This window comes from Dothidotthia symphoricarpi (assembly GCF_010015815.1).
Source record: "Dothidotthia symphoricarpi CBS 119687 unplaced genomic scaffold P153scaffold_16, whole genome shotgun sequence".
Classification (NCBI taxonomy): Eukaryota; Fungi; Ascomycota; class Dothideomycetes; order Pleosporales; family Dothidotthiaceae; genus Dothidotthia; species Dothidotthia symphoricarpi.
The window spans coordinates 2,281-68,338 of NW_022985023.1; the positions used below are offsets into that span (position 1 = coordinate 2,281).

At 42.9% G+C, this 66,058-nt stretch overlaps 18 protein-coding genes across 18 annotated transcripts; 10 read left to right on the forward strand and 8 right to left on the reverse strand.

Moving 5' to 3' along the window:
* Window positions 1-8,392: 8,392 nt before the first annotated feature.
* P153DRAFT_406907 (terpenoid synthase) lies at window positions 8,393-8,771 on the forward strand (the record flags this gene model as incomplete). The annotated part of the gene is made up of 1 exon (XM_033672034.1): window positions 8,393-8,771. The coding sequence occupies exon 1, from the start codon at window positions 8,421-8,423 to the stop codon at window positions 8,769-8,771; it is 351 nt and encodes a 116-aa protein (XP_033521077.1). The 5' UTR covers window positions 8,393-8,420.
* A 996-nt stretch (window positions 8,772-9,767) lies between these two features.
* P153DRAFT_321328 (NAD(P)-binding protein) lies at window positions 9,768-11,393 on the forward strand. Its single transcript, XM_033665139.1, has 2 exons — window positions 9,768-10,126; window positions 10,176-11,393. The coding sequence occupies exons 1-2, from the start codon at window positions 9,980-9,982 to the stop codon at window positions 11,049-11,051; spliced, it is 1,023 nt and encodes a 340-aa protein (XP_033521078.1). The 5' UTR covers window positions 9,768-9,979; the 3' UTR covers window positions 11,052-11,393.
* A 2,512-nt stretch (window positions 11,394-13,905) lies between these two features.
* Window positions 13,906-14,786, reverse strand: P153DRAFT_368756 (uncharacterized protein). Its single transcript, XM_033668600.1, has one exon. It carries the CDS (start codon window positions 14,636-14,638, stop codon window positions 14,201-14,203), a length of 438 nt encoding a protein of 145 aa, XP_033521079.1. The 5' UTR covers window positions 14,639-14,786; the 3' UTR covers window positions 13,906-14,200.
* Window positions 14,787-15,047: 261 nt separating this feature from the next.
* P153DRAFT_368758 (uncharacterized protein) lies at window positions 15,048-16,161 on the reverse strand (the record flags this gene model as incomplete). Its single annotated transcript, XM_033668601.1, has 2 exons — window positions 16,123-16,161; window positions 15,048-15,995 (listed from the first exon to the last, which is right to left on the reverse strand). Exon 2 carries the CDS (start codon window positions 15,993-15,995, stop codon window positions 15,048-15,050), a length of 948 nt encoding a protein of 315 aa, XP_033521080.1. The 5' UTR covers window positions 16,123-16,161.
* A 1,872-nt stretch (window positions 16,162-18,033) lies between these two features.
* Window positions 18,034-19,620, forward strand: P153DRAFT_345204 (3-carboxy-cis,cis-mucoante lactonizing enzyme). The gene is made up of 4 exons (XM_033666084.1): window positions 18,034-18,349; window positions 18,410-18,518; window positions 18,568-19,011; window positions 19,071-19,620. Exons 1-4 carry the CDS (start codon window positions 18,158-18,160, stop codon window positions 19,451-19,453), a joined length of 1,128 nt encoding a protein of 375 aa, XP_033521081.1. The 5' UTR covers window positions 18,034-18,157; the 3' UTR covers window positions 19,454-19,620.
* Window positions 19,621-21,757: 2,137 nt separating this feature from the next.
* P153DRAFT_321336 (uncharacterized protein) lies at window positions 21,758-23,041 on the forward strand. Its single transcript, XM_033665140.1, has one exon. It carries the CDS (start codon window positions 21,905-21,907, stop codon window positions 22,925-22,927), a length of 1,023 nt encoding a protein of 340 aa, XP_033521082.1. The 5' UTR covers window positions 21,758-21,904; the 3' UTR covers window positions 22,928-23,041.
* A 211-nt stretch (window positions 23,042-23,252) lies between these two features.
* On the reverse strand, window positions 23,253-23,902 carry P153DRAFT_368761 (uncharacterized protein). Its single transcript, XM_033668602.1, has 3 exons — window positions 23,802-23,902; window positions 23,636-23,725; window positions 23,253-23,569 (listed from the first exon to the last, which is right to left on the reverse strand). The coding sequence occupies exons 1-3, from the start codon at window positions 23,877-23,879 to the stop codon at window positions 23,498-23,500; spliced, it is 240 nt and encodes a 79-aa protein (XP_033521083.1). The 5' UTR covers window positions 23,880-23,902; the 3' UTR covers window positions 23,253-23,497.
* Window positions 23,903-27,288: 3,386 nt separating this feature from the next.
* P153DRAFT_398807 (uncharacterized protein) lies at window positions 27,289-30,511 on the reverse strand. The gene is made up of 2 exons (XM_033671679.1): window positions 29,846-30,511; window positions 27,289-29,790 (listed from the first exon to the last, which is right to left on the reverse strand). The coding sequence occupies exons 1-2, from the start codon at window positions 30,454-30,456 to the stop codon at window positions 27,765-27,767; spliced, it is 2,637 nt and encodes an 878-aa protein (XP_033521084.1). The 5' UTR covers window positions 30,457-30,511; the 3' UTR covers window positions 27,289-27,764.
* A 621-nt stretch (window positions 30,512-31,132) lies between these two features.
* On the forward strand, window positions 31,133-32,925 carry P153DRAFT_368762 (FAD/NAD(P)-binding domain-containing protein). The gene is made up of 2 exons (XM_033668603.1): window positions 31,133-31,645; window positions 31,719-32,925. The coding sequence occupies exons 1-2, from the start codon at window positions 31,408-31,410 to the stop codon at window positions 32,714-32,716; spliced, it is 1,236 nt and encodes a 411-aa protein (XP_033521085.1). The 5' UTR covers window positions 31,133-31,407; the 3' UTR covers window positions 32,717-32,925.
* Window positions 32,801-35,099, reverse strand: P153DRAFT_68206 (polysaccharide lyase family 4 protein). Its single transcript, XM_033673338.1, has 4 exons — window positions 34,536-35,099; window positions 34,028-34,476; window positions 33,843-33,971; window positions 32,801-33,793 (listed from the first exon to the last, which is right to left on the reverse strand). The coding sequence occupies exons 1-4, from the start codon at window positions 34,741-34,743 to the stop codon at window positions 32,885-32,887; spliced, it is 1,695 nt and encodes a 564-aa protein (XP_033521086.1). The 5' UTR covers window positions 34,744-35,099; the 3' UTR covers window positions 32,801-32,884.
* Window positions 35,100-36,262: 1,163 nt separating this feature from the next.
* On the forward strand, window positions 36,263-37,379 carry P153DRAFT_368764 (uncharacterized protein). The gene is made up of 2 exons (XM_033668604.1): window positions 36,263-36,844; window positions 36,902-37,379. The coding sequence occupies exons 1-2, from the start codon at window positions 36,724-36,726 to the stop codon at window positions 37,021-37,023; spliced, it is 243 nt and encodes an 80-aa protein (XP_033521087.1). The 5' UTR covers window positions 36,263-36,723; the 3' UTR covers window positions 37,024-37,379.
* A 188-nt stretch (window positions 37,380-37,567) lies between these two features.
* P153DRAFT_368765 (uncharacterized protein) lies at window positions 37,568-40,147 on the reverse strand. The gene is made up of 4 exons (XM_033668605.1): window positions 39,557-40,147; window positions 38,861-39,504; window positions 38,221-38,802; window positions 37,568-38,165 (listed from the first exon to the last, which is right to left on the reverse strand). The coding sequence occupies exons 1-4, from the start codon at window positions 40,025-40,027 to the stop codon at window positions 37,712-37,714; spliced, it is 2,151 nt and encodes a 716-aa protein (XP_033521088.1). The 5' UTR covers window positions 40,028-40,147; the 3' UTR covers window positions 37,568-37,711.
* An 89-nt stretch (window positions 40,148-40,236) lies between these two features.
* P153DRAFT_424705 (uncharacterized protein) lies at window positions 40,237-41,692 on the forward strand (the record flags this gene model as incomplete). Its single annotated transcript, XM_033672500.1, has 2 exons — window positions 40,237-41,226; window positions 41,681-41,692. The coding sequence occupies exons 1-2, from the start codon at window positions 40,438-40,440 to the stop codon at window positions 41,690-41,692; spliced, it is 801 nt and encodes a 266-aa protein (XP_033521089.1). The 5' UTR covers window positions 40,237-40,437.
* An 840-nt stretch (window positions 41,693-42,532) lies between these two features.
* On the reverse strand, window positions 42,533-44,166 carry P153DRAFT_368767 (uncharacterized protein). The gene is made up of 2 exons (XM_033668606.1): window positions 43,789-44,166; window positions 42,533-43,740 (listed from the first exon to the last, which is right to left on the reverse strand). Exons 1-2 carry the CDS (start codon window positions 44,128-44,130, stop codon window positions 42,538-42,540), a joined length of 1,545 nt encoding a protein of 514 aa, XP_033521090.1. The 5' UTR covers window positions 44,131-44,166; the 3' UTR covers window positions 42,533-42,537.
* Window positions 44,167-44,272: 106 nt separating this feature from the next.
* Window positions 44,273-46,465, forward strand: P153DRAFT_321353 (uncharacterized protein). Its single transcript, XM_033665141.1, has 2 exons — window positions 44,273-44,493; window positions 44,542-46,465. The coding sequence occupies exons 1-2, from the start codon at window positions 44,419-44,421 to the stop codon at window positions 46,384-46,386; spliced, it is 1,920 nt and encodes a 639-aa protein (XP_033521091.1). The 5' UTR covers window positions 44,273-44,418; the 3' UTR covers window positions 46,387-46,465.
* A 410-nt stretch (window positions 46,466-46,875) lies between these two features.
* P153DRAFT_321357 (LAG1-domain-containing protein) lies at window positions 46,876-48,638 on the forward strand. The gene is made up of 3 exons (XM_033665142.1): window positions 46,876-47,214; window positions 47,268-48,014; window positions 48,070-48,638. Exons 1-3 carry the CDS (start codon window positions 47,035-47,037, stop codon window positions 48,553-48,555), a joined length of 1,413 nt encoding a protein of 470 aa, XP_033521092.1. The 5' UTR covers window positions 46,876-47,034; the 3' UTR covers window positions 48,556-48,638.
* A 1,819-nt stretch (window positions 48,639-50,457) lies between these two features.
* On the forward strand, window positions 50,458-52,759 carry P153DRAFT_68283 (uncharacterized protein). The gene is made up of 3 exons (XM_033673339.1): window positions 50,458-50,543; window positions 50,719-50,901; window positions 50,954-52,759. The coding sequence occupies exons 2-3, from the start codon at window positions 50,845-50,847 to the stop codon at window positions 52,604-52,606; spliced, it is 1,710 nt and encodes a 569-aa protein (XP_033521093.1). The 5' UTR covers window positions 50,458-50,543; window positions 50,719-50,844; the 3' UTR covers window positions 52,607-52,759.
* A 982-nt stretch (window positions 52,760-53,741) lies between these two features.
* P153DRAFT_433243 (HET-domain-containing protein) lies at window positions 53,742-56,416 on the reverse strand. The gene is made up of 2 exons (XM_033673012.1): window positions 55,596-56,416; window positions 53,742-55,539 (listed from the first exon to the last, which is right to left on the reverse strand). The coding sequence occupies exons 1-2, from the start codon at window positions 56,194-56,196 to the stop codon at window positions 53,786-53,788; spliced, it is 2,355 nt and encodes a 784-aa protein (XP_033521094.1). The 5' UTR covers window positions 56,197-56,416; the 3' UTR covers window positions 53,742-53,785.
* Between the last annotated feature and the right edge of the window lie 9,642 nt (window positions 56,417-66,058).

Here is a 66,058-nt window from a genome sequence, read left to right on the forward strand (position 1 = left end):
ATACCTATTTATCCTATATCTTAATTACCTGTTTATAGTACCCTTACATATTAATATACTTTATCTTCTACCTAGCAGATATATTAACACTAAAAGACTTAATATATCTTATAGTAGTTAGGATATATTACTATAAATAAATCCCTACTTTCTTTCTAAATATAAGATATAGTAGTAAGGTAAAAGTTATATTATTTCTATAAGTAAAACGTAGTTTTACCTCTATATATATTTTATTATTTTTTTGCAAGTCTAGGTAGGTTAGCTAAGGCTATTAATATATCTTTAATAATATTATTATCTAGAAATTATTTAGCCTAGTCCTGCTATACTTATTTATAGGTAAAGAACTTAGAAGATTTTATAGTATTAAGATAATAGTTAACTAGTTTAGTAAGAGTACTATATTAAAATATATAGAAGTAGAAAATAGTTCCTAGTAATAACTAAGCGTTAGTTAAAAATATTATCCTATACTATATCTTAGTCTAAACCTATATTAAGATAGATAAGGTATTAAATAATATAGTTATCTTACTAAAAGTTAGGTAAGTAATTTATAATCTATCTTAAGTAAGTATATATTACTAATAATAATTATCTAAGGTATTTAGTTTATAATATCTTTAGGAAGAGTTTACAGTATACTAGTATCTCTAGAGATTACTATTTCTTTACTACTATTTACTAGATATATAAGTTAGCTAAGTATTTATAAGCCTAGAAAGCTATATTAAATAAAGTTTAGATTAGCTTTAGGTATAAACTATAGGTAGGTTAAGAAAATCCTTTAGCTAATAAGTAATAATAAATATATAACTAAGGCAGTTTTTAAGAGAGTCTAGGTAACTATAGTTTATATAAATAAGCTAGTATATAAAGATCCTTTATTATAAGTCTTAGTATATATATATAGCTTAAGGCTTCTAGCTAGCTCTTTTGCCTACACTTTATACTAATATATACTATAATATAGTATATTAGTATCTACTTATTATATATCTATAGTATTATAGTCCTATAAGCCTTCTAGTTCTATTATATAGTATAGGCTCCTAGCCCTAAAAGCCTTATAGTTCTATTATATAGTGTAGACTCTTAGCTCTATAAGCCTTCTGCCTACTAGTAGAAGGTAAGTTAGAACTAATCTTCTACGCTAGTAAGCCTATTAATACTACTAGAAGTACTATTTACCTAGCTAAATATACCTTATAACGCTAAGGATAAGTATACACTCCTAGAGATTAATAGTACTAGCCTACCTAGCGTAATAAGATAGATCTAGTTATATTATTTATACTATAGGTATAAGGCTAAATACTTCTACCTTATCCTTTTAGTTATCTTAGATCTTATCTTTACATATCTAAGATCTTAGGCTAAGGTTATATAGCTCTTATTAATACCTATCTGTCTAAAGGCTATATAGAGTATAAGAAATAACTATAGTAGCGCTAGCAACAGCTAGAACTATAGTAATATAACTATAGATAATATATAGTAGTAAGTCTTATAAAGAATAGAGTATTTTATAAAAAAGAACTTATATTACTAGAGGTTATAAATAATATAAACACGCTTTATTAGAATTAGTAATTCCTTTATAATAAGAAAAATAGGCTAAGATAAGTAAAATTATATAAGTATACTTAATATATATATTAAAAACAGTGCTAATAGAAAGCTATAGAATAAATCTATTAGGAAAGCTGTAGACCTATAAATATTTCTACTCTTAAGGCAGGAGCAAAGATAGGCTAAGATAGATAAGGTATATATATCTTTCTACTCTTAAGGCAAGAGTAAAGATAGGCTAAGATAGGTAAGGACTATAAATCTTTCTACTCTTAAGGCAAGAGTAAAGATAGGCTAAGATAGGTAAGAACTATAAATCTTTCTACTCTTAAGGCAAGAGTAAAGATAGACTAAGATAGGTAAGAACTATAAATCTTTCTACTCTTAAGGTAAGAGCAAAGATAGGCTAGAATAATTAAGGTATTAATATCTTTATATTCTTAGAGTAAGAGCAGAGCTAGGCTAGGTTAAGTAGGATTAGAAGTTAATATAATAGTAATATAAAAAAAACAGAAGTAATAGAAGAAAAAGATAAATAAGTTCTTATAGGTATTATAATATTTAATATATAAACTATTATATCTTATATAGTAGTAAAACTAGTAGTCTTAATTTACTACTTTTTTTAAATAATTATTAAACATAGTGTAATAGTATACTAAAATAAGTAAAAAATAACTTAAATATATATAAAACTAAGTAAATAAAGTTTATAGGTAGTTTTATAGAAATATTAAGTATAATTAAATAGTAAGTCTACTAAAGTAAGTAATTAGAGTAATAGATAGCTATAGAAGATTATAGAAACAAATTAAAAATTAACTAAGTAAGATTTATTAAATAAATAAAGCTATTATATTAAAAAACTATTTAGAAATATTCTAATTTATTATTATATTATAAAGAATCTAATTATAAAAGAGTAGTATTATTTCTAAGCTATAGACTTTAAAGTTATTAAATTTAAAGAAATAATAGATATAAAACTTATTTTATAATTCTAATTAAATAAGTAAATTATATATTAATCTTTTAATATAATCTCTATTATAACTATAGGTAGCTTTAAAATACTTAAATATTTCTTAATTAAAGGTTAAAAAAGATAGAATCTTATTATTACCTTTTTTAAAGAAAGTTAATTCTTTAAGTAATTTAATTTATAGATAAGTAACTAGAAAATATAAAAATAAAAATTACTTTAAGATTTTTCTTTAATATAGATTAGGATAATAAAGCTTTTTTATAACTTTAATATTTAGAAACTATTCTAAGAATCTAGTAATCTTAGAAAAACTTAAATATATTTAAGATACTAATTATTCTAATTTTAATTAACTAATACTATATAAATATATTAGATTAGAATTAGCTTTTATATTACTTACTTTACTCTATACTTTATTTTTATAAAGTATTCTAGATATTTATAACTTTATATATCTATTTAAGTAGTATTAAATATTATATATCTTAAGACGTACTTATTCTAAAATCTATTATCTTACTTTTTAAAAGAATATATAATAACCCTTAACTACTATAACACTAATAGTATTTAAATTTTTATTATTTATAATTACTTTTATAAAAAATATTATTTAAAAACCTAATAGTATGTATTCTTAAACTAATATACTAAGAATTTCTTTTCTTTTTAAAGTTAAAAAGTATCCTTACTATTTTATAACACTTTTTATCTTTAAAAGATAGGAATTACTAAGTTTTAAGAAAGATAGAAAGCCTATAGATCTATTTTAAAGAGCTAAAACTAGTACTTAGTTAGATATAATTAAAATAAGTATTAAGATAATTATTAAAGTTATTAAATCTTAAAAAGTATAATTTAGTAATTAATAAAAGAAGATAGGTAAAGATAAGTAATAATAGGTTAAGATAGGTAGAAATAGGCAAAGATAAGTAAAGATAGGCTAGAATAGGTAAAGATAGGCTAAGATAGGTAAAGATAGGCTAAGATAGGTAAAGATAGCTAAAGAATAAGTATAGTTATAAGTAGATCTTACTGTTTAGATTTTACTATATACGCTAAGTGTTAGCGCGTGTGTATAGACTATAATAGTAGAGATTTAACAGTAAAATTAGTATATCTAGTTATATTAGAGAAGATAGAGTAATAAAAGTACTATATTTTATAATATAAAACTATTCTAGTTCTTAAATTTATAAAATTTAATAATTTAGCTAAGTTATAGTATACCTAGGTTTCTTAGTATTTAAAAGCTAAGAGAGGTAGAAAAAACCTTAAATAGGCTTAGTATAGGTTCTTAGCTCTACTAAACCTAATACTAAAGTACACTAGTATAAGAACTAGAAAGAGAGAAAATAAAGTAATAGAAGTACTATATTTTATAATATAAAACTATTCTAGCTCTTAGATTTATAAAATTTAATAGTTTAGCTAAGTTATAGTATACCTAGGTTTCTTAGTGTTTAAACAGAAATAGGGTCTAGCTCTAACCCTTAGTACCTAATACTAAATCTTACTAGGTTAGAAGTAGACTTTTATATCTTAACTTCTACCTTTTAACTTATATATTTTACTAGGTTAAGAAGAGACTTCTATATCTTACCTTTTAAATTTTACCTAGTTAAAAGTAGACTTTTATATCTTACCTTTTAAATTTTACTAGGTTAGAAGTAGACTTTTATATCTTAACTTTTAAATTTTACCTAGTTAAAAGTAGACTTTTATATCTTAACTTTTAAATTTTATACTAGTAATATATATTATATATATACCTATTCTATAAGGATTTTAAACTAAAATCTCTAATCCTAATATATATAGGTAATAGTAAGAAGCCTATACTTAGTACTAGTTTTAGAAAGTACTTTACCTACTTCTTCTACTATAGAAATACTAGTATACCTACTATATATTAGAATAAAATCTAGTAGCCTTTCTTAAAGTTTCTAATTAGTATTAATATAGTACTCTTTAATAGCTAGGAAACTAAGGTAATTACTTATAGACTAACTATCTAATATAATTAAGATTTTAGTTATTATACTAAGATTATAGAGAATAAATTTCCTTACTTTATAGTATTTATTATAAAAGTTATACTAGAATTTATAATAGCTAATTATTATAGACTCTAGTTATAGGAATTAAATAAAGTAATTAAATAATAGCTATTTAATTATTTAGAAGAATAAATTACTATTAATAACTAGCTATATAAGCTCTTTTTTAAAGTCTAAAGTAGAATATAAAAGAAAAGAATTATAAGTTCTTTTTTTACTAAGTAGAGTAAACTAATTAAGAAGCGTTAATAGGTATAAGTATATAGAAATAATAGTAAACTTATAGCTCCTTAAGTTTAGATAATTAAGTAAGTATTTTATTCTAATAGTCTTTTTAGCTAATAGGTATTAAAGTATAAGGTTGTTATTAAGGTAGTATATATATAAATAACAATTTATAGAGTCTATAGCCTTACTAAAATATAGCTATACTTTACTATAGTATATAGCAGAGTTCTAATATAGATAACTAGTTATAAAGTTAATAGCCTATTTAGTCCTACTCTACTACTTATTCTAGGTTAAAAGTATATTTTTATTATTATTATTCTGCTCTATTACTATAGGTAGGTATTTAATAAGTTTTAGGTTTAATTTTTCTCTACCTTTAATAATCTAGAAAGCAGTTAACCTTAATACATAAAGGCTAGGTAGTAGCTTATAGAATTATTAGACTTCTTAAATAGGCTTAGGTAATAGGTTAATTATATATCTAGTAGTATTAATTAATATAGTAAGAGAGAACTATAATAAAAAGCTATAATAAAAACTAGAATAAACTTATAGTAATCTTATTATTATATATAATTCTTACTTTAACTATAAAACTTTAAGTCTTTACTCTAATAATAACGTAAACTAAGAAGATTAAACTAATTATTAGAGGTTAGTAAAATACTAAGTTAAATACCTTATAGCTAGTACTTTATATCTACTTTACTATTAGGTTATTTTATCTAAGTTACTATTTAAAGAATATTATAAGTTTTAAGTTATATTATTATATATAACAATTAGCTAATATTACTGCTATCTAACCTAAGCTTTTAACTTTAGTATTATTATTTAAAAAGCCTTTAAAGTCTGTAAAGCCTTTAAAATTAGTTTTATTATTATACTTATTAATACCCTTATACTTATTTTTACTCTAGTTATAGTATTTATTAATTTCTAAATTAATATTAACCTTTTCTTTATACTTATTACTATTATTTTATTAAATATATAGGAAATTACTACGTAAAGCAGAGATATTTACGCCTAGGAGTTTATAAATAGGTATAGGTTTAAGTTACTTATTACTATTAGTATATAAATATAATAAAGGTATATATTAAACTTATAACTAATTTTTACTAGTTACTATTACTAATTCTTCTACTATAAGCCTAGTAATAAAGGCTTACTACTTTTCTTTTATACCCTTACTCTTAAAAGATTAGCTATTTAACTTTACTAATTCTTTTTTATAGGTATTATATAAAATCTATTTAAAGGTACTACTAGTACTAAATAGGTATAGTTAGGTATAAGATTAAGGTTTAGTACTTATACTACTCTAGCCTACTTAAGTAACCTTTTACAGAACTTATTAATATTAGTATATATTAACTTTCTAGTATAAATCTTTCTATTTTTTATAAACTTTATTAAGCTTAGTCTCTAACTAATTAGCTAAAGTTTATTAGTAAGATTATATAATAAATAACTATATTAACTTACTACTCTTTTAATTATTAAAGTAATCTTATACTAGCTCTTTAAGTTTTTTCTTAAAATACTTTACCTACTTATTTTTACTTATAGCTATATATTAATTTATCTTTTTAAGTTACTAGTTAAGCTAATACTTTATAGTATAATCTATAGCTTTAGTAGTAAAAAGCACTTTTTCTTCTTTACTAAGTAGAGTAGTTTAGTTTCTTTAGGTAATAGTATAATTACTATTACTAAGATTACCTATAAATAGTTTTCTAAAATTTATTAAGTAACCTTTTTAAGTACTAGCTTAACTATATTATATAAGAATATTTTAGACTTTATACTTCTTATAATTAAACTTCTATATAAGTAAGTATTTACTATAATAAATAAATATATTTAATACCTTAGTTAAATTAAACTACTTCTAATACTTAAAACCTATTAGAGAGTTATTTTCTAGAGCTAGTAGTAGGCTTTTTAGAATATTATTAGGCTCTTTCTTAATAGTATCTATTACGTATTATATAATTAATATCTATAATAATATAGTATAGGTATAGTTATTAAGTTAGAGTAGGTAGTAGGTTTTAAATAGAAAACTTAAGGTAAGAAAGTATAGGTAGCCTATATATATATATTACCTACTTAGCGTAAATAGTAAATTTTTACTTACTTTTACTACTTATTATTTTTAAAACTTTAATAAGCTTATTCTACTATTATTATACTTTTAATAATACTTAATTATTATATACTTTAATTATATTATCTAAAGTTTACTTTTCTATAATAGCTAGAATAAGAAAACCTAAGCTAAATACTACTACTACTAAGTAACTAAAGAAAGATTTAGCTACTAAAGCTATATAAAAGACTACTATAAGAAAAATAACTAGTAAAAAGTAAATACTAGTAAAGAAGAAACACTAATTTAAGTAAGGTAGTATATTATTATATTCTTTAATTATAAATAGATACTAATATTACTTAGCTATAGCTCTAAGAGATATTAAGAAGTATTAAAAGTCTACTAAGCTTTTTATTTATAAGTTACTATTTTCTTACCTTATTTATAAGATTACTAAAGCCTTACTAAGAAGTATAAGTATATACTATTAGGAAACTATACTTAAAGCCCTCTAAAAAGTAACTAAGTTATTTCTTATTAGTTATTTTAAAGGTATAGTTAATTTTTTTTACTACTACTAGTACTATACTTACTATAAAAGACTAAAATATTAATACTATTTATACTAAATAGATTACTATTTAGTAAAAGAACTTAGTACTAGTAAAACGTTACTATAGTAAGTTTAGTATAATAGAATTCTAAGTAAATAAATAGGTTAATATAATTAGCTTTCTTTATATAAGAATACTTAGATTTATAGTTTAAATAAAACTTTTTATAAGCTATAATAAATAACTATAATAACTACTATCTCTAATCTAATACTTACTAAAATACTTACCTATATAATATAAAATTCTAATTACTAGAAATATTTTAGAGTAGATATAATAAAACTTAACTTCTACCTAGAGTCTATATAACTCTAACCTAACCTTAACCTAATACTAGCGTTAAAATATTAGGTTAGAGTTAGGTTAGAATAGACTATATATTAGGTTAGAGTTAGGTAGAAGTTAGGTTATACTTATATAAGACCTAACCTCTACTTAACTCTAACCTATTTACTAGCGTATATAATAGTAGTAAAAGTAAGTTAGTAAACTTTACCTTATTAATATAATAATTCTAGTAAACTTTAGTTAAGCTATATAATAGTAGTAAGGTAATTTAGTAGATTTTAGTTAAACTTTATAATATAAAACTAGTATAGTATAGGCTATAGTTACTAGATATTAACCTAATATCTACTAACTTAATTTATACAGCTAATAAAGTTCTTAAGCTAACCTTTGTGTTTATATACGCCTAGACAGATTAAGCGCGTTTAACTATTTAAGAATTAGGACATTATCTTAAGTACCGTAAGAAGGACGTAGGCAAGGCGTAAGTTCTTGCTCTGGATTTAACCCAGTAATGCTAACGTTAGGCTAGATTGCTTTCAGCTCTAATAAGATTCTCGATGGGACTAAGACTTAGTACAGAAGAGCTCGAGGGTATAAAAGCTCTTGAAGCTAACTGCGCAAAGCAGCTTTCTGTAGTTAACGACATATGCAGTTACAACAAGGAGGAGGAGGCGGCTCGGACCGGACACAAGGAGGGAGCTTTCCTTTGTTTAGCTGTAAAGGTTTTGGCAGAGGAGACGAAGCTTGGTATACCTGCAACGAAGCGCGTGCTTTGGTATATAACTCAGGAGTGGGAGAATGTGCATGACGAAATCGTGTCAGAGAAAATCGCATCTCCAGATGGCTGCTCTGAAGCTGCTAAGGCATACATGAAGGGCCTGGAGTACCAGATAAGCGGCAATGAGTAATGGAGTAAGACCACGCGTCGGTACAACTGGATGTTTCGACTCTCAGCAAGTATAGATAGATGAATAACGAGCATTCCAGAGACTGAGGTCGGGCAAGATGCTCACAAGAACATGTGAGCGATGTACTAAACATGCTCGTCACAGCATTTTAAGTAACACCTCAACTCGCGCAGAGAATCATGTAAATATCTGCGCTTTTTGCGCGGAGGTACTTCTCAGGGAGAATTGGTAACTATTCAGACATGTACTTTTGTTCGCCCTGAGCAATAATTTCTAAACTTGATACAGGTGCGTCTAATGAAAGTGGATAGTTCGGCGGCTATAGGTCTTGATAATCCGCCACTCTGAAGCGGCACACGATCAGTGCGCAGGAACGCCCGCAGCTCTGCCTACGCAAGATATAGGCTCGATAATCATGCGCTACAACCAGCTTTGTGCGACCCCACCAGCTGATTTCAAACTCAATCGACAACCAGGGCTTTGTGCTTGTCTCCCCGTTTGCCCGATTCTGGCTAATCCCGAATATTGGTTGTTTCGGCTACCCTGTTCCGGAAAACGCCTGAACTACCTTTCAGCTCCCTTCTTTCGGCATATTGTCCGGGTGGGAATTGTTAGGTTTCGCCTTTTGTAAGGCGCTGTTCGATGCATCTTGGGATGCTTTTGCAGCAGCTAGGGTCGGAAAACTTGGATTAGATGATACCCATAAATGTCCAGTCAGGTAGGAGTGATTTCCAATCAAGTTCATTCAAAATAAAGTGTTGAACGATAATAATCACGCATTGAGTATCCCTTGGTGAAGAGAGATAAATCCGCGGATATTCAGGCCAATTAAAGAGAGTCTTGGCGTAGGCTTGTCAGCTTTCGTTGCAGGGTTTTGATTCTTAGCATCTTATGTACCGCGAGTTTATTGGCCCAGATCCGCGGGTTTATCTCACCACACCACTAGGGGATAAGCACAATGTATCAGTCGCTTGATGGCGGTAAGCTTAAGTAGGCAGTAGCTAGGGATCCTGTGGATGTGATATGAATCCGTACATTTAGCCTGCGGCGCGTGGAGTGGGGCCGGTACCTGATTGGATTGATTCCAGGCCCTTATCCAAACCGACTTCCCCATCGCCTATTTGAAGCACCGCAAAGCTTGCGCTTTATCTTTAGCACCCACTTTCAACGATATTATAGCTTCTACCCACGTCATCACAAGCATCATAATGGCCAATCCACTTATTAGTAACCACCATGGCAAGAACGGCAAGTACACTCAGGCCTTCTTGGAGCAGAATGGACCCGGAGATGCTCGACCTACAGCTCTCGACATTCTCAAGGACAACGACCGGATCGGTACCATGGAAGACAAGGTGAGCATTTCTGCTACTGGAATCCAGAACTGGTATTGATCAATCACAGGTCTTTCTTCTCACCGGGTCCTCTGGAGGAATCGGCATCGAAACAGGTCGAGCACTCGCCGCGACTGGAGGGAAGGTGTATATGGGCGTTCGCGACTTGGAAAAGGGAAAGCAAGCTTTGCAAGAGATCCTCGAACCCGGCCGCGTGGAGCTGCTTGAACTGGACATTGGTTCGATGGACAGCGTCCGTACTGCGGCCAAAACGTTTTTGTCCAGGTCGACCCAGCTGAATGTCTTGATCAACAATGCGGGGATCATGGCATGCCCAGAGGCAAAGACAGTAGATGGCTTTGAGTCGCAGCTTGCAATCAACTATCTCGGCCATTTCCTTCTCTACAAGCTACTCGAGCAGACGCTCTTGAACAGTTCCACGCACGAGTTCCAATCCCGCGTCGTCAACGTCTCTTCCGCTGGCCATCACATGAGCTCCGTTGTTCTCAACAACATCAACCTCGATGGTGAGTACGAGGCGTGGAAGGCATACGGCAATGCCAAGACAGCTTGCATTTGGATGACGAACGAGATCGAGCGCCGATACGGTTCCAGGGGCCTCCATGGCCTTTCGTTGATGCCTGGCGGTATTGCCACGGGCCTACAACGTCACGTCGACCCAGAGACATTGAAGCAGTGGGGTTCGAGTGAGCCTGCTCAAAAGTATGGCAAGAGCCCGGCCCAGGGCGCTGCCACGACCATGACGGCTGCACTCGGTAACGAATGGGAAGGCAAGGGTGGTGTCTATCTGGAGGACTGCCAGGAAGCTGGCCCTATCCCTGAGGGCGGTACACTGGCGGTCGGTGTTGCACCACACGCCTTCGATCCAGAGGGCGAGAAGAAGTTGTGGGCTTTGTCTCTCAAGACGTTGAACATTTCAGAGTAGTGCGCAAGAGGGACATCTACCGAGGAGGCTTTGAGATCGATGGAAGTGAGAGAAGATCCATGAATGTGTCGTCGCATTGGATAAAGGGCAGGGATAGGAAGAAGCGGTGTTTCCGTGGTATAATGTCGATGCACGCAAACAACTAAAAATGAGGTCAATAATGAGTAAGGCTTAGGCTGTGGCACATATCGAGCTAGCCTCTGGATTGCACCGCATTTCTGAGTCACCTAACTTTCAAAATAACACGTTTTTCTGTTGTAACTACGTTTCGACATAACACAATAAACAGCAAGAGATTAGTTGGTAACAGACTTTTCAGCCTTCAAGATAAAGGACCTATGGAGATAAACATTACGACGTACTACGCTTATTGAAGGGCCACTTCCGGGTTGAGACAGGCTTGTTCATTATAATGTTGAGTCCAACCTCCAGCGCCCGCATTTCATAGGCACGGCGAGCCAACGGCTCAGTGTTTATAATGACGCACGATATGCGCAGTCGATGAATTAGATCCCTCAATTTCAAGGCCACTGACTCTGGCATCTCCGTCGTGAACAGTAGAACGTAGGAGAATTCAGTTTCAGGCCAAACTGTCTGCCTTAAGTGCTCAAGACCTCGTCGGTTTTCTTCCCGATCAATAGCAGTCACAGGCACGGCTCGTCCAGAGACCTCGAGAGTCTTCAATTGGGGCAAGTAAACTCTTATTGCAAAGGGCCCTACTCCTATAAGTAAGAATCTTGGTTTGAATTTCTCTCCAGGGTATGAAAATTCATTGTATGATGTTGAAACGAGGTTGGTGTTCTTGCATTGGTCTTGTTCGACAGCGGTGCTAGTTTGCTCGTTCCATGATCAATTATCTGACCCAGGAGTGATATCAGGATATAGTATCTGGACCATCGTCATGTGTTTGATTGTGAATTCCAGTGTTACTACATTAACACTTGATGGTGTCAAGCCAGCTGACGTTGCAGCTGCAGCAGAAATCGGTTCGAAAGAGACGGGCAGAACACTCAACTATCTGGTTAACAATGCAGCGCGGACGCATGTCATGCCAATCCTCGACGAGATTATCGAAAACGCCAGGGGGATCTTCGATACCAATTAATGGGGAACTATTGATGTGACGTAAGCGTTGGCGCTGTTTGTTATCAAGGGGCAGCATCGCGTTCATAGCTTCGATAGAAGGCTACATGAATGCGTCTTTCAAAGGTTTGTTCCGATTCCAGAAAGTAAACCCTTACCTGAATACTTATCTCAAGATCAGCAACCTATGCCGCGTCGAAGAAGGCTACCAAGATATTCGCGGACACTCTACGACTTGAGATCAAGCCGTTCGACATCAACGTCATGTATGTTGTCACAGGGATAATTCTGTCAGATTGTTACTTGTACTTCAACGATCTTGTGCTCCCAGATACGTCTTTACACAAGCAAATCGAGTTTGACATCCAGGACCTTGCCCGTAGAAGAGATGGTATGCCGACACTAAAATGTGCCTCATACGTAATAGAGCAGATCACAAATCAAACAACCTAAAAGTACGGGTATAGTCCGCGGGCACATCTTATCAAGGTGACCATGGCGCCTCCTATGTCTCATGAAAGAACCGTGAGTTCAAGGAATTATAGACCCCACAGTATGATTACGATAGTAACAAGAACAGGATGTTGAATTGATGAAGGGCACTGACATAGATATGTGGGGACAGTGAGATTGAAAGAAATATGGGACATACATACCTATAGGGTTTTGCGAAAGTGCGGCTTGTATATTAGACAAGACAAGTCAATAACACGATTAGGTGGGGTAAGATCTAGAGGCGAGTAAATTATGAGCAACATGTTATGGACAAATGCCTTATGTACTATTGTTAACACCCAGTCAAGTTTAGAATCATGCTCAACGCATGATATTGGAGCGGACCTCAGATCGGATCGCTTGCCGTCTTTGGACTAGCGGGAGACTATCAGGCCCGCAAGCCTGCGGTATCAGCGCTTATAAAATGGTTAACCGCGTCTCGCAAACGCTAAAACAACCTCTTAATGTTAGTAGTAGCTACTTTTTGTTCTTTTTAACCATTCTAAGCGCTATTGCGCGTTTGAAGGTTCACCGGTTCGAGATAGTCTGTCTTAGATTCCAGTACCTCGCCGCGAAGCAAATCTCGATTGTTACGCAAGAATCGTATGTGAGGCAAAGAACATCAACTTGCACGATGCTCACCGGTTCCAACCACATCGTGTCGTACGGAGTCATCAGGCCCGTGCACGATCGAGTTTAAGTTGTCTCAAGTCAGTTTGGGCGTCCTGATCCGTGTACTCGACGCCTTTGTGGGTTGTGCTTGAGTCCAGTCAGTACCGACCTGTTCTGATTGGAGCGGCAAGTGACGCGTGCGTACAAGAGGTACTAGGAACTGAGACTGCCCGAAGATATTTGAATGCATTTCAAGCCGCCTGAGAACGCAATATCAGAAGTCATGATTGCAGGTAAACCGCTTGCGTGTACATGTCACACCCCACATCTCACACTGTTGCCTAGAACGTTTGTAATTCCTGACCGTGTTGGAGCAGAGTCTTCGGCGCAGTCATCGCGATACGCCAGTAGGGCTTATACCATCGTCCGGCTCAAAGTCCATCACATAATACAAGAATAGTCAATTACCCAGTGGTTGGTAATGAAGTATCTGAGGAACATGACGTCGATTATCACTAGTCAAAAGTCGTGAAGCTCTCAGCTGTATCGATAACTCGCCCATGGAGAACATCACCAGCATCACATGCTCGAAACGATTCACGTAAGAGACAAACACGAGGGAGGCGTTGTCTCCCCAACAGTGCAGCTTGTGTCTGATCTCATAGCCGAACTCAGCATGAAAAGGGATTATATAAGTCCGTAATGCCGTGTGCAGGCGATGGCGACAAGCCCATTGAGTGTCTCAAAAAGCCTGTGATCAGTGCCGTATGAAGGGGTTACCAGATCAGACTAAGGAACTGAGAAAGTTCGGTTGACATTTTCAAGTCCTTTCAAACGTTCCGCGTACTTGGTCTACTCCCAACCTTTTCAACAGCTCTAAAATTACCCAGACATGGTGCTGGATCGAACAGGAACTTCGCATGTAATATGAGTGTGTCTGATGACAAAATACTAGATACCTATGCGCCCTGTGGTTGCCATCCCGGCTCCTTCATTTCGAATTTCTCAAAGTTGAAAGCCGGTGCGACGGTGCAACCCACGAGCGTCCAATCTCCCAGACTCTCTGCACTTTGCCATTCGCTTTGCTGCAAGATGACCTGTGGCTCCTGTCCATTCAAAACGTCGGCGCCGAGGATTTTGTGGCGTACGGGCGTGCCATCGTTCCACGAGAGTGAGAGGCGGATGGGTGCGCCGGCGTAGTAATGCCAAATTTCGGCTGCATTGAGAACACGATGCCAATTCGATTGACCGTTGCCTTTTTCGAGGAGATAATAGATAGCTGAACTGTGCTGTTCGTGATTCGACTTAGCCGGATCGACAAACGTTTGGATGTAGAAACCTTTCTCAGGATGGGGCGTCATGTTAAGCTTTTCGATGATCTCCTGGGCGGTAGGCATATTGTGAAGTTTGCCAACGTCAGGTCAAATTTGATTATATGGTATGTCTGTTGTTGCTAGGCACTTTCCAGTTAGAAGAGAATTTGGTTTAGAAAAGTTTAGAGTATGGTAGATGAAGCAGCAGTCGCGGAAGAATAGCAATAAGCGATGATGGTGCGTAGTCAGCAATGAATCCACCAGACGGGGCCTCCATGTGGGGTAAGGGCCAATTCGCGCGTCTGTCTTGGCGGCCTAATCGATATGGGAGATTTGGAATCAATTTACGTCATCGCTCTGCCAGCAGTTAAAGATGTATTAATGTCTGCGGTACCAAAGCAAATCGAAACTGCTATCAACAATTCGCTGTAATCCACTGGTTGAGACAGTGCAACTACTGTCAAGATGTTATCACGAGAAGGAGTTTATTGGCTCAAGTCAAGCTAAGACCTAGGAGTTCCGCGATCACTTCAGCAGCCTGTCCGGCCACCGCCCTCGTTTCTTCATCCAGGTCAGCGTCTGTACTCAGAGCCCGCAGCCTCTCCTCCCATAATTGCCATCGCTCTCGCGTTAGCCCGTCTTCTTTGGGCCACAATTCTGTTTTGTACTCCAACGCCGCCGAATTGTTCCGCCACAGCTCATCTTGGTCCATCGCCCACAATATCCGGCTACCATTCCTGACCCAAGTCGCTGCAACCCGAACATCCAACGCCCAAACCTGCTCCGGTGACATTCTATGCGCCCTTGGCCCATCGGACAGGGGACCCTTACGCTCCAGCACATTGTGGCACGCATAGAATACCCACACAGGGCGCACAGCGCCTTTTCCATTAGTCGCATTCAGCAAGGCGATCGAGAAGTCGCAGATACGGAGATAGTATTTGGCGGGGTTGCAGATTGGTGAGCTTGAGGTCGAGTTGTTCCCTTCACCCGCAGTACGCACACCGTCCCAGTCGCGCCAGGCCTCCAGGATGCCATGCACGTCACACCACTGCGCACGGAAGCGCGGCAACATTGGCCAGTGAAGCTTTCCGTCGGCCTGAATATAGCTATGAAGATAACCCTCTGCTTCAGAACCCGGAGCTACATTGTTGGGCTGGGTGGGCGATTGCGCGCGCATGGCATCGAGGAAGGCGAGGTGAGGGACGTGTGAAGCCGAGGAAGTGACGACAGCTGTAAAAAAGGCATCCCAGAGTTCCCAGAGAGCCGTGGCAGGATCGGGGGAGGTAGTGACGATGTTAATCAGGTGTTCAATTGTCTCGTCTGGCGCTGGCGCAGGCGCGGAAGCCGAAGAGAGACTGAAAGAGGTGAGGATAGCTTGGATCGGCGTGGAGAAGGGATTTGGGGGATTACTGCCCGGGACATCGAGCAAGGTCGTCATTCTATAGAGTGTGAGTTGAGGGTAAATAGCGTGCTGCATACTGTTAGTAGAAAATTCTCGGCCCTGGGCCTCTTGTGTAAATGTCTTGACTGACATGAGTCTCAGACACTCTGCAAGTCAAACTCACCTGCAATTCGAGAGGTTGACACAATCCATACATTGTTACTGACAACTCCTACCTCCGTGATATGCACAAGACGTTGACCTGACATCAGATGTCGCAAAGGTCTGTGCTGCTGTGACATTCTGCTCCACTGCGGGTCCGAAAACCTTTTTCAGCATGCACATCATTAGTCTTTGACATGCCTACCTTTCTTAGAATAGTGCTCGATGTGATTTCAAGACTACGTCTGCTATTTAACAACTTCCTGTGGTTTTATCACACACAACGCGAGTCTTGGTTGTACAATTGTCACAAGGTTCGTCAAGTAGGTGCGCAATGAACCCTGCTTTGAAGGAATAATTTGGTAAAATGCGGGACGCATATGTTTGCTGCGTTATACATCTGGTGGAGGCGAGAGGATTCTTTACGATACTTAGAAACCTTTATGTGGCGTTACCCAGGTGCCCGCTATTATATCTTTGTCCCAACAAAGCATTGAAAGGCGCCCGAGTAATATCCTGCCAGTTTATTCAAAGCGACGCGGATTGTGAACACATTCTTGAGTTAGGAGATCGAGAATTGGAAAGATCGGATTCGTACCTATGGTTGGTTGGAGTGGTGTAAGTTCTATGATCTTTGTACCTAGCAAGATGCAAGTGCTGCATCGTATGACTCGAGATGTCCACGCCAATTTATGTCAAGTAAATAACACTACAAAACTCGCCATCGGTGACCATGAAGATGGAAACCAAATTCTCTATCGAATTTCTTATGAGACCAGAGATCAGCGATAGCATGCATCGTCAAATTTTGTATGTATAATCGATCATCCACCAGCGACTCTGTCAAAAAGATATCAGTCAACCTCTTCTAATCGTCCGTTTTCTGCACCTTCACCTTACATCTTAGTCCTTCTCGAATAACGCTTGCCTTGAAGCTTTGTCCAATAAATATTCATTGCATTATGCCCCTTAGGCCTTAGTTCTGACCTTTGCGCGAATGTCCTCGGCTGCTCCTATACCTGGTCATGTTCTGAACCAACAATCCGCTATCATTTACCCATCGACGAATTTTTGAAGTGGCCGAACTACTGCTACAACCCCGCCCAAGGTGGGAAGGCTCTCCGGTGAGGTATCAATAACATGCTAAGTACTGCGGCCTAACCATGTGAGTCTAACTCGTCTCTTTACGTGATCTACTCACATTGGCCTCCTAAAGGGTTTTGAGGAGAACTGGAGCTCTCTATACTTGTTCTCCTACATTGACATGGCGAAGATTGTATGAGTTCTCTCCCTTATACGCGGAGAGAATTTACGGTGGTAGTGCGCCTAACGTTGACGAGATCGTGTCATATACCTAAGTAGCTATATCGGATACTTGATGCAGCGTATCGCTCACTTGCGTATGATGATTTGGGATAGTGTAAGGAGCAACTAGGTACCAAGATACCCTTGAAAGGTTCAACAAAAGCGAAGCGTTAGGACGATCGTTGAGTTACGTAGTTGTGTTAATTCGTTTTGTTAACCCTGCTCAAACTCCTGTGCTGATCGCTTTGACATTACAACCAGTACTGCGTAGATCAAACATGTACGTATAACACAAACGTGTCGTCAGCTCTAGAGCGTTGTGATTATCGGCGCTAGCCCATTAACGTTGGTCCGATCTCTCAAACAGCTCAAAACAGGGAAACGCTTGAGTAACAATGGAGAGAGTATAACGCATATAGTGTGTAGTAAATATCAACTAGGGCTGTGTTGCGCTGCTGGGTAACGTGTGCTCAGGTGTACGAAGGTGTACGTATAGCACTGACGTGTTCATGATTTTGGAACAGCGCTAGCCGAACGCAAACCAACTGCCGCTGGTCCGTACTCTTTCGAGTTTGAAACAAATAAAGAGATTAGTAGTAATAAGACGTATTAGACGCGTGTATATTGTAGTAAATCCAAAACAAGCCGAGATCGCGCTCTTGATACAAAAAGGACGCTCAGGAACATCACAACATGTTTTGTCTTCTCGAAATATCTTTGTCCAATATTCATCCTTGACGCCTGATTCCAGCATGTGGTTTTACAGAATCTCCCCATTGGCATTTGCCACACTTGCCTTTGGTGAATCGCATTACTTTTTCTCCGGTTTTTTCGCGGGTTCGACGATCGTAGGAGTGACGTTTGACGACGCAACCTCCACTCTAAGTCTAGTGAACAACATCACTACTCAAGCCACTTCGGGGTCAAAGTGGATTGCCATTGATGTCAGTTCTTACATCCGTTTATATCGAAGGACAGGACAAGTGTTGATTATCCGAGTCTAGGCACGCAAACAAAACATCTATGTCGCAACTACTGGCGCTTTCCAAAGCTATGCCATTACAGCGAACAAGAGTCTGGAGTTCTCAACAGAGATCGCCCTCTCGTCTGATTGTCAGTGACGCTCCTAAAGTTTGTGAATCCAGCCTCTTACACTTTGCAGGTCAGAACGCCAACTACCTTACCGCTGCATCTGCCTCAAATTACACGGTTTTCGGTACTCCGTATAGCACTGGTTGCTCCACACAGGCCGTTTCAGTGGATGATTCGGGAGCATTGAAGATGGTAACAGCGAATCTGACTTACAACAGCAAGGCTGGCGTGCATGGCATCGACCTGAGCCCTGATAATGCCTTCGTGTATTCCGGAGATGACATGGGCAACGCTGTATGGGTTCACTCGTACGACCAGGAAACACAGACTGCAACAGAGATTCAGTACCTTGCTGCTCCTTCCGGGGCAAACCCGCGTCATCTTGCGGTGCATCCAAATGGGGAATGGGTCTACGTCATCTATGAAGAGGCAAACTCGCTCGCTATATATAAGAGAGATAACTTCACTGGTCTCTTGACGGACACAAACACGACATACTCTCTCCTTCCATCAAGTGAGAATCTCCAACAACTATCTGTACTGTATATTCAAGGCTAATATGTTCTTTCTTAGACATCACAGATCTATCCTCCTACTGGTCTGACGAAGCGAAGTTCTCCATCCCGTCTACCAACAGCAGTACTACATCGCCAAAATATTTGATCACTGGTACACGGTCTCATTCGACATCCATACTTGGTTATACCTCAGCTTTCGCACTTGACCCCATTACTGGTGCAATCACAGAGCAGCTGTTCATTACACCCACCACTGGTAGCGGCGGATCAGCAAACGCTGTTTCGCCCGCGCCATTCAGTGAGGAGTACTACGCAATCACTGATAGCGGCTCCAATTTCCTAGAGATGTGGAAGATTGGCGATGACGGCAAAAGTGCTGCAGCAGTTGCTCATTTGGGACTCAATGGTGCGCCTGCAAATGTGGTTTGGACGAACTAAAACAGTACGAGAAGTGAAGGACTCCGTGAAGTCAGATCACTAGTGTACAACATTGTCAACTTCCTCGAGTTCTTTTCCGGCAATTAGATTAGACAGGGGCTAGCTCAAGACCTCAAGGCATCTACGTATCTGCATTGCAATTTACCAAATCAACACACTCATTTATGATACTGTTTTCGCACTTCTTCACTCAATTCTTCGATTTGTCTGCTGGAATATACGTTTCTTGTGTTCAACCACCATTGAAACGCAACCTGTGACTCAAGATCAAAGCAAACACACAAGCTGAGACGGCAGGGAAGAGGCTGTCTGAAGCCAACCTCTTCGACAAAGGGGATCGGTGGTTTGATTTCATAGAGGCTCTAACAAAGGATTCCAGTTTAGGACCATTTCTTCAATTTGGAGACGTGCGCGAGCTATATTCTCGCCTGCTTAGAACACAAACATCGACTCGAAATTTGAGCCAGAGCCTACGTGAGCTTACTTCTTCAACATGGTGCCATTCAAGAAGAAATCTTATGGGTTTAGTCCATGCGCTTCGAGCACCGCATCATACACTGAGCGTTTTATTCACGCCGCCAACTACACTCTCACGTCGAACTCAGGGTCCTTGTTGCATTTTGCAACACCCGCCACGTGCACCTTATGAACAACGAGATTTACGGCTTGTCGATCTTCGGACCGCCGTCCTTGTCAATGACACAGAGCCGCATATATACATATATACCCCGCCCGCTACCGCCTCCACTACTCCTACGAGTCAGACCCTGCACGCGCTCACACTCAACACGGCATTGGTGAGGACTTTGGTGGCAGTGGCTTGCGCCTTGTAAGTCCCAATCGGATGCCCACTAGCAAAAACATGCGACTACCAACACAGGTGTGGGTCTCATGATGGTCAAAGTGAACTCTATGCGACACCATTTTGACCGTCGTGCTAAAGCTTGACCGCGAGCACGTTGATTGCCACAGGTCTACCTATTGATCGTAACCGCCTCGCCGAACTTGTCGGTATGGATAGCGCAGCTTTGCGCGACGCTGCTAACGTTGTGTTCAGCCTCCTGATCGCTCGTGGTGTACCGTTCCTTCAGCCCGTTGTCGGTGTTCTGTTCTGAGTATGGTTGGGATGCGGCAGTATGCGTACTTGGAAAGAAGAGATGAGATCATCTCGAATTTTCAGAGCAGCTGGGATTCAGCCAGAGGCCGAAATAAGGAGCAGGGAGCCATGGCTAGACTGTTTTTGGGTCACCTGCGCAGTTTCGCGTGTGGACTCGCTCGTACGCGTTGACCGAATGGCATATATTTGGGGTATATTCGATGGCAACAGCCGTTTCAGTAAGGCCAAGGGATAAATGTGCGATTGAGGATTTGCTGGAAACACATCTGGAATATCTTTTAAGGAACTTTTTCCACAATTTGGTTTTGCTCACTCATCCGTGATATGTCACGGCAGACTCGTCTCTGCGCACTGTTGCTACATATTGACGCTGCGGAATGTCGGCTCGGGCGCGGGTTGTGGCAGTTGCCGTAACATCTGCCTAACGGGGGTCTCCAACGGTATATTCTACTAGAACAAAAGGGGTGCCAGAACTTAAGTTGCTCGTTTTACCCAACTCGCTTTGGTCTCCGCAACTCACGTCTCCACCCCGCCACCGATGATGCTAGTTCATGGCCAGAGGATGGATAGCGGCGGCTAGCTGGGAGGTAGAAGGTGGCCTTGCCGATGTAACTTAATTTCGTGACAGCTAAGCCAGCCTGCGGGGCAGCAATGTCGAGAAATGATCTGGGGCCAGCTGCACGCTCGCTGTCACGAGTCTTAGCATGTATATATGACATGAGCCACCTAGCTAGCTCTCTCACCTACAGATCATACTACATGTACTTTCTATGATTTGTTACACTCGCTGTCATCTTCTCCAGCGGCTATTCGGTAACTGGCGAAGTATTGGGTTAGCGTTAGCTATAAGCGCCATCAGGTCAGAACCCTTAGTGATCTAGTGGTTAGATCTGCACGTCAAGGTTGACTTCGACTTCGATGGGTGGAATGTCGGTGAAGCGGGCGAGCATGTCCACGACTAGGGGGCTAGAGGAGTAAGGTCAGATGATATCAGTCAAAATGGAGTCACATCCGATACAAATAAAGTTATGGTGGGGCGAATGCACGCAGATGTAAGTAAGCGGCATGGAGGCAATACGGGCAAGGTTTGGCGATCGGTGTTATGACGTCAGCGTCAAACGACAGAGTAAGATTGGACAACTGTAATTGATCACTACAACCTGCTTATAGACGAAACTCGCTCGCCGGGCTGAATAAGGGCTAACCTGATGAGGAGGGCTAGTAGCTGTCTCGCAGTTTAAAAGCATGTTGCAAAATATCCCATTAGCCTTCTCATTCTTATCACTCCACCCAATTGTTTCAATTCAATCTACTATAATCATTGTCATCACAAGATGAATCATCCCTTACTCAGCACCTCGCCGAAAGGCCTTACTGAGCTCCCCAGCTCAGAGAGCGCTACTATCGATGCGCAGGATGTGCGTGAGTGCGCCGCTCGAGGTGAATTTGAGGAGATGCGAGGAGCAGCTTTCTATAATCGTACCTGGATTGTCACCGAACGATATAGTATTGTTGGGGATGGAGTAGACTCTCTTGAAAAACACCTCCACTCCCTGTGGCACATGTACTACCAGCTCGGTCTACATACGTCACATGAATCGTCTGCCCAAGATAGCCTGGTTCTCGATATCCTCCGCATTCAGGGAAAGGGACCCTTGACTAGAACTGTACGTGGGTCCTACGGAATCGATATCGCTCGTACAGCCGACGGCACGCTGTGGAATGATTTGCCTTTCTTGGTCACGGACATGACTACCTTCTGGATCAACAGTTGCGCGTCCATGTCGGGTGTTCAACGCCTCAACTTTTCTACCTTCCTAGCAAAGCTGGCGTCCACCCGTGTTAGCAAGGATAGAATGTGCCGTATCGCTCTCATTCTATTTCGTTCTACTTTTGAGGAACCACGACCTGTTAGCACTACAGACATGGATGATACAAACACACATCGGACCACCAGGGGGCTTGACATGATACACTTGCTGCCAGCTGCATGTGCGTGGATCAAAGTGGCCGGTCACAATATCATTCAACTTTCAGACGTCTCATGGAATGATTTCCCAAGCGCAATTGGTCAGGGTGGCGAGTTTTTCGTCGAATCAGAGCTTGGGAAGCGATCATCAGCTGGATTTACGCCCTGGAGATGGATGTATTGGCTCAAACGTCTGCATGAGATCCGGGAAGAAGCAAAAGAAGCTAACGAGAAACGCGTAGAGGAGCATGCCAGCGAAGCTATTGATCTTATGGTTCAAGGAGTAAGGGGACATAATTCTGGAATTTTGAGGGCGTACCAGAACGGCGGAAACGTCGTACAGGAAGACAAACATTTGGTATGTCTGAGAGGGGAAGACTCGATATAACATAGTGATTATAGTTCATCATATCTCTCTCTTACCCTTCTGTTGTCTCTGGCTCCCTGGACTCAAGTGATTATCCCCAGGAAACCATGATCACGTCTGAGGAATGAATCTGCGATGTGTGTAGAAAATAGCAAGATGCCATTGCAATTCAAAAATTTCACGTTGCAGTATTGCAAGTATCAAAGAGGTCAAGATATTACTCAAGGGAATGAAAATACCATAGGAAATTGTAGTAGATGCACTAATCGAAACTATAGCAGGTCCAGGACGTCACAGCCATAGGGATCACATAAAGACCACATAGTGGGTAGGTAAAGGCCGTTGTTTATAGTATCAAGATCAAGCTTACTACATAAGGAGTGTGTTTCCAACGATAAAGAAATCTCTCAACAGATCAACCTAGCTGATATCATGTGTAGATGTGATACCTCGACTATCAATAAAGCATCTTTCGTTTCGCGTCCTTCTGAAGGTAACGTGGTAGATCTTGAGAGTTGCACAGTACTTCGCTAAATACCAGCACAGTGAAGACCAGGTTTTGCCCGATGCCCTGGATAGGTGGAAATCCACTTAATGGCACGTGAGTACTTTGCTAGCACTGTCGTATTCGCAAGTGCCACCCGTAGTGGGGAGAGTAGTGCACTATGAACGAGTAAGGCTAGGACGGTCGCAGCTTGAATAGCTACTTGAGAATCAATCAAAACATACCTTTTTGTTGGCGGCAATACCGCACTTGGCAATAGTGACCACACCGTTTTGGCCATTGTACCTGCACTGTTGCGTTGAAGCATCACATTTCTGAATATAGATACAAGTACTTAGTGACGATTTCTGGTTTGGATCTTGAAGATTTGGGATAGGGATATTTGCGTACTCCAGTGTATGTGATGAAAACGCCTCTGGTATCGATGTCGTTGAGCTTAGAGTCGATAGGGGTGGCTACCGCGCTCATTACCGTGACGAGGAAAATCGCAGCTGAAGTAATGTGCATGATGATTGGCTTGTTGTAATAGTCGTTGTAAGGGAGGACAAAGATGGTAAAATAGATAGATCAAGTTGTCTGACAAGAAAGGCTTGCTACTGAGATGAATGAGACATTGGAATGTCCTGGAGCCTCCTTATATAGAAATCATCGCATGGGAAATGGTCATACCCAAAGACAACACATTGTCACCAAGACTTACAGACGGTCGATAAGATGATGTGAAGTGGCTCCACCTCAGTGTCCAAAAAAGCACTCTCGCACGACCTATCGTCATCGGGCGTAGGCACTGTGCAGATAGTTTCTACATATGAGGAGTAAATCTGATGGAACCTTCCTGATTTGGTTCCTATGGATGTTCTAGCCCCCTACCAACAAGGATTAATCGTCAATTGCGAGTTTGCATTCAATGACAAACACGAATAGCGTGGAGCAAGAGGACTTCAATGAGGGGATTAAGCTTTGTGTAGTGCTTAGTATATACAACCCTATCCGGATTTGGCACGGTAACAGTGGACATATGTTAACCTTCTATTGCGCCGAGTAATCGCATGGTCTCCCTGGATGAGTTTATGAGCGCTTTTCGAAAGACCTTTGTATAACGTAACTTGGGACAGATAGTAAACCAATCAATAGTTAGTAAGATTTTAGTGCTGACGTTGTAGCAAAAGTTTAATTTTCTAATGCTAATATACGCTAATCCCTTTTAGCTAATATATCTCTTCAAACATAAAAGTAAAACAAAGATACCTTTTTTACAATTGAAGCTATAAAGTCACATGAATGCCCTAAGTCACTTTATACACATGTATTTCAAAAAGCACTATATTTGATTGGTTAGTAAGATCAAGCGTGTAGCGGCAATTTCTGAACATCAAAAAGCGAAGATCTCCACTAAAGTTGAATGCAGAGCCGCGACACAGCTTCACGACAGATCAAAGGTTCTCATGCAGCGCAGTGTTGGCAGCAACTGCAGTGGGCGTCACTAGCTACAAGACTCTACCGGAAAATCGATGAATTGACGTATCTTTGCAGGTACCAATTATGCAGACACGATTATCACTGCCATCGGACCAGAAGTAGAAAATGGCGTATTGGAATACCCTGAAGTCGGTAATGAGACTTCTCTACCCCAAATCCCAAACCAAAAAGCCCTCCCTGTCTGAAACTGCGGTGCTGATCCGGTATTCAATCTAGCTCTTCGCATAGCTGCAACATAATGGGTTCTTTTCCTTGTTCATCGTACTCCAAAGATTTGTTCCAAATGAAAGGCAAGTCCCTCTTTATAAGCGACTTAGCTCCTTTTCTTGTAAACGCTGCAAGTGGCACACGGTTTTCTCAATCGTGGATCGACAGATTGAAGTCTCTCAAGTCTGCTACGTGGCATGAAGGTAGTATCCTCAATCCGTTGAAACTATCCATATGCTTGATTCTCTCGCCCTGAATAGACACTCTTCCATTTGGATGATGCGCAGCGTTTCTGGGGCGTCTCCATCACTCTGGCTAGGCTGTATATTCACCACGAACTCGAGTAGCTGCACCCTTGATGATGTTCATGATCGTTCTCTGATTTGGCAACGCTGAGCATGTGGCGAGCTAGCGCTGCTCTCTTGTGCGCGACATGACGTGAAAGTCGCGTGAGTGTGAGCGTGTAGGGCCTCTCCGAACACGCTGCCAGTATCCACTCGGCAGACTATCTCTCGTTGAAAGCTACGCAGCCTGTTTAGGAAGGTAAAGCTTGAATGAGCGCGAGCCTCCGAGGAAACAGAGTTCAAAGCCCGATTGGTCGTATGCTAGCAGGGCGAAGATTTGAGTGCTGTGGAGATTAAGGCTGGAACTGACTTGAATGTGACGCGCTCTGATGCCACGAGTCACGAGCATCAATTTATAATAGGGTAGTATCAATCACACGAGAGAGTTGGGGCGAGGTGAGCGAGCGCCTGCAATCAGATGCGTGATCGAGTTGCGGGTTAATGGCCATAGCACATGACACAAGGGGCCCTAGCCTGATCCCTGTTGCTCTTTTTGTTGCCCTCCCACCCTGACCTCACTGCCACACCTCTTCGGCATCCCCACTCACCACATGTGTCCAGCCCATTATAGCTTTTAGGTTGACCCGAACCGGATCTCATAGCGGGAGAAACCCGTCTAATAGAGGTGCAAATACATAGAGAAACTACGCGAAAAGTTATTGAAGACGGAGAAGGACTCGGGCAAGAGAGTAAACGCTTTTTTTGCTCGAATCAGAAGCAAGTTGTTTGTGCCTGCCAAAATCCTCATGTATATCGGAGTTGCCATCGCCGTCGCCTTTGTTAGATTCCTGATCTGGGATGTGGTGGCTCACGGTACTACGATATCAGTAGGGCAATTCTCACATGGCATGATCAACATCATAATGGAAACGGCTATAGTCAAAGGCGATGTCTTAGCCACAACCCTTCCTGCTGTTTCGATTATATGAGTAATCAAATAAGTACCCGCCATTGTTGTGCCTTTTATTGGGATCCTGATCGTAATATGTGGGAGCACAGAATATCAAAAGACTCGAGGAGAGAAGTTTGTCGAGCGGACGCAAACATGCTGGCTCGCGAGGATAGATGCTCCACTGAACACTCTGCTGGAGCTCTCTATATTCTCAACATCGGGCAAGAAGAGCTCCACTTGGCCGCTCACACTTATCACATTGCAAAGTATAGAGATCGTCGAAGCTGCCAGTACCTCACCTGGAGTGTCGGCGTCAACAGACACCATCAACTCTACGTCCTCGATCTTCTTTGCTGGGACTGACGATACGGCCATATTTTTCAATAGAGGCTTCGCCGGCCCGGGAGTGACCGTAGAGTTCGGACCTGGATCATGGTCGGTTAGTATGACTGGTGACAAGGAGTGGAGATCATGGAATGTTGCTTTTCTCAAGCGAAATGGAACCAATCTCAAATCAATAAATTACGAACTTCGTACAAGGCAGCAGCAGGAGAGTTGCCTTCGATTACGTCTGGAGGAAAGATCACTCTTGTTGTGACCGAGACGTTTGGCGGTACCGTCGGAACTGCATTACTGAAGGCCATCGAGCGATGCCCTGGTGCTCCCTTCTGCCTTTCCACCTTCACCATCACCAAAACCTCAAGTACTGGAGAAAGGTTGACGCTTTTTTGATTGCTGATCAGTCGACGAATTAAGACACGCTTGGGCTGGAGTAAGCATTTGACGTCGGATGGTACGCACCTGACTCTTGGGGTTCCTTTCGATATCTAGCTCGCGCTCCTCGTATGAACATCATAGAACGCATTCCTTCGACCTCTTAGTCTATGATGCCATGTATGTATGGCTTCACCAAGAGTTTATAGCCAGAGTGCATCTCACTATTGAAATGCACCAACCTGATCATGAACAGCATGCAGGTTTTGTAGTGACCATCATATAGCCCGCCTTTCACGCGCCACAACGAACCAATACAAAACAGCCTTTGCTTAGAGCGGCAAATTTCTGTGTATATAGAGCTGTTTTTTGTAGTGGGTCTAGCGATACGGAACTCTTGAAAGTAAACAAAACTTCTTCGATCAGGGTACCTACAGCTCAAGTACAGTCAAGGATGATACTCGACCTGTGGTCTCACTTGGGATCAAGCCGAACCCCCCTCCATGTAGCAAAGTTGGCAATACTACACCAGAATCAACACGCCGAGTTGCGAATATGTGCGAGAAAGCTGCAAAGACTGATGTTTTGGAGCTCACACATACTCGCTCCAGACCATAGCTTTTGTCAAACTCAATTTAAAAGGCCTGTTTTTTATGCTATAAACAAAATCGGTGGCTCCTGTTCTGGTCCAATCGTTGCGAAGACAGGCCAGAGATTTCAATCCGTAACAACCTCTGCTCCATCTCCTTTGTGCACAACTCTTACTCTCACACGGTCTTTTCCCTTAGCCCTCATAGCTTTCAAAATCTCACCATCGTTCTTCAGCGTAGCATTAGTCATGTGTTCCTTGAGCTGAGGTGATTCAGCTAACTGCGCAAACGCCGGCCACGCGTTCCCGAGAAGCGTCAAGTGTGTCCTTGTAACAAACAGTACTAGGAGTATCGCCATGAGGAGGAAATGTGCGACCAATGCCCACGTAAGTAGCATGAAGCCAACATAATCTCGCGGATACGGTACGTCGCTGAAGAAAGATACTTTGGCGGTGTCTAGGCGGTCAAATGCCGGCTGCTGGCTGTAGTAGTTCGTCATGGAGAGGATAGTGATGACTGAGGACAGTGCCCAGGCGACGGAATGGTTCGCGGCAAGGGTGTCGGTGAAGATGGCCCCCAACGCGGGATCTGCGGCGATGGCCTGCGATGGGCGCTTCGAGAAATTGTTGATGACAGCGGGAAGCGGCTTTTGGGTCATGAAAATGCTCCAGTCCTGTGGCAGAGGCGTGTTCGATCCGTCTTGGGTTGCTGAGCTACCTGAAGCGTCGCTTTGGATAAACGGACGCTCCTTCGGAGGAGGGAGGTCACCCGATAGACTCTGTGGCGGGGACATCTGTAGTACTCTACGTAGATGCTTGCTCTGCGTAGATTGGGGGAGAAGGTAGTTAAGAATGTCAGAAGTGATGAATGAGCCCCACCAAGCAAGTTGAGGTTCGGTTCGGTTCGCCGTGCTGGAGAGTGTGATGTTCAATACCGCTGCGTCCCATGGCGCGAAACAGAGAGACATAGAAGCACCCACGCCGGTAGCGTTTGCAAATACCAGGTCTATCCATTCGCTATTTGTTGCGGTGTTGTTGATATCGTTTGACTTTATTGTAGTGGGGTTTGATCCTTTGATGACTAGAAAGGCGGTGCCATAGCTAGTTGACCTCATGAAATGGCTGTTTAAGGAGCCTATAAAGCCAGGATATGGTTGTCCGACCTGACAGATCGAATAGTCATTCAATCCGGCAACCGCGCAATCAAAGCTTGTCGGATAAATCGTCTGCAACATTGTAGAATTCTTTGTAGTCTCCACAGTACCTTGGAGTTGAGAATAGTGTTCAGTACCATTGAATTGGGTGATCAAGGGCGCTTGGCAAGAAACACGTGCATCCAAGACGAGGCCATTTCCGGTGTAGCTATGTAGGGTCTGACGGGAATTGGCAGTGGCATAGGGCAAAAATGTACGCAACAAAACGCCGGTGTCCGTAATACCATTCTCGATATCCTTGACCGGACTTGAGTGCTCCCCGAAAGTTGGGTAAAACGGGGGGTTCGTTGTCCATGCCGCATCGCGTGGTATTCTTTCGCTGATGTTCATGTAGGATAGACTGGGCCGTACTTCAGTCTCGACGGCGTTACCACTGAGGGATCCAGGCTTCAAATCTGATAGTAGAAGTGTCGACGAAAACTGGAGGGTACTCGTTGTGGCAAGGAGAAGAAGGGCAATGATGTAGCATAGGTGATTTTTCCGCTGCTTAGCCGTAGTGAGCCACATCTCCTCCACCATCAGTTGACCGAGACTCCATGGGTTGGAAGTGCCAGCTCGCATAGGTGACAGGCTCGCGAGGTGGAACAAATGAGTGCCGGTGTTGGACTCGAGGAGTAATGATGCTATTATAGCCGACCCTATCGCGGCTTGAAAATCTATTGCCGTCCTCAAAAACAATGCCGTAATCGATACGGATCTGGTGGCCCAATTGGTAATCATGATCTTTTTCCATGTCTTATTACTTGCGTTACCAAACCACAAGCAGGCCAAGAATCCCAAAAGAATCAAAATGATAATCGATGTGCTGAGAAGGACATACAGCGTTTTCGTGCCGAGTCGGGATAATTCATGAAGCCTGGGAGGGGTGCGCGACTGATCAGTAGTCAAAAGCGCATCACTTATGCCCGAACTTGTCTCAGCTTTTGGATGGAATGCAATACTGCGTATGTTATTCAAATGAGTCTCGATAGATCAGTCGATATGTGGGCGCATACCTCTCTGCGCTCGGCCGCGAATCCTTGGATACTTTCTTCGGGCGCCGAAGGCATACCCACAATCCCAGAAGGGCACAGAGACCGATTATGAGAGCGCCAGACACTCCGATCGAAATCGTTGCATTCGGCCGATTGATCTTTTTCGTGTTGAAGAGTTGTTCATCCCACGAATATGTGACCGGTGGGCTTTGCGCTTTCCTTATCGACGATGTTACCGAAGGTGGGTCAACTGCAGGTACTCTGCTGATGTTGGTGCTCGTGTAAATTGAATCCAAATCTTCTTTTCGTAAGTGAGCGGGTCTAAGATCACCCTGCGGGCAATAGCCATTATATGCTGGGTTCGAGGCGCAGCAACCCCAGAAAGTGGCACGCTGGTTGATCGTAGCAAATGTCGAGACGGACCAAAAGTTGACATTATGGTCATAACAAGAGCCGTCAGGAAAGGTGCCCATAGTCTCCGGTTTGAAGGATACTGCGGCTAGGTCTTCTCCGGAGCAGCCATACTCGCAGGGAGATATTTTACAGCAGCCAACAAACAAAGTGCCTGTCGTACAGGCATACCATTGAGCGCCATTGCGAGGGCAGAAAAAGTCTTCCGATGAGGTCGTCATGATTTCTGATAAACTTCACCAGAGAGTTGGATGAAGGAATGCAGGACAATGTTGGCCAGGCGTAGAACGTGTGGGCCTTGACACGGGCGTGAGATTCTTTATCTATCATCCACGACCAGTGCAGTCCAGGGCGTAAAGCTAAAAATAGAAATGTGTGAACCTCAATCACTTTGTGCAGCCAATAGAAGTGTTTTGCAAAATACCATGGTATAACGTGGCCTGGGTAACAGTCGTGGATGGCTTGTTCTAGCCGGAATACGATATTCGTCTCCGATTGAAGGTAACGGAATGACCGTTAGACCAGGACTCTTGAACAACGACGACCTACCTTTTCCTTCGTATCAAAATTTCTCCATGTCTATCTTTTCCCCATGACGACCCTGAATTGATTTCAAGTCTCAACAGGATGTCAGCGCTAAAACCTACCGTGTGTTGGTTGGCCAAATATCGGCGCCTAGCCCGTTGAATCATGGTATTTCGCAATGCACCCATTCTGCTGGATTACGCCCTTGAGATATAGCGAATAGGAACATAGTTGGCCCGAGTGCCTGAGATTGTAATCCATGGCTAGGTTTGATTGAGCTCTTGGCGTGAGGGTAGCGTTTTGGAGGCTTCACTCAGATTTCACCATCACGGCAACACCTTTTCTTTATCAGCTAACAAAATTCCCCGGTATCTGAATATCGTTCTATTGCTAAGCAGCTGCGTGATGTGCTTACAAACGCCCACGAATCAAAACGTCATCCCAGCTGCCTAACCCCACTTCGGCGCAGCTGACTATGGACAACACCAAGTAGACAACACCAACGCGCTTGAACATAAAGTTAACATGGCCTCCTGTGCAATTTCACGTCTATCTTTATGTACTTATTCGCAAATCTACGCTCCCCCTTTCGAGTCCAACATTTGACGCGTATCACCTCGACACGAAACTTCGCAACAGAAACTACCATGACTTCACAATCACAGAAGCCGGTCCTCATCTCTGGCGGGGGCATTGCCTCGCTACTTCTCGCGCGCTCGCTCAACAGATCCAAGATCCCTTTTGTCGTCTACGAACGTGACGCGAGCATCGTGTTCCGCGCGCAGGGTTACCGACTTAGGCTGAGCGCAGTCGGCTTGGACGCGATTGAGAATGTATTAGGGCCTGAAGGGTTCCAGAAGTTCTACGATGCGTGCGGCAAGACAGGTGCGTGTCTCGATGATGCAGGCTAGAATCATCTCCAGGACACGTGACTGGACAAGGCTAATGGCTCGTTCAGGCGGCGCGGGCTTTGCTGCCATTGACCCCTTGACAGGCGAGACGCTCGGAGCAGAAAACCAGACGGTGAGCAAAGAGCCGCTTTCAAGTAGAGGCGCCAAGGTCATTGGCATATCACGAGGCGACATGCGGGAGCTGTTCATGGACGGCTTGGAAGACAACGTCCGTTGGTCACACCACGTTAAAGGCTACGAAACGACACCCACCGGCGTGCGCCTGATTTTTGCCGACGGATCAAAGTCGGAAGAGGGCTCTCTTCTAATCGGTGGTGAGGGTGTCAAGTCAGCTGTCGCCTCGCAACTCTCGAACGGGGCAATCAAAGTGTACGACCTTGGTGCGCGTGGGATTCATGGACAGGCGCCAACGACTGCCTTCCTAGGCCTTGGAGAGGGTGTGTTCCGCATGGTGGACGACAAGACGCAGGCCAACGGCGGCAAGGTATTCATCATCACAAACGTACGCGCAGACGACATGCACAACCCAGACATTAACTTTGGCTGGACCTTAGGCGGGTCGCCGGGCGTGATCAAGGCGCCGAATGACAACTACACCATCGTCGGCAAGGAAGCTGCTGATATTGCGAAATCTCTCACCTCACACTGGCACGAGCGTGTTAAACCGCTCTTCGACAACATGATCGAGACTGACGCCGCCTTTTGGAAAATCACATGCTCTAGTCCAGAGGGTGTGCCTGAGTGGCGCAACGAGCCGCGGGTGACGGTGATTGGGGACGCGGTGCACGCAATGACACCTGCGGGCGGGAATGGCGCGAACACAGCGGTACGCGACAGCGACCTTTTGGGTAGGCTGTTGAGGGAGGCGTGGGAGAAGGGCAACGGCCTTGACTGGGAAGGTGTAACCGCAGCGTATGAGAAGGAGATGCGCGTTTACGGCAGCGCCGCCGTGAAGGAGAGCTATGAGCACGCAACCGGGCAGTTTGGGATCAAGCTTGATCTTGCCACAACGCCCACTATCACCGACTACGTTGCGCCAAATTGATTGATGTCAAACACGCTTTATATATTGGATTGAGGACGTTTTCATCTTACGAGATCATGCTGCCACGACTCCTCGTGATCTTTCTGTTTCTGATATCAGATACGCGTTTTGAGTGAGCGAGCGAGTTTGAACAAACCACCTATGGTGTTACTGATTGAGCTTTCCTACCTACAAAACCCATTCCAAGATAATGCTATCCCACAAGATACCACGCCACTGCGTATACCGATCGACTGTGAAACTTAACGTGTTCTTCCCCTCTTTCAACCCACCAGCCGGAATCTCAAACTGCAAGAACCGCCACTCACCACTCGTAGTACCCGAGCGGTACAGCGCAGGATCATTCGTCAAAATATCCTTGCTCAGAACGCCGACTGTCGTATTGCCATTGAGATAGATAGTCAGCGCGGTGCTCTGTGAGTAACCCGCAAGCGAAACGGAGAGCAAAGCCGAGGCGTTGGTGTTGGCAGCAGGACATGTTGCATTGAAGACGACGTCCCACGATCCCAGCTTCGACGACGCGTAGTACCAGTCTGAGACGCGAGATGAACCGACGGTGTAGGTCAGATTTGTTGGGCCTTTCTCGGTCAGACCGTGCGTACGGGGAGCACCGCCGTTGGTGAAGCCGAGTGCTTTTTTGTCAAAGTCTCCGATTCGGAAGATGGGTTTGCGGTTTTGAGGGACGGTCCAGGTCAGGGTTTTCAGGTCATTGATTGTGCCGTTGGTGATGCTGATGCCGCTTGAGGTGTAGTTGGTGTATACGTCTGCGAGAGCTCCGCCGTTTGACGACGCAAACAGTCCATAGTTTCCGCTGCGTACGTTGGTAATGGAAAACGCGCCCGACGCATCTGCATAGGTGGTGTAGTAATAGTTCGAGCCTTGGACGAGTGGACGGATCGAAGTGTCCGCGTCGCCCAAAAACACGGCAGAACCCGACGCTGGGCGACCATCAGAGAGAACTAACTTGCCCTGCACGGCTCCGCGGGAATGATAGGCAGTGTCGTTGAGGAACGAGTATGGCCAGCTCTTGCGCTCCACAGCAGCACGGGCGCGCGCATCGTCAAGAGAACCGTCGTTCTGCATTGCAAATCAGACACATTCGGAGAACTGAAGCTGAGGGACTTACAAGATACCACAGCCATGGCCCCCAGATTTTGCCGCCAGGTTGAGCCGTCTTGACGCCAACTCGGAAGTGGGACGTGTCTTGTACTACATTCAGTTGAGTCGCGTCTCCGGTAGACGACTCGCGGTGGACCTTCACATCCGTCAGTGTGTATTTTCATTGCAAAGCATCAACGAGCCCGAACTTACCGTCAACGTCTGCGAGAGGTGGTTTCCCGGCTGATAATCATTGGAAGCATGGATATACCAAGATCCCGTCTTGCTACCATACACGCCGACGAAGTCCCGCTCGCGGACATAGTTAGCAAAGTCGTACTTGCTCACAACCGTCCCATCTTTGAACTGAAACGTCTCATCTTGAATCTCTGTCGCTCCGGCATAGAGCGCATAGTCTGGGAGTTTCTCGTTCTTGGTCGTGGTATAACCGTTCGTGAAGAGGTCGGGGTTGAGACGCCACAGTGTGCGGAAGATGCTGAGATCCGGCAGCGCCTTGTTGACAAAGTATTGATATGCGCCCGCAAGATCGGGATAGATTACCCAGTGGAAATCTCCGTACTGCGATGAGAAGCTGACGTCGATGTATTCGGAGGTGCTGGACACGATCTTGGCAGACGTGTACTGTAGGTTGGATTCTCCGTCTATCATGGTGGCATGCGTCAGTCAAACTTATGAAACATAACAGCGGATCTCGCCTTACCATAACCCGCGTAGTGGCCTGTAGCATTGCCAACAGCGTCCGAGCCCTGGAACCGTAGCTTAGTCGCATACGTCGGACCCTGCGTCACATTCCACAGATCATTGCCAATGACCCATTGCGTCGAGCTGACTTGTTGAAGGAACGGGCCCTTGGCTTCGCATAGTGTCACCGCCGAAGCGAGATATCCCAAGAGAGAAGAAGTTCGCATTTTTCCGATAGCCACAATGCTTTTGCAAGTCGTGCTCACGTCGCTTTTTTATGCCCTCGATTTGCGATCACGCAATTACCTGCCTGGAAGACGAGTACATGGAACAATGTACAGGATGGGACGTAGTCCGAAAGTGGATCAAAGCTTGATTGAAACAAGAGATTGTGGAGCAAAGCTTGAGTGGAATGAGTGGTGTTTCCGTTCCGCTTAGCGATTAACCCTGGTCGACGGAGTAATTTGCTCATTCAAATCGGACTTTGCGACATCAAGGACCGATCATGAAATTATCCATCGTGGACATTTCTTTTAGGGGCCTGCTGTCGATGGATCATGGTGTGAATATTCCTCCGGATCCCAGGTCATCGCTGGCGGAAGTGAAGTCTGATTTCCAGCTTCCGTATGAATCGAAAACAACAAGATCCTTGAAGCATTGTGAAGCTTACCTGCGGAGAAGTCTATCAATCCAACGAGTGTCAGTTCCTGTTCTCAAATGGGTTTCATGATTCTGGGTTGATTGACGAATTTGCTTACATCTGCTCTTCTTTCCCGCTTCCTGGACAGCAAAGCATATTCGTCGCTCAAAACTGGTAGTCGTACTTGTACTCAATCAAACCCGTGAAGGGGCTCGATCTTCTCACAAATAACAGTTTTATTAACTATCATCAACCATAGATATCGTGTGATTCGCCAAGATGTTGGATAATCGTCTAGGATAGGTTCTCGGACAAGTGGAGGAAGTGAACCTCACCCACTACTCTCGACAACACCTCGTTTGCTGCTCGTCTTTCCATGACGGCCTACAATCTAAGTACTGCAAAGAATGGGCCTCGTCGCAATGCCATCTCGGTCCGGAAAAAAAGTGATAGCAGAATCTTCCCAAGAACGATCTCGGATAGTCCTGCGAGTAAGCAACGCTATGGAGTGTCGACTACGAACATCACGACATCGCCGTTGAATGTAGAAGGCGAGGTGAACAGTAGCGGTTCGCGCTCTATGAACTCAATGAGTGTTTTTTTTCTTATGTTCATTCGATAAGCTAGTGTTGTATTGCGTACATCAAGATGGTGTATAGGTGCAACCACGTGCTTGCTTGATGAGGTATGAATGTCGCTGGGTGGCCGCCGTACTAGGTTCGTGGCTGTAGGCGTTGTGTATGTGAGTCTGTAGAGAAATATCGTGATACCTCAACATCCGAAATAACATGCGATTGTCCCACGGGCGCGTACAAGGCTTCAAGTCGCTTCTGCTGTGTTCTGCACTCGCACCTTCGAGATTTTGATGTGTGGACTAATGTGTAAATAAGAATACCTTGCTCGTTCTGTGTTGGGCCTGGGCTTGCAGTGTTGAGCATTCGGACCGGCATAGATTTGGTGGCGAAAATCTGTCAGGTGGGTGGGTGGCGGTGAGGCGTGCTGAGATGCGATGCTTCCAGAAGGTCGGTGAGATTCGGGCAAGTCGATCCCTGCATGTACACTTGCAACTCGATGTACCTGTTTGCTATCTCTATGCGAGAGCAAATCTCTCTGGGAACTTTTCTGCAATGCAGAGACGATTGACAGGGATTTGAACGTCTTTCGTTCAGGCGCACTCTTCCTTGCTAAGTCCGTCGACTTCTCCACGATCCCCGCGTCAAAGCGGCGAGAAAAGCTACAAAGTCCGGGGTACGGACCAGCCACAACGCTACATCAAACGCGGAAAAGACCCTGACGATCGCTCACTCGCCGCCCCTGAGGATTTTGTCCACCGCCTCCCAGACCCGCTGTGTTGTTCTTTAAAGTACATTCCCATCGCGCCTTCCCCGCGTTTTCGCTCCTTCCTTCACTCAAGACTCACTCGCTGTCAACCACAACACTCACTTCACATTCGTACCTGTCGTTGCAAGATCACAAAAGCAAATTAAATCATCAAGCCACCGTCGCTATATAAACCGCACTACACACCGCCATCTCCTCACTCCATACTACAACCACAATCACAACCATGTTCCCCCGCATCCTCACGCGTCTCCCCGCCGCCGCGCGCGCCGTCCGCTACAACTCCTCCAGCTCCTCGAGCCCTGCGGCGCGCGTCATCGAAATGGCAGCCCGGGCTGAGCGACCGAGTACGTTTCCCTTACCTTTCTCTTAAAAGAAGTCGTACCTTGCTAACACGCTTCCAGCCACCGCAGAAATCTCCGTGCCCCTCCTCTGGGCCGCGACAGCTGGTCTCGCTTTCACAGCGTGGAACCGCATGGACGAGCGTGGTGCAGCGGGGAATGTGGAGAAGCTGCTTGTTGTTTAGACGGGTGTTTATCTTTAAGCTTGGTGTTTGGGATGAAGGGACTGGGTTTGGCGTATAGTTATGGGAGCGATAGAACGCGATAGACTGCGTACTCGTTCTTTTCGGGCCGGCGATATGGCGCTTACGCATAGATATGTTTTGCGTTGTTGGGTATGGGTGTCGATGGAAATGGTTATGAATACGGATACGTGCATAGGCCATCGGTATCTGGTTATGGGATAACGCGTATTTGGCGTTTCGATGCTTTGGCCATCTAATCCACATGCCCATTTTCTTCACATCTTCGCCTTTCTTTCATGTGAGAACCGTCAATACTGGCTTGTTTGTACCCTATTACAAGGAAAACATCACGTGGTCGACTTAGTGATATTGATGAAAGTGATGCTGATGTGGGACTTGCTGACGGGCGCGCAAGGAATGTGTGGACTTGGAGTGAAGTAGTGTCTTAGGATTCGAGGTATAGCTGCGATATCATCGAGTAGTGGTTTTGAGTATGAGTTGTGATTCTTTTGAAGAGGGATTTTGTGACATCTCTTAATCGGTTCTCGCCTATGCATATGAATAAGTTGATTGTAATACGGGAGTTACGTGCACAATTTGGTCTATCTACAGTATTCAGTACTATTATCCAACGACACATCTATCCCACCCTTATTTCGCACTTTACTAGTCCCAGCCAGCTCTCTCCTCAGTGCTCGCAAAAGCTGTACGTATGCTGCTGCCATCCCTTCTCAGCCGTGTCGTGGAACGCACTTCGCTCCTGCATCAGCTTGGCGCGATGCTCTCTCGCTTCCTGCATACTCATCGGCAGCGTGTCTGCGTCAGCGTCAAAGTGCTCGCGTACCATGTCCATGAGCTCTTGTGGGAGTCGTGGGTTCTCTCCATCAGCTTCAGGGCGGCTCGCGTCAAGGCCTTTCTGTTCCAACAGGGCTACAAGCTCAGGCGGGAGCTTCGACATGGCTTCTGCGCGCGACTCGGGCGTGGAACCGAGCACGGAGTCGGCCCACCAATCCATTTGCTGTGGTGGGACGTTGGCTGTCGAGATGATGCGCTTATTTGGGTCGACGAGCCACAGCGCGATGAAGCGGCGGTGGCCGGGCTTGGTGGGATCGATGAGCTTGAAAGGCGAGACGCGGTGCTGACTGTGCGATAGCGTCAGGGTGAGAGACTTCTCCAGTCGGCATTACGGGTACTTACAAGACGTTTGGAAAAGCTAGCAGTCTACCCTCACGCGTCTCAACACTACCGTAGTTTTGCAGACATGGCGAATTGCCATTCCCGAAGGATGTACCAAAAACGCTTTCCATCCAGTGATACGCGTCTTGTCCGACGTTAAATGGGGCGTCGTCGTTTAGGTATGCTGATGTTTGCATGCGAAACGACAGATTGCTCCCGGTGATGTTTTCGCTATCGAGGTAATACAGCGCGGTGGCGCAGATGTGTTCGTTCATCTGGCCCTCGACGTGCCAGCCTCCAACCGGGAATTCTGGCTTCTCAGGCGTCAATTCGATGGACGCCATCTTCACGATGATCTGCAGCCCAGACTCGCGGTATCGGTCAATAAGACGTTTGCCAGCCTTGGGCGCATAGTCCACTTCCGTAAAAGGTGGTTCGGGCATGGCTGCTTTGCGCACAGAGTGCCACTTCGCTCGCAAAACTACGTCTTCTGTAAGGTCGTCACGTTCATAGCCTTCCTCTGCCATGAATTCCTCCGCGTCGAATTCTACATCATTACACTCGGCGGCGTTGTTCGGAGTCCAATTGTCGTCGTTTTCGTCACTTGTTGCGCACTTCAATCAGCCACATCGCTACATCGGAAGTTTGAGGATTCACTTACTCTGCATTGGCTGGTTCGGGAAATCGAGGCGCCAACCGTCCAGCGCCTTCGCGTCCACTGTACTTCACAGCCAGAGCAAGACATTGATCCCACATTGGAAGAGAAGTCTCAATCAGCTTTTCAATGGTTCGGTAGATACCGGGGTACTTGGTAGGATGGAGGTTGTTGACATAGCTGGTGAACTTGACAGAATTATCTTCCTGGAACGCGACGTTCGCTGGCAACCATTGGTAGGTGTTTGACCAGTAATCAGGCGGGACTTCGCCACTGCCTACACCGTATCGTACTCTATCTCTGGGATTGAGGGTTGAAGTGTCTTTTGCGATAACGTCACCTTTACCAGCCCACTTTTCGATAGCATCTGCCACTCCCACGACTTCGTCCTTCAAAACCCGGGTGCGGCCATAGACTAGAGGAAACATGGACGGGTGAACTAGGTCCTGAACCATGTCTTGGGAATTCGGATGCCAGTCAGGGGAAGATGCATGGCTGGCTTTGATCGTTTCAAAAGCATCTCGCAAAGCATCGTGCAACTCGGGAGAGACCAGGGTGTCTGATTTGGCAACGGACGCACATGCATCGAGAGTTGGTATGATTCCAGTCTTCTCGAGAAATGCGGCCTTGCTGCGGAGTTCCTCGATACACTTGCCGCGAATGTTAGGAGTGGAAGAGATAGTCGAAAATAAGGATACATACGCAATCAAATGTCTTCTCCGTCATAATTCCTTCCAGTGGTTCGACGTCACTATCGTTCTGAAACTGGAACATTTCAGTAACGTTGTTCCGGTACATGCGCTTTGCGCTTGTTGCCAGCTTCCACAACTCATAATTCGGAATAGCAAGGGCTTCTTCGCGCCACTTGGCCACGATCTTGTCGTCAAAAACCTTTTTGTGCCAATCTTCTTTTTCCGTAAGCTGTTCCATGACACTCATCATGGCCACCTCACGGACGAACAAAGGCTTCGTGTCCGCTGCGTAGTTCGAACCATGTGCGCCAATGGGGTAGAAGCCATAATTGCGCTGATCGTTGTGGCGAAGCGGAAGTCCAAGACCAGGATAGTCGCGCATGACTGGACGTGGCTGTTGTTCGGAAACGTTTTTCTCGGCTTGCTGGGAAGATGAGGATGAGGCCGCGTTTTGCTTCTTGATCAATGATGTTCTGGCCATGTTGAGTATCGCTTGTGAGAGGGATTTTGATGCTTTATAAACACAGCGTCCAGCGAGCATGTACTTGAGGCGAGTGTTGTTCAATTGCACTACCCAAGGCTGCAGGGCGCTGCCTGTTCGAACTTGATGAGAAATCCAGGGGATGGCGCGAGGTGAGGTAGCTTATGTACGCTAGCGCAGGCAGCAGTGGCTTACATGACTCGATTCACAAACACCACGGGGCATAACTATCATCACAGTGTCTACAGAATCAGCAACAACGACACTCTACAACTACAACTAACGACGAGTCTTTTAGTAGCGGGAGAGTAGGAACCAACAACTACAATAATCAGCTAGCCAGAAACAGCCTAGAAGGGTGACGTCACCGCCTTGCTCCAAACCCTCAAACTGTCGCCCACGAGATTTCGATGAATACACAAAAAGATCAAACTATGTCGACCTCACGCCCGTTCCCCTCCGTAACGGGGGGATGTTTCTGCAACAAGATACGCTACCGGCTCCTCACCGCGCCGCTCTTCTGCTGTGCCTGCTACTGCAGCGACTGCCAAAAGATGTCCGGCAGCGCCTTCGTCACATATGCCATGATTGAAACAAGCAACATCTCCATCGAGTCAGCAGTCAAGCCAACCATGGTTACATTTGCGCCAAAGCCCGGGCTTGTCAGCATACGCGCGGAGTGCCCGCAGTGCAGGATCCAAGTGTGGGGCCATGACAGGAGCTGGGGGACTGCCGTGGCGGATGTAAGAGTCGGGACGCTGGACTATCCGAGCTTGATGGAGCCAGATGTTCATGCGTTTGTGGAGGGGAAAGTCGATTGGATGCGTTTACCCGAGGGCGCGAAGACTACGGTGAAGGACTCCAATTATCGGGATCATTGGCCAAAGAGCAGTCTGCAACGGTTGGATCTGTGTCTGGCGAGAGCTGCGGAAGTGGCGAAGCGGAAGGAGGAAAGCTCTGCGAGTGAAGTTACGAAAACCACAGGAGACGCGCGGGATGTGGAAGAATCTGGCGGCGAAGGCGACAAGACACCTACGGGTGTTGATGTCGATGCTGATGCTGATGCTGATGCTGATGGCGATGGGAAGGAAGACGAGGATGATGAGGCGTTTGAGAGACGATTCAGAGCAACCGAAAAAGCACTGCAGGAGAGATTGGAGCGGCTGAGTCTGAAGCTCAACGAAGACAAGCAGGATGATGTACAGAGCACATCCAAACCACCGCCATGAGCCGGCATTACCTATTAGATCTACGATTCATTGATAACATACACCACATACATTCCACGACCCGCAAGCTTCAAATACCTCACGGCCATACGAATTGCACTACTCTTTCATATCCGCTATGCATTAGATTCCCCAGCGTCTCTAGAAATCAAATGACAAGTGCAAGTCTCAACTCCTCATGTGTTATTACACAGCACGTACATACATACATAAATAGACCCGCCTCTAACAGCACTCCCGACCCACTCTGTTTGAATCCACATTATCTCTCACGCTCCTTGCATTTCACTCTCCCACCCCTCCACACAGCGCCCACCACCAGGCAGGTTCTCAGTCATCCGAAACCCCAGAAAACAAGCCTCTTCACCACCTTCCAACACGATATAACATTCCTGATTGTAAACATTCCACAGACATAAAAAAGACAAGTATATGAGGTTTGGACGTATGTTAAGTGGCTTGAAACCATCATCTCACGTATCTGCAAGATCCTCGCACCACCCCGTCAAAAGAAACTAGACAGTTTTCGTTCTCTGTACTCCTGACACATCACAAAACTGTCCAGGCTTTTTGACGGGGTGGTGCTCGTATACCAATCTCTCGATTCTCCCCAAGCCGGCGAGTATACAAGGTCCTCAACATCCCACCCATCTCCGCACCCCCAACCACCCAAGCAACATCGACCGTACCGTACCGTAGTATCTCCACCCCATCGCAAAACCCGCCAGAAGACAAGCCTCCCCTCACACCACACTGCTATATATCAGAAAGAAAGCATTACGATATCGAAGCTGACTCTCCCAGTCGTCTAGCCACGGTATTTACTTTGCTAAAGCTTCGTTTCGCTGAGTTCACCTATGGGTTTTTGGTTGATTATCAAGGTGTTTGGCAGAGAATGGGAGTGTGTGCGTGTTCTGCATATTTGATCACGGATGGTCAGCTTGGCGGCAATGGATGCATGCAAGGCTGTAAACGCGTGTATTTTTCTGCTTGCGTGAAGCTCCGTGGATCGAGTGATTAAGCAGTATTTCTCCAATGGTGACAAAACTACGAGTTCTCAAAAAAAAGGAAAAGAATGCAGTGAGCACTACACGCATCAGATGTGAAAGGGGGGGTTAGTAAGTAAAGTAGTGCTGGGGACAAGACTAAGAACGACATAATGGCGCGAAGCAAGCACATCCTGTCAATATCGCGAATGTGATCAACAAAACAACGCACAGGTCAAGAATACAAGTCCTATGGTACACCCCCCCCCACTCCCCTCAATCCCCCATAAATCCCCTACACCGTCGCATTTCTAAACGGATTCCTCATCTCGGGCAAATACCTAAACACGCCCGTCTTCTGCGGCGGCTCAAGCTCCAGCTCCGGCTCATCCCGCAGGGCCATAATAGCATTCTCATCCCCCTTCTCCTGGGCCTCATCCCTCAACGCGCTCAGAATCCTGCTAACCTCGTTATTTTTCTCAATCTCAAAGTCCTCGGCGGACAAGTACGTAATGTCGCTGCGGATATTGTTCACGCCCAGGACGTCGTGCAGGATAGCCTCGGGCCAGTTGCCGGCGGCGTGCGAAGCGTCGATGATGTCCGCCCATTTGATGGAGACGTCTGTTAGGGAAAAGGGGGTGGGGAGTGTATTTTTGAGGACGCGGGGCAGGACGGAACGAGCGATGTGGTGGTCGCGGGCAGCGGCCTGAGCTTTGAAGATGAAGGCCTGTTCGAGTTCGGCGATTCTCTCCTGGCGGCCGCGGAGGAGGTGGCGGATGTGTGCGGGGTGTTCGTCGTCTGGGTCGGGGAAGTCGAGCCTCGTCTGCAGGGTGCGGGCTTCGCGTTTTAGCTTTGCGAGGTGCTCGGTGGCATTGAATTTGTTTGCGTTTGCGGCTTTTTTGGTGAGGGCGTCTTGGGCGTCCTTGAATTGCTCGGCCTTTCGGCGCGCGTAGGTGATTCGCTTGAGACGGGTTTCGAGGCTGGCTTTTGCGGAGGAGAGGCGCTTCTGGTCGGCTTCGTTCTGGTTGTGCTTCATCTTTAGCTTTGTTGTCATGGAGCGGATTTGGTGTTCGAGCCACTTGGGGTTGTCGGCAACCTTCTCCTTGGCCACGGCGGCGTTTGCGAGGGCGTCGATCTGCGGCCACCTCTTGTTCATGAACTCGGTCGCCTTGCGTTGCTGCTCGTCATACGCCTCTCGCATGGACACACCCACCTTGTCCTGTATGTGCAGGACCTCGGCGAGATCGGCACTCATGTTCGCACGCTGGTCCATGATCCTGTGCATACGGTCCTTGGCGCTCATGTGCTTCCATGACGGGTTGGTCTTTTCCCACGACAGCTCGTGCAGCTTGCGGAACTCGCGCAGCTTTCGGAAGGCATTGTGGCCCTGTTCGGGGGTGGGGAAGGTGACGACACAATGCGGTATCCACTCGTCGGGGCGCAGGGTGGGGGGCTTGGAGTGCTTGCCGATGAAGGGGAGCTGGGCGAGGTGGTGGTTCTGGGGGAGTCAACACACTGTTCAGCTCACGTGATTCGGGTGTCCTACATCCAGCAGCTCCTGCAGCGAGTAGATGATCTGGTTGGTCTTTGCATTGCGGAAGACGTAGATGACCTGGCCGTGGCGTGTCGTTCCCTCGGGGTCGACGTGGTCGGCGAGCGTGAAGGGCTTGATGGGTCTCAGCGCCGTCTGGCCCGACGACTGCGGCTTCGACTTTGGGTTCACGACTGTCTGGAGGCGGATGTGCTTGGGGTTCGACTGGCGCACGACATGGCGCTCTACCCGCTTCTCCAGCTGCGACGTGTACTGCGGGTGGGCGGCGTCGAGGCGGGCGAAGTTGATGGGCGCCGGCGGCTTCTTGTACGTGAGCCGGGCGAGAGTGCGGGGCATGGCTGCGGGCGATGCGGCGATGCCGGTGCAATTGGGGCTGGTGGTGCAGGAAATGCAGAAGTTCGAGGCGCCAAGACACGGTCAGCGCCTCCTCCGCGCGCTCCAATACGACAGCTCGACGGCCGTCCATTCACTGCGCCAACGTCACTCGTCTTCCTACGATGCGGCGGGTGAGGATTACCTGCAACGCGTCCTCGAGCTTCCTCCAGCATGCGCCAATGAGCCACAGCTTGACGTCCACGTGCATCATCTCCGCCGGCGCCGTCGAGGCAGCACCGGCTACGTAATATGGCCAGCCATGAGCACGCCCGTGCAGCGAACCATCCACCTCCACCCCGTGAACGGCCGTGGTTGTTGCCTTATGTGTGTTGCCTGAACAACGCATGTCGCCCTGGCTGACAATGGGCGTAGAACCGCAAGCTCCGGCATCTTCAAGGCATCACCATCCGCAACCTCACCCTCACCCTGACCCCTCCAAGGATGCGGGGGAAAACATTCGACGATGAAGCCATACCCAGCACGCTCAAGTCGCCTGCAAAGTTCCTCGCCCTGAGTGAGAACAAGGGATTGGGGCACTCCCGCTCATCCAGCGACCTGAAGACCAAGAGCGATGCCTCACGACATGCGAATGGAGGCTTGCGCGCGTCAAACGCACCTCCCAAACCTGAGAGACCTGTCAAGGGACTGCGCAGGCGGAGCACGCTGGAGTGGATTAGCGCCAGCCCATTGACGCGCCAGAAGAAGCTCGAGGACATTTCTGCAGGCCGTCAAGCAGACACCTTCTTCACCCTACACATCGACGGCCAGCAGGAGCCCGTATACATATCCGAAGTCGCGGAGAAGGCCATGAATCCAAACTTCAAATTCTTCGAACTGGGACCATGTGGGCCACGCGTGACTCGACTTGACAAACTGACCGTCAGAGTGTGGGCCAAGACCGAGACCATGAAAGACTGGCAGTACTTGATCGAGTATACGCCACATTTCAAGTCGTTGCAGTTTATTGGAAAGACGCTGGGAAGCTTTCGACACGCACTTCCGCAGAACTGCATACTTTTCCACATGACTGACGGCATCTACACCAGCTTCATGGACTTGGACGTCAAGGAAAGGGCACAACAAGCAGTCCTCGCACCTCCCAAACAGCATCCAGAGGGTAAAGTGCTCAACTCGTCTTCCTACGACGCACTGATGCGACTCTCCACCCTGGACGATTGCATCCAGGACGCATTGACCACACGGGACGGCATTGCTAGGGAAATCGAGACCATTCTAGAATCAAACAGAGAAGCGATCTCAACGGTGGAGCAGGTCCCCGAAGCTGAAGATAGCTTGAGAACAGTGCAGGCTGCAGCAGCCGCTGAGAAACGTCGAGTCGACGCTGTGCGCCGAAAACGAGACGAACTAACAGCAAGCATCAAGTCCCGGCGAGAGAAGATGTTCGCCGGGCAAGCACAGCAGACTGACATTGACACCAACCTGCCCACCCAAAAAGATAATCACACCGGGATGGGGGATCTGGTAGACAAGATCGAGGAGGATGTCGCAGGACAACGGCGACGTATATGCGAGGACATACTGCGAATCTTCCCCATTGAGCCCGTTCCTGGCAAGTCTTTCTCTTTCACGATACGCGGCCTCTTACTACCCAATTCTGAGTTCGACGACGTGAAGGAGGATGTCACCACTGCAGCGTTGGGGTACGTAGCTCAAGTCATCAACCTCCTCTCGCCCTACCTGTCAGTAATCCTACCCTATCCGATAACACCGCTCGGCTCAACTTCCACCATCGAAGACCCCCTAGCCATGGGCCACAGCAACCAGCACAATCCCCGCACCTACCCTCTGTACATGAAAGGCGTCGTCCGCTACCGCTTCGAGTACGGCGTCTTCCTCCTCAACAAGGACATAGAGATTCTATCAAACGCCCTTGGCCTCCGCCCAGTCGACATACGCCACACACTGCCCAACCTGAAATACCTCCTGTACGTCGCAACAGCGGGCAAGGGCGAACTGCCAGCGAGGAAATCAGGCGGCATCAAGGGACTGCTGCGGCATGATGGCGCTCACTCTAGGCGGGGGAGCGTGGATAGCACGGCGACGGCGAGCAGTTTTGGCGCGATTGTTACTGAGGCGAAGGGGAAGGTTGAGGGTGTTGGGGCGGGGGCGAGGAAGACGGAGATGTCGTCTGCGGTGGCGAGCTTGAAGCAGAAGACTAATACGCTTCCCGGGAGTAGATTGAGGCCTGTTGAGTAGGGGGGATCTTATCTTCTGTGGGGAGGTGGTGTGGTTTGTGTGTAGATATGATACCTTTCACAACTACAATTAAGTATTCATACTACAAGCTCTTTGGATAGATGTGAATTTGTGAACCTAATAAGTCGCCACACCATTAATACTGTAGAATACACTCATATCGGCCATTTGAAAATCCTAATACCTTCTCCCCCATTAATGCGCTAAGCTCACAAAATCAAAATTCAAAAACCCCCAATTCCCTACAACATCACGAGGTTCCCCTGCATGTAGAGGTGGATGTTGACATGTTGACCCTGAACTAGGTAGTTGTAGGTTGATGGGCTCCGCACGAATCGCATCGAATGGCCCATCGGGCGTCTTGGCAACTTCACCGTAATTTGCGAATCGGGGTCGGAAAGGAGATGTGTGGTTCCGAGCGCCGTGCATGAATATCAACCACGGCCGACTCGGCTTCTTTTTCCTTCTTTCTTCCACTTCCAATCCGCACCGGAACCTCTTGCGAAGGGAGCTTGTGAATTGAGTTGTGTGCTGGTTTGGCTGGTCTTGAATTCGCTGGTGAGATTGGGATTGTTTGATTCTGGCTCGCTCCGAAACCTCCGGCTTCCTCTGCCCTCGCTGGCTCGCCCTCTTGCAAGTCAGCTCGCAATGACGGAACCCTTCCCAGCACTCCATGGCATGCCGCTCAAGGCGCCAGCCGGTGGTGCCATGCGGAGAAGAAAGTCTAGTGCGATTGGAGGGGATCTGCACGGCGATGTGGATGTGCCCTCGTTTGCGACGGCGAGGACAAACACACCGCCGCTGAACAGTCCGACGGGTGGAGATGGGGTATGCACATCCTATATTCATCCACAGGTGAATGTATTCTAACACGTACGCAGAAACTCGACAAATCCGCCCGCCGCTCCAAACGCCGCACCGTCCGCCGCGGCCTCTCCAAATTCAAGCGCCTCTGCATCCGCCATACCTGGCTACTCCCGCTCATCCTCAGTCTGACCATCGTCGCCCTGTACCTGGTCTACCCGTACCCCTCGAATCCCATCGCGTCGTGTCTATTCCTGTCGTACGCGCTGCCACGCGACCACCCCCTCATCCCCGCCGCCGTGCGCGCAGACCCCAATTCACCAACATACTACGGAAAAGGCGTGCGCGACTTCGCCTTCGTCGGCTTCTACATCATCGTGCTGAGCTTCACGCGCGAGCTGTGCATGCAGCGGCTCATCCGGCCGATTGCGGTGCGCTGCGGGATCAGGGGTCGTGCCAAGCAGAGCCGCTTCATGGAGCAGGCGTACACGGCGCTGTACTTTGGCTTGTACGGGCCTTTTGGACTGTATGTCATGTCTCGCACGCCTGTGTGGTACTTCAACACGACGGGCATGTATGAGGGGTTTCCGCACCGCACGAATGAAGCGGTTTTCAAGGCGTATTATCTGCTGCAGGCGAGCTACTGGGCGCAGCAGGCCGTCGTCCTGCTTCTTATGCTTGAGAAGCCGCGCAAGGATTTTAGGGAGCTGGTTGCGCATCATATCATTACGTTGAGCTTGATTTGGTCCAGCTACCGGTTTCACTTCACGTACATCGGTATCGCCGTGTACATCACGCACGACATTTCGGATTTTTTCCTCGCCGTAAGTCGTCTTGATGAGTAAAAGACGTAAGAATAATGGACTAACTTTTATCCAGACGTCCAAACTCCTCAACTACATCGACTCGCCCATCGTCGGCCCCTACTTCTTCGTCTTCATGTGCGCCTGGGGCTACCTACGCCACTACATCAACCTGAAGATCCTGTACTCCTTCACAACGGAATTCCGCACCGTCGGCCCCTACGAGCTCAACTGGGAGACGCAGCAGTACAAGTGTCCGCTCAGTCTGGCGATTGGGGGGGGCCTGCTGGTCGCGCTGCAGGCGGTGAATTTGTTCTGGTGGTTCTTTATTTGTAGGATTGCGTATCGCTTTGTGCTGTTTAAGACGGCGGATGATGATCGGAGTGAGTATGAGCCTACGGATGAGGAGGGGGAGGGGAGGGAGGTGGAGGGCGTGGTTGGGGAGGCGAAGAAGGTGCTGGGTGTTGAGGAGGGGGATGCGTCTGTGTTGGTGGAGCAGGCGGAGGAGCGAGGGTCGATTGGGGAGCGCGTTAAGCAGCGGAAGAAGGCGGGGGTGTCGTGAGGACGTCGACTAGAAAGCCGTGGTGTGGATGAAGTTTTGTGAGTCGTGGCATACCCGGTTGGGGTGCTTGTTGCATAGCGGGTGTACTGTTCCATGGCTTATTTACGCGTCGTCGATATAAGAATGCTGTTCCGGCACAATAGAGGTAAATACTCGTACTTGACTTGTCACATTACGTGCGCTGCTTGAACGAGACGAGGTGATAAGATGGAAGTAAACATACAAACACTCACTTCTACTGAAAATCGCCCTCACCAATCCATACCGAGCCGAGCCGCATATGAAAAAAGAAAATACCGGCATGTCATGTCTTCCACAACTCCAAGTAGGTACCCAGAATACCGTAAAGTTCCGCTCAACTTCCGAGCTATGCCAACAGCTACGTTATCTCCTGTTGCAGGCCGGAAGAGGTTGGCGTAAACCGCCTACTAGCGTTGTGCTATTGAGCAAAAATTCTACTGTAGAGATTATGGTGTAGCAACGCTGGTCTAGCCTCGGTAGCCTACATGAGCTTACATCTCAGTTATTAATACTATCTTGTCTACAAGCTTAGAATTGAGCCTATCTATAAGTCTGTTTACGATAGTGCTTACGGTTATGCTTATCTACGATAGAGCGTAGCTACGAGTCTACTTACAAGTTCATCTACAAGCCCCATCTATTGTAAGAGAGTGTAGTGTATCGTCAAAGAATCTCGTGCTCAATGCGGTGGGTGTTAGATGGATTGTATTGTGTTATTCTTGTGTAGTGTGTGTGTGTGTGTACCTGACTTCGTCTAATGCCTCTTCAGCCACGATTATACGGTATATTGAGGCTGCTTTAGTCGCTAATTCAAGGGGTCTTTGGTTAGTGTTGCTAGGCTGCTTTGCTATGCTGTAATCGAGCTTGAATTTGAGCTTACGATTAAGCTAGGAGGTAAGGTAGACATGTATAGCTATAGTTATATGCATAAAATATATCACTGTGTACTATTACTAATGTTTACTGTGTGCAAAAGGGCTGGGTATTAACTTCTACACTGAGTTACTATACTAGATTCTTACTATGTTGCGTCTGTCTGCTTACAGCAAGTATGAATACGCTATAATCTAAAAATAGTATATAAGATGTGTAATATTATGGTAAAATCTTTGAATGTTCGTACTATTCTACTTTTTTAATAATACTTTTTGCAAAATATCTTACATTTATACTGTATTGCACTGTAGAATGCAATGTAGAATGCAGTGTAGAATTCAGTCTTTTATTAGTGTTTTTTACACCTTAGAACTGCGGTGTAAATTCCCCGATCTTGTACCCTGGCAGTACCGTATAAACTTGCACAATCCGATAAATGCTAGACAGGGGTTGTAGCGAAGCGAGTCGACCTGCGAGTGGTGGAATATGCACAGCCACTCTGCGCCACTAAGTGTACCCAATCGTTAACGTTCGCTTCGTTGCAGACCCTGTCTAGCATTTATCGGATTGTGCAAGTTTATACGGTAGTCGAGTGCAGAAGTTCACCGCGAGCATGCTCACGAGCGCTACGTTGGCCTCTCACAAGCCCTTCTCCTCATACCGCATAACAAGTGCGGGGTCGGCGCGTTCCATGCGCGACATGTCCCCTACTATCTCCCCAAGCAGACCCCCTCACTCGTCAAATACACAGCGTAACCGTTGCGTCTCCTGCTCGCCAACATGTCCGACATGATCGAGCAACTCGCATGCTATAAGCGATGCACTAAAGTCGCACTCGACTGGGTCTGGAGTAACAGCAGCCAATCGCGTAGAAACACACGGCAGGCCTTTCACACGACGGCCAAGATCGTGGTAGCTGCGGAAAATATCCGCGCTGCTGGGAAACAGGTTCCGGGGTATGTCGTTACAGCGCTGCGCGACGCTATCAGATATCGATGGCGGTTGCACAGTGCTTTTGCGGCGGCTGATGCTGGCTCCAAGGCTGAGGAAGTAAGAGCAAGAGACGATCGTCATAAGGTCTTTATCATGCGGTGAGTTGCGGCTGTCTTAGGGGCGTGGATTGTCTGCTTATCATATCGCGAAAGTCTGCAGAAGACGTTGGATATGTTGCTTCCTTTGGAAGACAAAAGTCCTGCTGCGATGATGCACTGCAAGCATGAACAAGTTCGTCAATTCACGAGGAATGACCAGTCTAATCGCTTTCAGTCCCTTAGTGAGGTCGAAGATAGGGGGGCTGGGCATGTTCACGTCGATGCTATCCAGACGGATGTCGTCGAGCCTGCAGAACCCGGGATATCTGAGACAATTCAGCTGCCCTGGGCTATAGAAGATATGGTTCTGAAGGACGACGAGTTTGCAGAATACTGCTCCCTGAGCATATTAATGAATGTAAGGCCAGTCCTCTTATTCATAACAGTCACGTGGACTGAATTAAGCGTAGGAGCTCGATACACTGCTAGAAACGACGAACACGTATTGGGCAGAGGCAGCGGATGGAGGGATGCCCATCCCGGTAGCAGCATGGCTGTCTACTACTGTCTTTCACGCCGTGGCAAGAATCTTCACCAGATACAGTACCATCGCTCCATCCTACGACGTCCTGATGGAGAAGTGGTTCAAGCACCGCGAAATATGGCCGTGGCGCATCCGATTCCGTGATATCCCCGCGCTGAGTAAAGAGGAAGGGCCGTGCTGGGATGGCATCGCCCTTTGGTACTATGGCAAACTGCTCAGTGACTGTAGAACGCAGAAGGAGTATGAGAAAATCGTTCCAACCGCGGGGAGTAGGCAGACGCCGCAGATGCTTATTCCCAACCCCGCGACGACCTCCTATCGCGACGTGGCCGAATACGACAACGCCATGGACAAGATGCAGGAGAGCATGCGTCTGGGCCTCGTGGAGAAGCGAGGAATTCGCAAACTCGAGCCCGCCGGGGCGCTGCAGTATGTCTGCGAGCCGCTGCTCCCAGTGCTTGCGAGCGCGCTGGCCAACAAAAACGACCCCGTGCCCTTCCATCTCGTCTTCGGCTACGAAATGCTTCTCTCGTCATTCAAGACGCATCTCTGGCGTAACCCACGGCAAAACTGCCGTCTCGCCGCCCTCCGTCTAGCCATGGAGGTGAAAAGCGAGGCCGAAAAGGCCGCAGACCCGGCGCTCTTCAACTGCAAATGCACAGCCAAAAATTGTATCCTGTGCACCATGCAATGGGGTCTTGCTGATACCGCGTCCCGTCTCGATGCCTACGTTCGGGAGGTCAGATTCGACCTGTACTACCAAGCCCCCTGGACGGCGGGCTGCCACATGGTCGAGACGCTGGTCTTCGCCCGCTACGAGGGCTTGAATCTGTGTCTCAGCTCCGGCATCGTGGCCGCGCTGCTGCATCTGTACAACGCGCTCGTGCACGTGAGCCCTGCGATGCCGCGCGTTAAGCTCCTCGATGACTTCTGCGCTCTGTTCAAAGAGCAAGTCTTCCTAGGCACCTTGCCCATGGACAACTTCTCATCGCATTTCCGCCGCGCAATGGGCGGCAAGTTATCCAAACCCGGCAGTGAAGACGGCCCCTCCTCCCCGTCGTCGTCGCGCATTGCCCTCCCGACAAAAGCACAACTCACACACGCTATCAAACCAGGCTCCTCGCTCTTCTACGACATGCATAACTTCAGCTTCGCGCCCACACCTGCTATCTGGACACGTGCATACCTCGGTCCCGGCACCGCGGCCACGTCGGCCAAGAAACAGCGCGACGTGCTTGACCTCGTCCACACCGCGCCCTTCAACGTGCCGCTAGGGAAACTCGGCGACGCGGTTATGTCCGAGTTCACTGGCTCGCAGCCCATGATGCGCATCAATTATTTCGCCATCCACTCTTTCTGCGCCCGGGTGATGCGCGCGCTGGACGAAGCGCTGCTGTATGGCAGCAAGGTGCATGGCGTGCATATCGTGGATGACTTGCTGGGGGGAATTATGCGGCATTTGGGAGATGACGGGGCAAGACGGGTGCTACGATTCTGGGGGCCGATGGTGTGTGTGAAGAGGGTTTTTGGGGAGGTGGATGGGCAGAGAGGAATGGAAGGGTTTTTGTGGCGCGTTTAACGCGCTGGATAGGTTTATGGCGGGTCAGTGTTGGGAGTGCGCATAGTGGGATTATATTACCGGTCTATGACATCTTACCGCGCTGTGTGTCTGTTTTTGATGTCCCGTTTAAATACTCAGTGTCTACTAGTCGTACTTACAACTCAGATGCTGGCTCGTGCGTAGTTGGGCCAAGTAGCCCCCCAGCCAAACAAAACAAAACATACCCACAAGCACAAATACAACACGCCGTGAAGAGAACAATCCCAACCAACGAAGCCACCCGATCAGCAGCGCGTCGATCCGCCCTCACGCTTAGCTCGATATCGAAAGACGTAACCCAAAACAAAACCTACTTGCTATACAGCATAGCATGTCCACGTTAATATGCGTACGCTGGCCTGATGCGCAGTATGCAATACGCCTAGCCTCGTTCCATATCATCTTGCTGTGTCGGGTTTCAGCGCTTAGGATAAAAACCTTCTTGGTATTTCTCTGCTGCTGATGGGTGGGGTAGATTATGTGCAGCCGCCAAGTACAAATTTCCATACATGGGTCTGTGAAGCGAGATCGGTGGATTGGGTGCTGGAGTTGTGAGTACTGGGTGTTGCGGCGTGGTGTGTGGAGGGTTGGGTAGACCTGTTGCGTGTGTGAGTCTTGGGGATATGGGTTGAGGGTGGGGGGTTATGGATGTGGGGTTATGGATGCGGGGTTATGGATGCGGGGTTTTGTGTACTGTGCTGGTGTAGTGGGATATAGAGAGCATCATTGAACAGTGTTTTCTTTTCTTGGTACATTGGTACTGGGCGTGTGAAGTCGATATGGAATTTACGGGTTAATCACTTACAACACTAAGTCACACTTGCGAACTCTTTTTTTCTCTAGTGAAGTCAAAATTCTATTTGATATAGTGATGGCTGGTACCGAAGCCTGCGGGCTGGAGAAAAAGTTGGCGTAATTTGCTCAAAACTCTAATGAAAGCCTTGAGAGAATTCATATTACCTGACTTTGCTTTGAGTAGAGCCAATTCTCCAATGTAGAAGGATAAGGCTTGAAAATGAGGTTCTGCTTGCGAAAGTAATACTCTATGTTCTCCTGAATTGGGGAAAAAGGAATACCATGTGTTGCATTACAAACTGATCTCCCAAGTATCAGTGGGTACATCGAGTGAAAATTAGACTCAACTGACCAGTGTACGCCTTAAATGATTGTCACTTCAACTTCGGTGCCACAGTCAACCGCTTCACCTCCACTTTGTCTCATAAAGAGGCCTACTCGCAGATAGGGCTGCCGTAGCGTATAGACTGTTTCCGTCCGTTGCGGTATCCCATCTTTAGGGACTTCACCAACGCATTGGGCATCTACGGCCTTGCAGAATGATGCTTCATCCTCCGCATCATCCGTTTCTGAGAACAACACAAGCCCATACATGCCGTCATCTCGACCGATATCGAAGGTTTTGAGCCGTTTCCGAATGTCCTCTTTTCTTGAAGACTCGCCGTCTAACTTCCAGTCGAAAGTGCATGAAATTCCACCACCAAAGCATTCCCGGGGCCAGAAGATTCGACTATATCTGTCGTCTTCCTGATTCTTTGTTGATCCGTCGTAGCTTGTGTTTAGAGGAGGAAGCGACAGACGTCTCATTACTCCCCTCAGGGTGATGCTAGACCCAGGTTTGACGGCAACCATAGCATCAGATCGAAGCGGAGGTAGATTCCATCTGAGAAGCTGAAATTGTTGCTTGAATATCGAGGGAAATCGGTGGTTTACTGAGCAATCTCGAGAGGCCCAGCTCCATGATGGCGCACAATACGTTTCGGTAGCTGTAAGCGACGCTATCATGTGTTCGAACGTGTCGGCAGGTTCGAAAGCATCCCAACAGAGCTGTTCCATCAAGGAACCTCCAAGCGCATTAGTGTATGGATAAATAGGATCGCTTTCAGTGCTGCTTGTGTCATGCCACAATCCAGCAAGGTACTCGACAGGTTGACCGATCTCCCTTGCTGCCTTGCTAATTAGTCGTGCCACACCAGACACCGCACTCAGACGATCGCCGCGATACGTGAGATTCTTGCTTGAGTACTCATCAATGTTCCACAAGTGGCGGTCGAAATGGTCCAGTACACCAGCCTGTTGGCCATAAGGTGATTGTATGCCGCTCTCCATCAATGCCAGTTCACGACATTGCATTTGTAACATCGTCTCGCCGAATATCAGCAACCGCGTAGCTAACTTCTTCTCCTGATATACCCAGGCACGGCTGTTCCATCTCGAAGACTCGTAGTCGACGCGTATTTGTTCATCAGACTCTAGATATAGTGTGTATCCGCCACGAACATCCGGGCTCAACATTGACTTGAATGGGATGGTTATATTTGGTTTGCTGGATCGCCGGAGGAACGAGGCATCGCAAGCTGCACTAGCCGCAGCACCGATGGTGACATGTGCGTATGCAAAGACGTAGGACATTTGTGAGGACTCTCGCTCCCAATCTGCAAGATCGTCCTGGATGATGCAAAGGGCGTCGATCCACAGGTATCGAAGGCCAAGCTTACGAGCAACTAAAATAGCTTCTTGGAAGACTATAGGAAGATCATTGACTGAGATTATCGCTTGGCGCGCACCAATTGTCTCTGAGGTCGTGGTGAACGGCACTGCAGAACCCCAACAATAGCTTAGCGCTGCATATTTTAAATCTAGTTTTGATTCCGTCTCCAAGCGTGATTCCACATCATCCAAAAGTACCACATGATTGTCTGCAGGCTCTGGGCCGAGGTCTAGGAGGCGCGTTGGGATGAAAGATGGCTTGGACGAGTCCACGGGAGTTTTACAACTCACGTGATTTTTAAGACAATCACCCAACCAATTTTTCATGCGCGTGACATTTCCCGAAGATAATGGACCTCTAACGTCAAAGGGAGACCTTCTAATATTGAGCCAGTCACGACAACGTCCTACTATAATTCAGTCCTGTCGCAGTAGAGAGCAACCAAGAGGTGATAGGACCTACCAAAATCCGCTGCTACTGGGAAGTAGAACAAACCAGCACGATCGAACTCTAGGCCAGGATGCCAAGTGATTACAGTCACTCCCTCTAGTGAATACTCTGGTTCCTCCGACTCCTTCGAACGCGATTCCCATTCATACCGTATGAAGTGCTGAAGAAGTGAGCCTTCTTCTCGCCACCAGGCAGAAAGTGATTCCCACTCATATCGTATGGAGTACCGAAGAAGTGAGCCTTCTTCTCGCCACCAAGAAGTATCTTGATACCTCTTGATGAATGATTTTTTGAGCGCTTGACAGAAGACACAAGTCTGAGTGTTACCGACGCTTTGCGACGATAATTCATCGAGGTTGGGTAGCGTAGCGGTGCGTTCTAGTCCCATACTTGCCACAAGATTGGGGACATCCGTATCTTCCGGCCTTCTTAGGCAGTATTCGTAGGATTTTCCTAGGCTTGAAAACGTCGTCCAGTCGTCTGCCTTGAAACGTGAAAGATTGAGCGTCGGATGGCTTGAGGATACGTTCACAAATCCACCGGCCCGTGCATCGTCTAGGATCAAAGCCTGCAGGCAAAGCCTACACAAAACATCTTCTCGTCTGTTACTCATGAGGACTATCGCTCGTTGTTGTGAGCAGCTAGATTGGTGTCTAGCCTAATTTGGAATGAGGCGTTTGTTGTTTTAGTGGGATTCGAACGACCAAAACTCTTTAATAACAATTTTGAGTATGATTCGATGTAGTATCGGCGCCGTGTAACGAGGTAACATTTGACGACTCGGATAGTACAACGTACGGTGTATATTCGAGGTAGATCTGGGAGGGGGTGGCTGGACGCTGCACCTGTTATTCGTTATATGCAGTGACGTAAGCTGGTTGGTTTGACGGCAGAAAATCTTGGCTGTGGCTGCTACGTTGCATATGTAGGCTCCACCTTGAAAATACACCACTGAGGTACCGCGTCAGTGTAAAATACACTAGGTTAGGTAAAATTACACTACGTATAAGGGTAAATTTATACTTTTATACTATATCTAGCTAAATTTACCTAATATTCTAGGTAATTTATACTAATATTAAAAGATTTATATACTTTATTACTTTTAAATTACTACTATATAAGAAATCTTTATAAAGAGAAAAAAGTAGAATAAGTAAAAATAGACTTTTATTTATAATTATTATATAATTACTACCTTCTTCTTTTAAGCTTTAACTAAATTATATATTCTAGTATAGTACCTAATAAATTAAATACTATATTAAAGCTATATTACTATAAGTAAACTGTTTATAGGTAGCTTAAAATATAACTTTATACTAGTTAATAATAAAAAAGCTCTTACTTAACCTAAATATACTAGACTAGAAAATAATACTATTAGAGTTATACTTAGTAGTAAAAGGTATAATAATTAGGTTTTTACTATAGTTAAGTAAGTACTAAGTAGCAGTGTTATTACTTAAGTAACCTACTATACTAGTATAATATAAAAAGAATATTATAAAGACTATATAGCTATACTTAGTACTAGTCTAGAAATCTATAATAATATAATATTAATTATTTATAGCTAGGATACTGTTTAGACTGTATAAGATACTTAAAGTAAAGATATTATAGTAGTATATATTAAATAAGAAAAAGTAAGTTCTAACTAGAATAGCCTAAAGTTACTATTAGAAGTAAGCTATAGTTCTAAAAGTATTAGGTATTAGTAGTATAGCTATATCTAAGCTTGCTTTATTTAGAGCTATAAGAAGACCTACTTTATTATTATTATATATAAATATATAGTTAGAGGAGACTTATTAGTAGCTATTAATATAGTTATCCTGTAAACTGTAATTAGTATTATTAATACTAAAAGTAGAAAGTTAGATTAAGGTTAGCTTATAAAGTAAGGTAAGTAAGATATATAGTAGATACTATTATATAAGAGGTAGTAGTAGAGGTCTTTATACCTATTACTATAAGTAGAGAGGTAATTAGGACTAGTATAGGTATAAAGGTAGATAGTAACTAATTAATTACTATTTAAACAGAATATAGAAACTGTAAATAATAGAGGATATAATTAAGAATAGCTATTTCTAAGTTAAAAAGATTAAAAGGTTAAAGTTAATAAATAACTACAGATAAGTTAAAGTAGGTAAAGGTATATAAGAGTAAGGTTATATATATATAGGCTAAGCTATAGTAATATTTAGTTATAGTAAGAATACCTATAATTTTAGAAATATTAGCTACTTAAACCTACCTATTTAAACAGTATTTATTAAGGTTATAAAAAGAAAAACCCTATATAATAGTAGTTAGTAAGTAGCGTTTACTTAGGCTATTATATAAGTTATACCTATTATTATAGCTTCTACTTTAATATAAAAGATACTAATAAACTTAACTATTTATAGACGCCTAGAGGTTTATAATAGTAAATAACGTACCTAAAGATAATTTAATAATTAATACTTTATATTAAATAAGATCTACTTTATTAGCCTTATACTATAATTCTAGATACTAAGTACTAATAATAGTAATATCCTACGTAATTCCTAGAAGAGGCAGGAACTCTATATACTAACTATAATAGGAGTTAGTATAGTTATATATAATTATCTTATATAGGGTATCTAGTAAACTACTATATTAACTCTATAATACTAGTTACTAAGTTTAAGCCTAATAAGAAGTTTAAAAGAGAGTAAGCTATAAAGTAGTTAAACTACTTAAAAGATACTAAATCTAAATAGAAATAATTATACTTACAGCCCTATTATAAATAATATAGATTACTTACTATTAATAGAAAAGTATATAGTAAAAAATTAAATATCTATACTGCTTAACTTATTACTATTATAGGCTCTTTTATTATAGAACTTTATAGATAATACTCTATATAAGTAAAGTATATTATCCTAAGTAATTAAATATATTTATAATATCTTAGTTCTAAGTAGCATTAATATATATTAGCTACTAGTACTATATTATATTAGTATAGATATAGATAAGTATACTAGGCTTAAGGCTGTTACTATAGCTATAGTAGACGTAGTAGTAGTACTACTTACGCTTACAGCTATATATATACCTACTACTACAGTTACTAGCTTATTACTCTAATAACTTAAAACTATTAAGTCTATACTACTTAGTTTACTTATAATAGTTACTATAATTACTACTATAGTAGCTGTAGTTATAGAGCTAGTGCTATATTCTGCTAAGTATAGTATAGATTTATATATAGTATTATATAAGGCTATATAGTATACCTTTCTCTAAAAAGCTACTCTTAACCTTTAAAGTAAAGTCTTATAGTATTCTAGCTACCTTCTTAGATAGTAATATATAGGAAATATCTTTAGTATATATACTAGTAAATCTTATAAAGTCTATAGTACTTAGCTAATATTCTAATAGCTGTAAAAAATACGTAATTAATAAAACTACTACTACACTTATTACTACTTTCTACTATAGCCTCCTTAATTATAGTAGGCTAAAGTCCTATAACTTTATATAAGATAAGATCTACTATTCTACTACCTATATTATAAATAATAAATCTATTATTAATTATAAACTAGGTATCTTATACTATACTATGTAAAGTCTTAAAGTATATAATACAGTAGACTCTAGTTTTATTATAATAATAATATCCTTAAGTTAAAGAAATTCTAATAGGTTAAAGCTAGCCTTTTTAATAGCCTAAAGTATATAGTCTTTTATAATATTAGACTAGACTACTAGTATAGTTACTACTAAAGTAATAGGTAAAGATCTCTAAAGCACTTTTTTATACTTTTTATTAAGATTCTTAATTAAATAAGCCTTTACCTATATAAGAAAATCTATATACTAGTATAGAAGTAATTAATAAAGTCCTCTAAAGTACTTTTTTATACTTTAAGTTAAAGTACTTAATTAAGAAAGCCTTTAGCTAAACTAGAAGATCTATAATAATATTAACTAGTTACTTATATACGCTTTAAGTAAATATAGAGAAAATCTTAGATATATATTCTATCTATTAGCTATTAAGCTAAAGTTCTATCTTCTAAGACACTATATTAAGCCTATAAAGACCTAGTTTATTTATTATATATATCTAAATTATCTATACTAGTCTTAAATATATTACTATTATCTTAGTTATTCTTATTACCTTTAGTATTCTTTCTTATATAACCTAAGTTAGTAGGTATAAGGTAATTATTTTAAGATAATATAGCTTTTAATAATATTATACGTTTCCTACTACTAGATTTAATATTAGATAGCTTAGGGATTTCTTTTATATTATTACTACTAGAGTCTTTATATATATTAAACTAACTATTAGCCTAGCTATACGTATTATATATATTATATAAGGTCTATTATAACTTTATATTTAGTTATAATTACCTTTTCTAGACTAATAATTTAAATTTCTTTAAAATTACTATATATTATGTAGTTATTAAGAAATCTATTACTAAGAAGTAGAATATCTCTAATACTAATACATTCTATAAGGTTTTAACCTTTAGCTATATATCTTATAGAAAGATATCTCTTATATTAGAAATCTGCTAAGCTTTATATATATTACTAATATACTTACTAGCGTTTACTAATACGTAGTTAGGTACCCTATATAGTAGTTAAGAACCTAGTTAGGTATCTACTTTATCTATAGAATAGTTATCTTTAAGTGCCTATAGTAATCTAGTATTTCTACTAAGCTAGCTATTCTAGACTAAACGTTAATAATCTTATAACTTTTATAATTTTGTACTAGAAAGGTATATAAGTAAAGATTTAACGTTATTTAGCTTATTTATACTAAACTAGGTAGTAGATATAGTAGTTCTATAAGAAACCCTCTACTCTACTAGAAGATAACTAGTAATAGTGTTTAACTACTGCCTCTTTAATTAGAATAGGTATTTCTATATTAGCTACCTATTTAGATTATATAAGCTGTAACTACTAAGATATATACCTTTATTAGAATATAAGGTTATACTGTATAAAAGTACTAAGTCCTTAAACCTATTATAAGGTTTAGCTCTAGGCTTATTCTTATATACTAAAGAGGTTAGGAATAGCTCTATATATCTAGAAGTAAAGCTTAATATTAGGGAGTATACTTTTTTAGTTTACTTATATATAAGTAGCGCTATTAGTTAACTTAAGTTTAGTAGGTTACTTTACCTTTTAACTATAGCTATTTTATCTTATATCTCTACCTTAATATATTCTTTACACCTCCTTTAGTAAACTTTAGTAAAATATTAAATATAGAGTAACCTCTTATATAAACTAATATAATATAATAATTTACTAGCCCTAGATACCCTTAGTTAATAATTAATTAGAGGACCTAGAACTTCTTTATATAGGTTAGGTAACCTATATATAATTTAGTCTTCTTTTTCTTCTACTAGTCTTCTATATTAGTATAATAAATCTTATATAGGTTCTAGTAAACCTACTCCTTTTTACTTAAGTAGTAGCTTTCTTATAGTTTATCTATATTATCTATAACGCCTATTTAATTAGCTACCTACTATTAAAATACTTAGATATAAATAGCTAGTACTATAATATAGTATTTTACATTATTATAAACTACTCTGCTATAAGGTTATTAAATTTATAAGTATTCTCTATACGCTATTATAAGTTATATACTAAATAAACCTGCTACTTCTAATCCTTCTCTCCTTAAGCTATAATAAATTTAAGATAGTTATACTTTAAAATAAGAAGTTCTATATATATAGTAATATAAGCTACTAGAAGTTTAAAGTTACTTAATTTAGGTTAAGTATACTTTCTATATAGTTCTAAAATTATATATTACCTATATTTCTTACTATATATTAGAGGTATAATTTTGTCTAGTAAGAGTCTAGAATTTATAGTTTTAGATTAATTATACTCTTTATTAGAATATTCTACTATTATTATAGTATTTAGATATTAAGCTAGGTAAGAACGTTATAATAATAATATAAATACTTAGGTTATAAATACTTAAAGCTTTTTAACGTAAAGGCTCTCTATCTAGTCTAAGTATATAAAAAACCCTATACATCTATATTACTATAAGCCTCTAAATCTTCTTAATTCTACTTCTTATATATTATTATATATAATTACGTTAGTATTAAATAAGTGCAGAGGCTAGATATTATACCTACTTCTAATTAGTATAATTACGTAGAACAACCTAGTAGTAGATCTATAAGGTTAATATTATCTTCTTCTTATCTAGTAGAAGGTTAACTATTACTATATAGGCCTAGCATATAAACGCCCTTTAATACCTTATAATCTAGTTTATTTTTATTTAGTTATACCTTAAGGTAGTATTCTACCTATAGTTAAATCTTGTTTACTACCCTTATCCTTACTACTTTCTTATAATATTACTAGTCTATAGTATAATTATCTTAGTAGGAGTGCTCTTATTATTATTCTTATTATTTCTTAAAGTAACGTTTACTAGCGTCTAGTAACTATACCTAGTTATTATATAGTTAACGCGTTTTATTATTCTTTATACTAGGCTCTACTACTATCTATATTTAGGTAATATAAAGTAAGAGTATTAGTATTTTTAACCTTTTAGAGTAGTTAAGACTTCTATAGACTATAAATATATTCTATACACATTAGCAGTATAATTTTATAGGACTTATTTAGTACTTTTATAGTAGGCTTATCTATCCTACTAATTAGCTAATTATAGTAAGTATATAAACCTATCTACTTTTTTTTAAGTTCTAATCTAAATTAGCTTAGCCTTTAAAACAGTAATACTCTATATATCTATACTATAGATAAAGATTTATTTTCTAATAATAAAGATTAACTATTTACTTTTATAGAGGCTACTAAGAAGAAGATTAACTACCTATAGTCTAAAGTTAAATATAAGAGAGTAAAGCTAGAGGCTACTTCTAGTAAAAATAAATATATAGTAGCTTAAATTTTAGCCTTTTAATCTAGTATTTAACGCCTTAAAAGGGGCCTATAATAGAGATTACTGTAGTTTAATAATATATAGAGTAAATACTTAGTATCTAATAAGTTAAACTTAAAGTTAGGTAGTATCTAGTTAATAATACTAAAAGAAGGGTATAGTAATATATACAGTATACACAGCACTAGTATTTATAGATAAGCGTATTATTTATTATTTTAAAGATTAGTCCTAGTTCTTATATAAGTTTAGAGTTATATTTTAGTATCTTATAAGTAAGTGCTCTTATACGTTCTAGTATAATATTAGTATAAGAATAACTACTATTATTAAGTTATTTTATACACCTATACGCGTTTAGCACTTTATTATAGGTATATTTTATAGTACTACAGCTTAAAAAGCAAGGCCTATATAAGACAAGATAGTTATAATCTTTACTTAATATAGCTAGCTTATAACTATATACACTACATTACTTTTATAAACTTAAAAAATATAACCTAAGCCTAGTAGCGTAGGTATATAACGCTAAGTTAATTTACCTTACTTATAATATCTACTACACTTCTACTAATACTTCCTACTTACTTAATACGCTTACTATACTCCTAAATACGCCTCTATTAGTTAAGCCTTCTAGGTATATTATAACGCGTTAGTAATATACCTAAACGCGTTTCTATAAATTATCTAATATATTTCTAAACTTACCCTTAAAATTACCTATTTTACCCTATACACTGCTAATTATACCTAAAAAACGCGCCTATTACGTCCCTAAAGTACCTATAAAGTAGTATAAAGTACTAAAGTTACTATATAACCTTCTCTATTATAAAAGGCTTTATAATATATATACTCTCTAACACTATAGGCGTTCTATAGCTATAACTACAAAAGAGTCCCTTAATTTACTACCTATAAGGTAATAAGTTTAATAAACTCTACTCCTAAGGCTATTAATAAATCTTAATAGCTAATAGAATAGACTATAGTTATTATTAAATTCTAGACTAAGTAAACTTAGCACTTTAAAGATTAATCTTACTATAAGTATAGAGTATTATACAGAAAGTCTTTATTATTAAGGTAGTATTACCTTTCTTTTTTAGTATAATAGACTTTAGTAGTTAGATGTAAAACCCTACCCCTAATAGGTAGTAGTAGTCTAGTCCTTTCTTATATTATATATATAGGCTCTGTAATTCCTAAGTAAGTATACTTAGAGCCTACGCTTAAGTTTTATATAAAGAAAGCTATCTTTAAAGGAGTAAACTCTAGTAATTAAAATAAAATTATAGTATACTAGCTTAAAGGCTAACTACTTCTAGAACTAACTATTTTTAAAAGTATACTAGCCTAAAGGCTAACTACTTCTAGAACTAACTATTTTAAATACCTAGTACACTTCCTATTAAGCTAATATATAGGCTACTAAAGTTCTCTATATACCTTTTAAGATATTAAGTAATTTATCTTACTAAATAAGGATACCTAAAAGAATCCTATATTATTAGTAATTTAAAATATAAGACTATACAAAACTAATAAATAAGTATAGTAAGTTACTCTATTAGGTTCTTTTTCCTTAAGTAAGCTTAAACTACTATATTATACCCTTATAAAAGTAAGGCCCTAATATTACCTACTCTATTACTAATAACTAATAATTATACTAGAAGTAGTTATAATATAGTATCCTAGATTATAAGATCTCTATAAAGGGACTCTAAAACCTTATAAATATATATATAGATACTATAACAGGTACACTAGCCTAGCTTTATTAAATCTATTAACTAATAATATACTACTTTATATTTATATATACTATAGTATATAGAGTAAAGTAGACGTATCTAGAAACCTATCTTTAAAGGATATAACTATTAAGGAATATAAGTATACTATAGTGTACTCTACCTATAGGTAGGCTTCTTATAAGGAAAGAACTAAAGGTTAAGTTTAATAATATACCTACTATACTATACTACTAAGGTTATATTAATTAGTAGGCTCTCTAATTAAATAAACTATTAAGCAGTGCTAATATATAGTAAGTAATAACAAAGTCCTTACCTAGATATCTAATAAATAGAACCTCTATTATTAAGTACCCTTATTAATAAAAGCCTAAACTCTACTAATAAAGATTATATATAGTAGTATTAGCTTAAGAAATATATACCTTAGTGCCTTACTAGCTATATAATTAGTAATAATTATTATAGTTTATAGAGGAAAATAGAGCTAGAAATAGTAGGTTTAGGTAATCTATTATTTAGATTACTGCTCTATAAATAATTAATTATAGAGTAACTATATATACTACGTAAAGATTAGATAAACAGTTACTCTAAGCTCTAGGAGCTCTTAGTATAATTACAGAAGCACTATAGTATTATAATACACCTCCTAGGTAGCGTATAGCTTATATATATTACCTAGATAACTTTATAAATTACGTACTCTATACTTAAAATTTTTAGTATACTTAGAACTTTAAGTAATTTTTATACTTAACCTAAATAACTACTCTGTAATTAGTTAACTCCTGCTTAATTATAGCTAAGGTATTTACGCAGCTTCCTTATATATTCTAAGATCTTTTACTAATTATAATACAATTAGTATACTCTAATTAGTTAGAGCTCTACCCCTAAGAAGTACCTTAAAAAGGCTAAGAAGGAGGCTTAGTTCTTATCTCCTACTCCTATAAAGCGTAGCCCTAGTTACCTAAAGAAGACTACTGCGCCTATATAAAAGAAGAATAATCTAGGTAATAAAGAAAAAGATCTTAGTATTAAGGTAGAGAATTCTAGTGCTTTAGAGGAAGATAAGCTTAGCACTAATAATTAGAATAATAATACTATACCTACTTAGGCTCTTCTTATTACTTCTTATTATAGCTACTCTAGTACTAGAGCTACTGCTTCTACATTCTCTTCTTTTACTCCTAGCTCTACTACTATAAAGCGTAGTTAGTATAGTACTCTTTACCTAGTTTAGTACTTTACCTACCTAAGAAGTACTCTTACTAGCTATTAGAGTAAGCCTAAGATTAGCTACTTTAACTCTATAGTCTCTTATAGTAGTTATTACTAGACTTATACTTTAGGCTATAGGTATAAGCCTATATAAGGATTCTTAATACTCTGTCTTAATTTATATACTAATTAGTTTTTCCTTAGCTCTACTATTACTACCTAGAGTACCTAGAAATTCCTCTTAGTCTATATTACTAATAAAGATTCTAAGTAAACTAATAAGCTTTATACTATTATTAAGAAAGATCTAGGTTAGAAGAAGAATACTTAAAGTATTCTTACTTCTACTTCTACCCCTATAGGTTTCCCTACTATTAAGTACTTTACTTATAGTATTCCCTTTAGTAGTAGTTACTTCTTAGCTCTGCCTTATTCTCTAGCTTTGCCTACCTATTCCTTAGCTTCTGCTAGAGGTTTAGGCTAACCTAGTA

Coding starts and splice junctions, on each gene's coding strand:
- P153DRAFT_368756 (XM_033668600.1), bottom strand. CDS start 14,638: ATGCCTACCGCCCAGGAGATCATCGAAAAGCTTAACATGACGCCCCAT.
- P153DRAFT_68283 (XM_033673339.1), top strand. CDS start 50,845: ATGGTTCTGAAGGACGACGAGTTTGCAGAATACTGCTCCCTGAGCATA. Junction 50,902..50,953: donor CCCTGAGCATATTAATGAAT/GTAAGGCCAGTC, acceptor AATTAAGCGTAG/GAGCTCGATACACTGCTAGA.
- P153DRAFT_321336 (XM_033665140.1), top strand. CDS start 21,905: ATGAATCATCCCTTACTCAGCACCTCGCCGAAAGGCCTTACTGAGCTC.
- P153DRAFT_368765 (XM_033668605.1), bottom strand. CDS start 40,027: ATGGCCAGAACATCATTGATCAAGAAGCAAAACGCGGCCTCATCCTCA. Junction 39,505..39,556: donor CGGAGAAGACATTTGATTGC/GTATGTATCCTT, acceptor ATTCGCGGCAAG/TGTATCGAGGAACTCCGCAG. Junction 38,166..38,220: donor CTAGCTTTTCCAAACGTCTT/GTAAGTACCCGT, acceptor GCTATCGCACAG/TCAGCACCGCGTCTCGCCTT.
- P153DRAFT_368762 (XM_033668603.1), top strand. CDS start 31,408: ATGACTTCACAATCACAGAAGCCGGTCCTCATCTCTGGCGGGGGCATT. Junction 31,646..31,718: donor CGATGCGTGCGGCAAGACAG/GTGCGTGTCTCG, acceptor TGGCTCGTTCAG/GCGGCGCGGGCTTTGCTGCC.
- P153DRAFT_368767 (XM_033668606.1), bottom strand. CDS start 44,130: ATGCCCCGCACTCTCGCCCGGCTCACGTACAAGAAGCCGCCGGCGCCC. Junction 43,741..43,788: donor CGCTGCAGGAGCTGCTGGAT/GTAGGACACCCG, acceptor TGACTCCCCCAG/AACCACCACCTCGCCCAGCT.
- P153DRAFT_368764 (XM_033668604.1), top strand. CDS start 36,724: ATGTTCCCCCGCATCCTCACGCGTCTCCCCGCCGCCGCGCGCGCCGTC. Junction 36,845..36,901: donor AGCCCGGGCTGAGCGACCGA/GTACGTTTCCCT, acceptor ACACGCTTCCAG/CCACCGCAGAAATCTCCGTG.
- P153DRAFT_433243 (XM_033673012.1), bottom strand. CDS start 56,196: ATGAGTAACAGACGAGAAGATGTTTTGTGTAGGCTTTGCCTGCAGGCT. Junction 55,540..55,595: donor CCCAGTAGCAGCGGATTTTG/GTAGGTCCTATC, acceptor GAATTATAGTAG/GACGTTGTCGTGACTGGCTC.
- P153DRAFT_68206 (XM_033673338.1), bottom strand. CDS start 34,743: ATGCGAACTTCTTCTCTCTTGGGATATCTCGCTTCGGCGGTGACACTA. Junction 34,477..34,535: donor AGGCCACTACGCGGGTTATG/GTAAGGCGAGAT, acceptor CCACCATGATAG/ACGGAGAATCCAACCTACAG. Junction 33,794..33,842: donor GGCCATGGCTGTGGTATCTT/GTAAGTCCCTCA, acceptor TTTGCAATGCAG/AACGACGGTTCTCTTGACGA.
- P153DRAFT_368761 (XM_033668602.1), bottom strand. CDS start 23,879: ATGAGCGCGGTAGCCACCCCTATCGACTCTAAGCTCAACGACATCGAT. Junction 23,726..23,801: donor TTTTCATCACATACACTGGA/GTACGCAAATAT, acceptor ATCTATATTCAG/AAATGTGATGCTTCAACGCA. Junction 23,570..23,635: donor GTATTGCCGCCAACAAAAAG/GTATGTTTTGAT, acceptor ACTCGTTCATAG/TGCACTACTCTCCCCACTAC.
- P153DRAFT_345204 (XM_033666084.1), top strand. CDS start 18,158: ATGTGGTTTTACAGAATCTCCCCATTGGCATTTGCCACACTTGCCTTT. Junction 18,350..18,409: donor CAAAGTGGATTGCCATTGAT/GTCAGTTCTTAC, acceptor ATCCGAGTCTAG/GCACGCAAACAAAACATCTA. Junction 18,519..18,567: donor GATCGCCCTCTCGTCTGATT/GTCAGTGACGCT, acceptor TACACTTTGCAG/GTCAGAACGCCAACTACCTT.
- P153DRAFT_321328 (XM_033665139.1), top strand. CDS start 9,980: ATGGCCAATCCACTTATTAGTAACCACCATGGCAAGAACGGCAAGTAC. Junction 10,127..10,175: donor TCGGTACCATGGAAGACAAG/GTGAGCATTTCT, acceptor GATCAATCACAG/GTCTTTCTTCTCACCGGGTC.
- P153DRAFT_321357 (XM_033665142.1), top strand. CDS start 47,035: ATGACGGAACCCTTCCCAGCACTCCATGGCATGCCGCTCAAGGCGCCA. Junction 47,215..47,267: donor GTCCGACGGGTGGAGATGGG/GTATGCACATCC, acceptor ACACGTACGCAG/AAACTCGACAAATCCGCCCG. Junction 48,015..48,069: donor TTTCGGATTTTTTCCTCGCC/GTAAGTCGTCTT, acceptor ACTTTTATCCAG/ACGTCCAAACTCCTCAACTA.
- P153DRAFT_398807 (XM_033671679.1), bottom strand. CDS start 30,456: ATGACGACCTCATCGGAAGACTTTTTCTGCCCTCGCAATGGCGCTCAA. Junction 29,791..29,845: donor TCGCGGCCGAGCGCAGAGAG/GTATGCGCCCAC, acceptor TAACATACGCAG/TATTGCATTCCATCCAAAAG.
- P153DRAFT_321353 (XM_033665141.1), top strand. CDS start 44,419: ATGGCCAGCCATGAGCACGCCCGTGCAGCGAACCATCCACCTCCACCC. Junction 44,494..44,541: donor GGCCGTGGTTGTTGCCTTAT/GTGTGTTGCCTG, acceptor CAATGGGCGTAG/AACCGCAAGCTCCGGCATCT.